The sequence below is a fragment of the Mauremys mutica genome, chromosome 15 (genome assembly GCF_020497125.1).
Source record: "Mauremys mutica isolate MM-2020 ecotype Southern chromosome 15, ASM2049712v1, whole genome shotgun sequence".
Lineage (NCBI taxonomy): Eukaryota > Metazoa > Chordata > Testudines > Geoemydidae > Mauremys > Mauremys mutica.
In genome coordinates, this window is record NC_059086.1 from 27,857,574 (window position 1) to 27,929,175 (window position 71,602).

At 49.1% G+C, this 71,602-nt stretch overlaps 1 protein-coding gene across 1 annotated transcript; it reads left to right on the top strand.

The window, feature by feature from the left end:
- Positions 1-4,554: 4,554 nt before the first annotated feature.
- On the top strand, positions 4,555-39,155 carry LOC123350470 (butyrophilin subfamily 3 member A1-like). Its single transcript, XM_044989087.1, has 11 exons — positions 4,555-4,624; positions 7,418-7,765; positions 8,794-9,078; positions 22,442-22,543; positions 22,769-22,825; positions 24,167-24,193; positions 27,286-27,312; positions 28,458-28,484; positions 36,386-36,406; positions 36,560-36,586; positions 37,747-39,155. Exons 1-11 carry the CDS (start codon positions 4,555-4,557, stop codon positions 38,637-38,639), a joined length of 1,884 nt encoding a protein of 627 aa, XP_044845022.1. The 3' UTR covers positions 38,640-39,155.
- Positions 39,156-71,602: the final 32,447 nt, after the last annotated feature.

Sequence of the window (71,602 nt, forward strand, 5' to 3'; positions counted from 1 at the left end):
ACCTTTAGATTTTAGATTTTAAAGGATTGGCAACAGCGTGATTTGTGGGTAAGATCTCCTTTGTATATTGACCTGGGTCTGGGGCTTGATTCTTTGGGATCTTTTACTGGGGTGTTGGTTTTCATAAATATTCATCCCCAGGACGAATGGCACTGGTTGTGATACTGGGAAACTGGAGTGTCTAAGGGAATTGCTTGTGTGACGTGTGGTTAGCCAGTGGGGTGAGACCAAAGCCCCCTTTGTCTGGCTGGTTTTGTTTGCCTTAGAGGTGGAAAAACCCCAGCCTTGGGCTGTAACTGCCCTGTTTTAAGCGATTTGTCCTGAATTGGCACTCTCAGATGATGCCAGAACCGCATCATCACAGCCTCCCAGCCAGAGCCTGCACCTCACACCCCCTTAAAAATGGCTGCCCACAAGGGGGTAGCCAAAGAGTAACATGCAGCTCTGGAGCCACAGGTTGCTGACCCCTGAGCTATGCATATGCTTAGATGCAAGAGACCTCAACAAGGCTATAAAAAGAACATTTCAGACTGCCAACCAGAGAAGAGATTATGGCTCAATTTGTGAATGCACCATATTTCAGTATATTGGATGCATCCCCAGGATTTTGTCAGTTACAATTATTGAAGAAACCTCAAAACTCATTTAATACCCCATTTGGAAAATACAGATTTGTACATTTACCCTTTGGCATAGCTTCAGAACCAGAAGTGTACCACAGAGCCATACGTATGATCTATGAGCATATTAATGGTGTCAACACATCAGTGGATGACATCACCATCTGGGGTAAACTTTGGGAAGCCTTGGATGCAACTACAGCTACAAACTTGACACTAAATAGGGAGAAATGTGTTTTAGGGGTTGCAGAATTGACTTTTCTTGGAGATATTCTTTTGAAGGAAGGTGTAAGACCTGATGAGAGGAAGGTTTCGGCCATTGAAATGATGCCACGTCACCAGTCAAAGAAAGATGTCCAAGGGTTCCTGGAAATGGTTAATTATCTTGGAAAATTCACACCTGATCTACCTACAAAAGCAGCGGCTTTCAGGCAACTGCTAGAGAATAAAAGTGAATGGGGCTGGGGTGCAGAATAGGAGGTATCATGGGATAGTTTGAAACAACGACAACTGATACAAGAGCCAGTATGCACCAGGCAGGCCTATTCAAACTTCAGTAGATTTTTTCACAGTCTGGGTTGGGTGCAGTGATTCTATAGAAACATGAGGATTTTTGGCAACCCATGGCTTCCAAATAACTGGCTGAGGCAGAAACCAGATACACGCAGAGAGAGCTTTTAGGAATATTATTTGCCTGTGAGAGATTCAGTCAATATATTTATGGCCAGACTGCGGAACATGAAACAGACCACATGTCCCTGATAGTGTTATTTAGCAAACCGCTAAATGACTGTACCTTAATGATGATAAAGCAGCAGCAGTATGGTTTGGTTGTGACCTACATGCCCAGTAAATTCATGTTCACTGCAGATGCACTTTCCAGAATGGTGACTCCCACTATGAAATCAGAGAAGACCTTAGAGATAGAGATACAAACCTATGTAGATTTGACCGTAAAGTCAAATCCCATAGTAATTAACAGGAAACTGCAACAAATAAGAGAGGAATGGAGAAAGATGAATTGTTGTGGATCCTTAAAGTAGTAATCAAAGTGTAGCCTGAAGAAATAAGCAGTTGCTGTTCAAAGTATGAGAGACTATTGGAACTTCAGACATGAACTGACTGTGATAGGGTAATTTTCAAGGGCGGTGTGACAGGGTTGGATCTCACCACGCAGCATCTCCCACTGGTTGCCTCCAGGAATTAGCTCAGTCCAGTGGAACACCCTCTCCCGGTGGTGTCCTGCCCGCTGTCTTGCCCTTGGTTGGCATCTGAGCCCATGTTGCTCTCCAGCTCGCAGGGTCCTCTTCAGGACCACTGCCCTCCAGCAGTGCCCCTTAGTCCATCCACACCGGGAGGGAGGTTGATCAGCAGTCTTTCTATGCCCCAGCCACCATGTACAACCTGACCCCCAAAGTCTAATCTCTCCTGTCAGGGATCTGGCATAGTCTGTGATGGCCGCTCCCCACAGCCGATGGCTGAATGTACTGCAAGGGGAGGGGAAGGAGGGGACCCAGGCCTGCCCTCTACTCTGGGTCCCTGCCCAGGGACCCTCTGATAGCAGCCTTGCTGTCCTCCTCCTCTCCCCTCAGCTGTCTACTTCCCTGGGCTGCTTTCCCTATGGCCCCTTGCATCCACTAAGCCCTTCCCTTCAGGGCCTACACCCTGGCAGGCTATGGGCTAGAGCTCCCTTCTGCTCCCTGAGCCTGGCCAGCACTGTGCTGTCCACGGTGCTGGTCTCCCAGCTCTGGAGACTGATCTTTCCATGTCAAAAGCCTGGGACAGACAGCCTGCTCCTTTCCTGGGCAGCCTTTATATAGGGCCAAGCTGATCCCTGAATGGCTGTCTCCAATCTTGGCTCTGATTGGCCCCCAGTAAGCCCTTTTCTTATTGGCTGCTGGTCTGCGCAGGCACACTGGCCTGCTGCAGCCCCCTCTAGCATGGGGGTGGGGCAGACACCCCATCACAGGCAGCAAGGTTTTAATGCCAACATGCCTCTGGAAAGAAATGCTATAGAAGATCCAGGTGGGTCACTGAAGAATTGAGAAGTGCAAACAGCAAGAACAAGAGGTGGAAATTTGGCCGTGGATCAATAACATAAGAACAGCCATACTGGGTCAGACCAAAGGTCCATCTAGCCCTGTATCCTGTCTTCCAACAGTGGCCAATGCCAGGTGTAAACACAACATTACTAATGCAGTAGGAAACTGCTTTTCATTATTAAAATACAATCCAAAAATTTGCACACTGCATAGTATTAATAGTCGGCATGAAGGTAATCTTTTCCAGATATGGAATTCCAGATGAAGTAATGATCAGCTGCAATTTTCCAGTGCATATTTTAGTCAATTTTCTTTAGACTGGGATTTTAATCACAAAACATCAAATCCAAATTACCCCCAATTGAATCAACTTGTGGATTGAAACGGTCCTATAAAGACAGTAAAGAATCTTATGAAAAAGATATTTGATTGTGGGAGTGATTTTCATAAAGCTTTATTGATTTACAAAGTACAGCTCTGGAGAAAGGCTCTTCTCCAACTCAGCTATTCATGGGAAGAAGGACCAGATCTAATTTGCCAGTCACTGAAAACTTGCTGAAATCTCATGGCAATGAAATCATATGGAAGATTAAAGAAAATGAGAAGTGGAAGCAGAAATATTATTTTAAGAAAGGTCCAGTGATCTCCTATCTCTTCAGCCAGGTGATAGAGTGTGCCTGAAGAATCACATCTCTTATACTTGGGGACAAAGGGGTACCATTAAAAAGCAACTTCATCTAGGGTCTAATGTAGATCAGACAGACCAAGTGGACACATTTCCGTGTAATCGAAGGATCTAAGAGTAATCCCAGAAAGTTCCAAAACACTGACAGTAGATGTGGACTCTTGACATTTCGCAAATTATTGTTTATCATTAATGGACAAAGGAATAATGGACAATCAACAAGGGAACAACTCAGACTGTAATGAAAGGCTGATAGTGAGAAGATCAGAGAAGGAGATTAAAGGTCCTGAAAGACTTGCTAACCTGCCTGGAGAAGAAGTAATTGAGGAAAGTGAATGGTAAAGACTCAGTCCAGCGTGATGTGCTGGTAACTTAACTCTAGGTAGCTGACACCTTAGGGTTTATGGAAATGAACTAGATGGGTGGAGAATGTAATGTATGTGTTATTAGATAGTTGTTAGCTATATATACGTGTGTACAACAGCTAATAGGGAATTTTTTAGGAGGGAAGACATAGAGATCTCTTTGTGCAAGATTACAATTTAGAGCAACTCCCTCAAAAGAGTCAGTATTATAAACATAGTAATTTTGAGCTGTGTCTGGAAGCAGGATGCAGAACAGTGCACAACAGGTCACCACAGACATCCTCTAGTTTGTTTATAATCAAATTTGATTTCTTTCTCATTCACTGGTTTGTTGTTTAATGAACCCAAAATCATTACTGTGGTGCTTGGCAGAGGGGTTGGGTCCCCAGGGCTCTTCCCTCCTGTCACACACACACAGTCCCTGCTGGGTGGGGTTGGCAGGGCCCGCAGAGCAGCAAGGCTGGCAGTAAACCTTCCACTGAGCTGCCTGGGTTACCTGAGAAGTGGCCCTGCTCTGCTGCAGGCTCACCCTGCACTGGAATTGAGGGGACACCTGCACCAATGGAGAGTCAGAGAACAGACAAGGGGAGGAAATAGGGGTGGATACACGGCATGTCCCAGGGGTGGAAATTCCTAGTGCCAGGCCTGGGAGAGGCGGCAGGGCAGCCTGGGTGGGGTGAAATCCTCTCCTGTCCCTGGAGAGCTGCTCTGTCTGGGAGCAGAGTAGGTCAGATCCGATGATGGATGGTGCATGTTCCCTGCACTGCTGCCCCCTCACACAGTCTGGGGAGGTGTTAACAATCCCTGCTCTCTCCTTACAGGTCCCTTCCCGAGGTGTCCCCATGGCGATGCAGTGGTGGCTCTGTGTGTGCAGCCTGGGGATCCTCCTCCTGGCACCGTGTTTTCTCTCTGGTAACAATGTTTGAATCCCAAGTATTGCCCTCCCTGGCCCCCATGTATGCTGGCCCCTGCAGGGCTGGGTCGGGGCATCTGAGGCCCAGACCTGCCCCTCTGATCTCCTCAGTTCTGTAGAGTTAAAGAGCAGGGCCCAGGAGGCTATGGAGAGGGGATGATGTTGAGGTGACCAGGGTGTGTCCTAGCTCTGGGTGGCAGGATTGTGAGATCTTGCAGTTGCCTAGCTCCTGCTGCCCCCGAGAGAGGTTCTCAGAGCCCCCGACACTGATCCTTCCTGTACCGCCATGGGACCCGAAGGCACCATGCTGCTAGGCCTGTCCCACTGGGAACTGGATTCTCATGGCCTGCAAGGCTGAGATCTTCCCAGCTGCCTGAAAGATGGGGGTGTCAAGTTCTCATTGGGATGAATCGGAGCTGCAGCATCGGTAGCCCGGAACCTTCCAACACCATGAGTCAGGCCTCAGAAATGAGGAGATTGGCTAAAATATCATCAGATTAAAAACAAAACAAAACAAAACCCCTTTCGGGGTCTTGTTTTTCTCGTGTTGTGAGTTTTCGGTCACACTCGGGTCAGATTTTCAAAATTTTCTCTGCAACCACTAGAGCTAGAAACTGACTTTTTTTTTCAAATGAAAGCTGAGATTCTCTCAGAATCACGTCCCTCCAGGAGCTGGGGCTTTATGAAAATCACATGGTAGCCCAAGGATTGGCAACATTTGTTATCAAAATCTCCTTGCTGGCTTTCAAAATCTCATTCTTATCACTCTCCCTGTAGCCACACAGTGAGTGTCAGGTACTGCAGCTTGTCCACAGCTGCTCTACGTGACCCATGGTGGGACAGACGAGCCTGGAGACCCTTCAGACCAGTGGTTCCCAAACATGGGGCATGGTCCCGTAGAGGGGCGTAGGGGAATTTTTTTTGGGGGTGGGCAGCAGGGCTCAGGCCAGCCCCCATTGGAGATGGGGAGGGAGCTCCACCCAGTGGTGAGCTGGAGCCGGTTCGTACCGGTTCACAGGAACTGGCTGTTTAATTTAGAAGCTGGTGTAGAACCAGTTATTAAAGGGGTGGGCGGCTGGGCAAACTCTGGTCCGCGTTGTCCTGTCCGGCCCGCCTGAGCTTCCAGCTGAGAGGGTTTCCCTCCCCTCCCCTGCTTCCCCCCCTTGCAGAGCCCCAGTGCGCCGCGCCGCCGGCGCCAGCCCTCTGGGCAGCTCTGCAGCTCCTGCCACTTTGAGCAGCATGGTAAGAGGGTGGGGCTGCGAGCTCCAGCAGCTGCGCGGCATCCATACATGCTGCCCTGAGCAGCATGGTAAGGGGGCCAGGCTGGGGCAGGGAGGAGGGGTCGGATAAGTTGTAGGGAGTGGTCGGGGGGGCTGTCAGGGGACAGGGAACGGGGAGGGGGTGTTGGGTAGGCGTGGGAGTTCTGGGGGTCTGTCGGGGTGGTGGTGGATGGGGTTGGGGCAGTGAGGGGACAGGGAGCGGGGTGAGTTGGGTAGGGGGTGGGGTCCTGGGGGTGGTCAGGGGACAAGGAGCAGGGAGTTTGATGGGTTGCAGGTTCTGAGGGGGGCAGTCAGTGGCAGGACATGGGTTGGAGTTGGATGGGTGTGGGGGGTAGACAGGCACGTGGGGCTTGTTCTCACTGCGCAGTTCCCTACCAGGTCTTCGGTGGCACTTCGGTGGCGAGTGAAGGACCTGACGCCGTAATGCCGCCGAATACCTGGGACAAGTGAAGACACCCCCCCCCACCACCGAAGTGCCGCTGAGGACCCACTAGCTCCACCCAGTCCTGCTCTACTCTCAGCCCAGCTCCGATACCAGCCACAGCTCTGGGCCCTAGCCCTAGCCCAAGCCCAGCTCTGACTCCAGCCACAGCTCCAGGCCCCAGCCTTATCCCAGCTCTGGCCTCAGCTGCAGATCCACTTTGCCCCCTGCTCTGCCCCCAACCCAACTCTGCCATCATTCCCTCTCCACCCTCAGGCCAGCTTCACCTCTAGCCCCAGCTCCATTCCCACCCCCAGTTCTGTCCCAGCTGCCCCGTCAGCCCAAGCTGAGAAGGTCTTGGCCGTGCAGTAATGGAGCTGTGTGAAGAGTTTCCATTACTGGTAGGTGGGGCATGACAGGAAAAGTTTGGGCAACACTACTTCAGACACAGAAATTGTGCAGACATAAATCATGGTCAGAAGCTTAATTCCCCCCAGACACCGATCTTCAGAACGGTAACTCCCCATCTGAGCCAGTTTCTGTTTGGGTTATTGAATCCATGGAAAGGATGTGCATCGATCCAAAGGCCCATCAAAGACCCAATACCCTCAGGCCAGGCAGAAGATCTCTGAGGTGGCCTCTCAGCAGCCATTGTGGGGCTATGTGGATCTGAAACTGGTCCATCAAAGAAGTTGCTTTCACTGGGTGCCATGGGCATGTGTAGGGCATTATGAACTGGCAGGTGGCTTCCAGCTGGGGCCATCTCTTAGCAATAGAATGGGTAGGTTGCAAGACAGGCGCCTTTGGAGGAGTTTCTGAGGATTGTGGGACAACATTGGAGGACTAGTTTGTGCCAGCTGTGGTCTGGCTGCACTGCCCTGTGTCCACACTGAGAGTAACTCAGTTAAGCTACACACGACTCAATCTTGGGAACCTTCTGCTACGAGCAATACACGACTGAGGGAATTCTGTGTAGCTCAGTGACGCCATCTCCTCTCACTCACCGCGTGTCTGTACGGCTGGGCCCTGGCTCAGCGACGCCCTCTCCTCTTTCCTCTCACTCACTCTGCTCCTGGGGTTTTCTGTTCCAGCAACATTCTCCCTGCTTGGCTCCCTGCACCCCGTGGTGGGGGTAGTTGGCCGGGATGTGGTGTTACCCTGCCAGCTATCACCCCCGACCCGGCTGCCCAGCATGGACGTGCGGTGGAGGAAAATTGGATCAGGATTTATCCAAGTTCACGAGTACTCAGATGAGGGTTCCCAGGACCTGCCAGGGGAGAGTTACCAGAACCGGACGGAGCTGTTCCTGCAGGAGTTCAGCAGCGGGAACATCTCACTGAAGCTGAAACGGCTCCAAGTGGTGGATGATGGGAAATACCAGTGCTTTGTGAAGAACCCAGAATGGAGTCGCGAAGCCACCACTGAGCTACGGGTTGCAGGTGAGATGCAGCACTGGGGGATGCTCTGCCTGGGCAGCCAGAGCATCCTGTACCTTGGGGCACCCCAACACTGAGCCCAGCATGGCATTAGGGTTGTGTGCTGCAGGGAGTGGTGTGCAAGACTCAGTAAGGGGCATTTTCCCCTTGCACTCAACGCTGATCTGACTGTGGTACTACCAGGGTCAGTGCTGCATTAAACAACCTCTTTTCAATGAGATGTAAAGCTACGGCCCTCAGCTCTCATGCTCATTGTGGTGCTGTTCGAGAGAGTGGGACCTTTACCCCCATGTTCTGCCCAAATCCCAGCTCAGGTGACCGTTATATTTGGCCTCCCTGAAACTCCCCCTGAAGTTTCCAAGGGCTGAGATATTGATTTTTATTCCCTGAGTACTGACCCTGCATTCAGTGCTGATGCACAAGGGCAGTGGAAGGGAGGGTCTCTGCCCATTGAGCTCACTAAGTAATGTAGTGCCAGACAATACAGTTCAGAAACATCAAGCCCCAGGCGAGGGACCCTCCTGTGATAATGCAGAGCATAGAGGTTGTTTTAAATCATCTCCCATCTTTGGTGGCTCCTAGTCCAAAGACTCCGCAGGACACGTCTGCTTTTAGGGAGAGATTTAAATGAGGGGAGGGTGGTTGTGTGCAGCACATGGAGAGAGAAATCCAAGCACAAGGGGTGTCTTGACCTGGGGCATTGTTACCAGTGCGGGAGAAGGACACCAGAGGGGACAATATTAGGAGGGTGGCACAGGAGAAGTCGTAGGAGTGATGTAGGGAGTGTCACCATCCTCCACTTCCTGCTCTGTACTGAAGTGCAGTGATCCTGACAGCTGCTGGACTCCATCCCAATGATCTCTGTGTAGCTCTTTCACCCTGCACATTCGTCAGTGAGATTTCAGGGCACAGTGCTCTATGGAAATGCAAGACGGTATTATTTAATTTCCACAGTCATCAGGATGAGGGATCTCAAGGTGCCACCAAAGACACGATTTCCTGATACACACACTCTCTGTCTCTCTCTGCAGCTGTGGCTCCAGTGTTCATTGATGTGCTGGGTCCCCGGGGTCAGGGAATTGGGATGGCCTGTAGATCTGCAGGCTGGTTCCCCAAACCCGAACTCCAGTGGGTTGGAAAGAACTGGCAGAACCTGACAATGGAGATTGTGACCAGCGTGACTCAGGACAGGGAGAACCTGTATAGTGTTGTGAGTCACGTCACTGTCACAGAAGGGGAAGACAATGGAGACATCAGCTGCATAGTGCGGAATGGCCTGCTGGAGACTGAGCAGAGATCTGCCATTCACCTCTCAGGTGAGTTCCTTCACGGCCCTCCATGCAGAATGGGTTGTTGTTGTTAGTACTGCCTAGGGTGACCAGACAGCAAGTGTGAAAAATCAGGACAGGGGGTGGCAGATAATAGAAGCCTATATAAGAAAACAACCCAAAAGTCAGGACTGTCCCTATAAAATTGGAACATCTGGTCACCTTAGTACTGCCTAACATTGTTAAGGTTGCTAATTGTTTTGTCTGTCAGTGTTCCTGTTCTTGGAGCTCCACGGATGCTCTTGGAGCAGCATGTTATTTCAGCAGATTTCAATGTTATTCATCCGATAGAGCACAGGCTCTGTCTGGTGTTGAAGGTGCTCAGCCAGGTTTATGGTCAACAAAACATGGTACTAGTGGTTCATCGGAGTTACAGTTACACTAACATGTGTGTGCTTGGACATGGTACCTGCTCAGTCAGTGTACCAGGATGCTGCCACCTGGACTAGTACAAAGATGCCCCTTCTATGACTTCTTCTTTTATACATTGATACAAACAAGTTACTTATTTCACTCCAGACGTGGTTGATGACAACCCTTATCCATTATCCTGTCATCCCATCATTATCCTACAAGGGGTCAGTGTTTTCCTGTGCCATCTCTTAGGAAAGCGTTTACATAGTTACTTGAGAGACCTGTTGTGTTTTTGAACCATACTCTCCAGTGAGGAATGTGCTTACCTGGTGTTAGCCAATACCTAATGTGTTGTTCTTTTTCCAAGGCCCAGTCTACTCTGGTTCACAGCCTTTGGTTCACACTTTTAGTTATAGCTAGGGCTCCCGCAAGGCTTACAGGGGTCACCACGGGAGTGTGGGGCCTGAGTCACTTGAGAATTGCACTCAGCTAGGGTCTATTTCTAATACTGAGGCAGGAAATGTCCTTCTAACCTGATTTGTGGGGCCATTAGTGATGAAGATTTCTGTGATCTGGACAAACTGCCTGTCAAGAGCTGGGCTGAGTCCTATGAAATGAACTTGATATCGTTCTTGGAAGAGATAGTGTGTTTGGTTGATAAAGGTAACTGTGCTGGTATAGACTCAGGGTGTGTCTACACTAGAAACACTACAGAAGCAATGCGTTAGTGTAAACACTTACTACAGTGATAGAAGGTGTCCTTCTGTGGCTGTAATAAATCCACCTCTCTGATAGGCGGTAGCTTGGCTAATAGAAGAATTCTTCCATCTTCCTAGTTGTGTCTACACAAATTAATTTGGCTTAAATACATTGTACAGGGAGAGAAATTTTTCACAGCCCTTAACAATGTAATTAATCCAATCTAACTTTGTAGTGTAAGGTGCATGGCTTAGTTCTACATGAAACTCTAACAAAAATTAACACTGTACAAAATCAAGGTAACCCATATTAAATGGATTAAAAAGTGACTAACTGATAGATCTCAAAGTTATTTGTATGGCGAATCATCCTCCGATGGGGATGTTTCTAGTGAGGTTCCACAGGGATCTGTTCTGGGCCAATGCTATTCAATAGCTTCATCAATGAGCTGGAAGGAAATATAAAATCACTGCTGGTAAACTTTGCAGATGAAATTTTAGTTCACAAAATTGGTGGAGTGGTACATAATGATGGGGACAGGTCAGTACTACAGACTGACCTGGATTGCTTGTTAAGGTGGGTTCACACTAACAACATGCTGTTGCGGATCCACAGGACCAGTGCAATGGCCTGAGCAAAAATTCCCATTTTGTCAAACATGGCCAAATGCAAGGTCACATATCTACGAACAAAGAATATAGGTCACACTTACGGGATGGGAGACTGTATCCTGGAAAGCAGTGACTCTGAAAATGACTGCTTGCACTAAACATTAAAAAAGGTTGTAGAGCAGTTTTTAAATTAGGAGATGGGGGAAAGCCGACTGCTGCAGAGGAGCATGTGAATCGGACACAGACTTCTCTTAGGGGAGAGTCTGATGAGGATAATGTAAGGGCCGGATCAGATGATAAACAGTCACATAAAAAAGAATCTGGCACATCAGAAAAGGGCAGACAAATAAACAGGGACAAGTTTTTAAAGTGCTTGTACACAAACGCTAGAAGTATAAATAATAAGATGGGTGAACTTGAGTGCCTTGTGATAAAGGAGGCTATTGATATAATAGGCATCACAGAAACCTGGTGGACTGAGAGTAATCAATGGGACACAATCATTCCAGGGTACAAAATATATTGGAAGGACAGAACAGGTCATGCAGGGGGAGGAGTGGCACTATATGTGAAAGAAAATTTAGATTCAAATGAAGGAAAAATCTTAAGTGAATCCACATGTTCCATAGAATCTCTATGGATAGAAATGTCATGCTCTAATAAAAATATAACATTAGGGATCTATTATCGACCACCTGACCAGGACAGTAATAGTGATGATGAAATGCTAAGGGAAATTAGAGAGGCTATCAAAATTAAGAACCCAATTATAGTGGGGGATTTCAATTATCCCCATATTGACTGGGAACACTTCACTTCAGGACAAAATGCAGAGATAAAATTTCTCAATACTTTAAATGACTGTTTCATGGGGCAGCTGGTACGGGAACCAACAAGGGGAGAGGCAACTCTACATTTAATCCTGAGTGGAGCGCATGAGCTGGTCCAAGTGGTAACTATAGCAGGACCGCTTGGAAATAGTGACCATAATACAATAGCATTCAACATCCCTGTGGTGGGAAGAACACCTCAACAGCCCAACACTGTGGCATTTAATTTCAAAAGGGGGAACTATACTAAAATGAGGGGGTTAGTTAAACAAAAGATAAAAGGTACAGTGACTAAAGTGAAATCCCTGCAAGTTGCATGGGACCTTTTTAAAGACACGATAATAGAGGCTCAACTTCAATGTATACCCCAAATTAATAAACACAGTAAAAGAACTAAAAAAGAGCCACCGTGGCTTAACAACCATGTAAAAGAAGCAGTGAGAGATAAAAAGACTTCCTTTAAAAAGTGGAAGTTAAATCCTAGTGAGGCAAATAGAAAGGAGCATAAACACTGCCAACTTAAGTGCAAGAGTGTAATAAGAAAAGCCAAAGAGGAGTTTGAATAACGGCTAGCCAAAAACTCCAAAGGTAATAAAATGTTTTTTAAGTACATCAGAAGCAGGAAGCCTGCTAAACTACCAGTGGAGCCCCTTGATGATCGAAATACAAAAGGAGCGCTTAAAGACGATAAAGTCATTGCGGAGAAATTAAATGGATTCTTTCCTTCAGTCTTCACGGCTGAGGATGTTAGGGAGATTCCCAAACCAGAGCCGGCTTTTGTAGGTGACTAACCTGAGGAACTGTCACAGATTGAAGTGTCACTAGAGGAGGTTTTGGAATTAATTGATAAACTCAACATTAACAAGTCACTGGGACCAGATGGCATTCAACCAAGACTTCTGAAAGAACTGAAATGTGAAGTTGTGGAACTATTAACTAAGGTCTGTAACCTGTCCTTTAAATCGGCTTCGGTACCCAATGACTGGAAGTTAGCTAATGTAACGCCAATATTTAAAAAGGGCTCTAGAGGTGATCCCGGCAATTACAGATTGGTAAGTCTAACGTCGGTACCGGGCAAATTAGTCGAAACAATAGTTAAAAATAAAATTGTCAGACACGTAGAAAAACATAAACTGTTGAGCAATAGTCAACATGGTTTCTGTAAAGGGAAATCGTGTCTTACTAATCTATTAGAATTCTTTGAAGGGGTCAACAAACATGTGGACAAGGGGGATCCAGTGGACATAGTGTACTTAGATTTCCAGAAAGCCTTTGACAAGGTCCCTCACCAAACGCTCTTACGTAAATTAAGCTGTCATGGGATAAAAGGGAAGGTCTTTTCATGGACAGAGAACTGGTTAAAAGACAGGGAACAAAGGGTAGGAATCAATGGTAAATTCTCAGAATGAAGAGGGGTAACTAGTGGTGTTCCCCAAGGGTCAGTCCTAGGACAAATCCTATTCAATTTATTCATAAATGATCTGGAGAAAGGGGTAAACAGTGAGGTGGCAAAGTTTGCAGATGATACTAAACTACTCAAGATAGTTAAGACCAAAGCAGACTGTGAAGAACTTCAAAAAGATCTCACAAAACTAAGTGATTGGGCAACAAAATGGCAAATGAAATTTAATGTAGATAAATGTAAAGTAACGCACATTGGAAAAAATAACCCAACTATACATACAATATGATGGGGGCTAATTTAGCTACAACGAGTCAGGAAAAAGATCTTGGAGTCATCGTGGCTAGTTCTCTGAATGTCCATGCAGTGTGCAGAGGCGGTCAAAAAAGCAAACAGGATGTTAGGAATCATTAAAAAGGGGATAGAAAATAAGACTGAGAATATATTATTGCCCTTATATAAATCCATGGTACGCCCACATCTCGAATACTGTGTACAGATGTGGTCTCCTCACCTCAAAAAAGATATTCTAGCACTAGAAAAGGTTCAGAAAAGGGCAACTAAAATGATTAGGGGTTTGGAGAGGGTCCCATACGAGGAAAGATTAAAGAGGCTAGGACTTTTCAGCTTGGAAAAGAGGAGACTAAGGGGGGATATGATAGAGGTATATAAAATCATGAGTGATGTTGAGAAAGTGGATAAGGAAAAGTTATTTACTTATTCCCATAATACAATAACTAGGGGTCACCAAATGAAATTAATAGGCAGCAGGTTTAAAACCAATAAAAGGAAGTTCTTCTTCACGCAGCGCACAGTCAACTTGTGGAACTCCTTACCTGAGGAGGTTGTGAAGGCTAGGACTATAACAATGTTTAAAAGGGAACTGGATAAATTCATGGTGGCTAAGTCCATAAATGGCTATTAGCCAGGATGGGTAAAGAATGGTGTCCCTAGCCTCTGTTCGTCAGAGGATGGAGACGGATGGCAGGAGAGAGATCACTTGATCATTGCCTGTTAGGTTCACTCCCTCTGGGGCACCTGGCATTGGCTATTGTCGGTAGACAGATACTGGGCTAGATGGACCTTTGGTCTGACCCTGTACAGCCGTTCTTATGTTCTTATGTTTTTATGACTTGAACATGAGCTCCCAGATCAATGCTGGAGCTAAGATGGTGAACGCAATCCTTATATGTATATATGAAAATATTTAGCAGGGAAAAGTAGGTAAAATTACCTCTGTGCACGGTGTTCGCCAGACCAGTACTGGATACTGTGTCTTGTTCTGGTGTGCACACTTTCATATGGGAAGCTGACAAATTGGAAATTGCTCAGAAAATAACTACAAGAAAAATCAGAGAAGCAGGGCCAGCTCTAGGGTTTTTGCTGCGTCAAGCAAAAAAATTTTTTGGCTGCTCCCCCCACCATCCCTGGGCTCCCGCCCTCCCCGCTCCCCCTCCCGCCGACCCAGCACTGGGGTCTCTTTTCACACACCCCCACCTGCACCCCCTGATACCCCAGCACTGGGGTCCCCCCCAAAGTGACCTCCTTGTTCACCACAGCAATCCCCGTTTACACTTGCAGTGGGGATCAAACCGTTTCTCCTATTTTTATTTCACTTTCATATAAATCTCACCCCCACCATCTTTAGTGCTCCAAATACACATGGGAGGCATAGGGACTAACTCTCAAACCTTGTACCCGGAAAGGGATGGGGATCTAGTAAAGAGGGTTCAGGCAGAGGAGCGGGTGTGGGGGCTCTACACTGGCAGAGAAGCAGGTTGTGATGTACTCATGCAGGAAGGTGGAGGAGGAGAGGGAGTTTCAAGAGGGTTGCGGGAGAAGAAGTGCAGGGGAAGGGGGAGGTGCAAGAGAAGACGGCTGGGGGAGGGTACAAGGGGAGAGATGCAGGTAAAGGGAGGCTACAAGGGGAAGGGATGTCAGTGAAGGACGGGTACTTTATTTCTCAAGCAATTGCATAGAGGGAGAGACACAGGCATAGGACACAGGGTTTCCTCCTCCTAGGCATGTCTCTCTACAGGTAAACAATTACAGCAAGTATTTATACTTTTTGTTACATACAATAATCAGGGGCGGCTCTAGGAATCCGGCCGCCCCAAACAGGGCGGCACGCCGCAGGGGGCACGCTGCCGGTCGCCGGTCCCGTGGCTCCGGGGGACCTCTTGCAGACGTGCCTGCGGAGGGTCCGCTGGAGCCGCCTGCCGCCCTGCTGGCAAAATGTCGCCCCAAGCGCACGCTTGGCGCGCTGGGTTCTGGAGCAGGCCCCGAGTAAAAGGGGAAGGGGTACGGCAAAAGAGCGATGGGGGAAGTACAAGTGAAGAGGCTGCGAGTGGGATGTGGGGGTGCAAGGGCTGAGAGAGACAGGCGCTGACTGTTGTGTATTTGGTTCACGTGGTTTTTGTTCCTGTGGCAACTGAGTTAGATTATTAGGGGATAGCCCAGCTAGCTTTGGCCGGTTGGGTGAGCTCTGTGTCTGTAAATAAAATGGTAGTTTTGTTAGCTGTCTGCTGTCTGGCCTCAAGTGATTTCTTCCTAAACTGGCTGCCCCCAAGGATATAACAAGTGGCAACGATGGATGGGATCCCGGTGCTGCTCCAGTAACAGAAGGAAGTAGAAGTCAAGGTAAAGGACAAACAAACAAAAAAACCCTGCTTGTTTACACTGACTGTGAAATTGAAACTAAAAATCATGGCTACTCTGATCATGCCACTGGAACCTTTTGATGAGAATATAGTGCAGTGGCATGTGCATACTGAGCGTTTTGAGCTTTTTGTTATTGCAAATGACATTACAGAAGCGAAGAATGTGCCAATATTCTTAAGTGTTGTAGGGGCTAAAACCTACTCTCTGCTACGCAGCTTACTACACCCTGTTAAGCCTGAGACTAAATCTTACAGTGACATTTGGAAATCCTGGGGTCCCATTTTTCCCCAAAACCACTGGTAATTGCTGAAAGATATAGGTTCCACAAAAGAGACCAAAAGGAAGATGAAACAGTTGTACAATTTGTAGCAATTTAAAAAAAAAGCTAGCAGAACACTGTGAATTGAAGGAGATGTTAAATGATGCCCTGTGTGACAGGTTAGCGTGTGGCCTCTACAGTGAAGCTATATGGAAACGCCTACTGACAGAGGCTCAGCTTACCTTACAGAAGGCTGTTGATATTGCTGTCTCCATGGAACTGGCTACAAGGGAGGCGCAATACATCGGTGCATCCCCTAGGGTGCAAAAAGTGTCACAAGAACCAACCCACAAAACTGTGCAGAGTCAAGAATGTTACCGCTGTGGTAAGCCAGGTCACCAGGCATCAGAATGCTGGTGTAAGGCGTGGTGTGTCGACACTGTGGCAAAAAGGGACACATTGAGTGTGCCTGTAAACAAAAGAAAAAGAGGCCTGTGGTCTGGCCGACAAAAAGGGGAACCCTGCATACCCTAGAGCAGACCCAGGATGATCAAGGTGACACCTCATCGCAAGAGGAAGTGTCACTGCATGTTTTGTCTTTGGCAGTGGGCTCACATGAATACTGGGTCACCCCGTTGTTGGATGGCAAACCTATACTCATGGAACTGGATACCGGTGCAGCCGTCTCGCTGGTCTCCGAGACTGTGTATAAAGAAAAGCTACAGCATCTCCCGCTTAAGGCAACAAAAACTGTTCTGAAGACATATACGGGAGAAGCTGTGCCCATGTTGGGAACTATTGATGTTAAGGTGGAGCTCAATGGACAGGCTGCTAAATTGCCACTGTTTGTGGTGAGAGGTAACTACCCAGCCTTAATGGGTAGGTCTTGGCTTGGGAAGATTCAACTGAACTGGGCAGAAGTGCACTGGATGACGAAAGAAGAAACCAGTCTAACCCCTATACTAAGGAAACATGCTGCTGTTTTTGGAGATGATTTGGGAAGTATGAAGGGAATCACTGTGACATTGAACATTAAACTTGACAGTCCACCAAAATATCTGAGAGCCCGAACTGTGCCATATGCCATCAGGACAAAAGTTGAAGCAGACCTGAAGCACCTGGTCACCAATGGAGTCCTAATACCAGTTACCGATAGCTCATGGGCCACTCCTATCGTTCCAATAGTGAAGAAAGATGGCTCTCTCCGGATTTGCGGTGATTTTAAACTCACTGCACACAACCCAGTGTTGTGTGCAGAGCAATACCCGCTTCCCTGCATCGATGACCTCTTCGCAGGCCTGGCTGGGGGACAAAAGTTCAGTAAGATTGATCTGAGTCAAGCATATTTACAGATGCACGTCGATGAAAAGTCCCAAGAACTGTTGACTATTGTGACTCATAAGGGGCTTTATCGATACTGTCGCCTACCCTTCGGAATAACGTCTGCTCCCGCCCTGTTCCAGAGGGTTATGGACCAGATCTTGTGTGGCTTGTCAGGAGTTCAGTGCTATCTGGATGATATCCTGGTCACTGGAAGAAATGAAGAGGATCACTTAAAGAATTTAGAGGCTACCCTACAAAGACTGGAAGAGTATCGCCTACGAGTTCGCAAAGACAAGTGTGAATTTTTCAAGTCCTCTGTTGAATATTTGGGACACATCATTGATTCTGCAGGTCTTCATAAGGCCCTTGCAAAAGTTAAAGCTATTGTGGAGGCTCCCCCACCTCGAAATGTAAGCCAGCTGCGCTAGTTTCTAGGACTACTGAACTATTATGGAAAGTTCATCTCACAGTTAGCCACACTGATAAAACCACTTCATGAGCTCCTTGGGCAGAACAAGGCCTGGAAGTGAACTGAAGCCTGTGATGTTGCATTTAACAAAGCTAAGGATGCATTGCTAAATTCTGAAGTTCTAACGCACTTTGATCCATCCTTACCCCTACAATTGGCCTGCGATGCCTCCCCTTATGGAGTGGGAGCAGTCGTGTCACACATTATGCCTTCGGGAGAAGAGAGACCAATTGCTTTTGCTTCACACACTCTAAGCAAAGCAAAAACTAACTACGCCCAAATCGAACGTGAGGCATTAGGAATTTTTTTTGGAATTCGGAAGTTTCATCAGTACCTGTTTGGGCGAAAGTTTACTCTTCTCACAGACCATCGACCTCTGACATCAATTTTTGGACCCTACACAGGCATTCCCCCATTAGCTGCTAGTTGTATGCAACGTTGGGCATTGTTACTTTCAGCACACACCTATGAAATCAAATATCGGAAATCCACTCTGCACGGCAATGCAGATGGCCTCTCAAGGTTGCCATTGCCGGTCAAACATCAAGATAGTGCCCAAAAGGAAATCTTCTGCTTTGAACAGGTAGAGAATACACCCATCACTGCTACTCAGATAAAGAAGGCAACTCACGTTGACCCAGTATTGTCCCAAGTTATGGACCTGGTGATGCATGGAAAATCTCGACAAACCTCTCTGGTCTCACCCGACCTTGTTACCTACATGTCCAGGAGGACAGAGTTATCGGTCCAATCTGGTTGTTTGTTGTGGGGGAGACGTGTCATTATTCCACCACCACTGAGGGCAGGTCTACACTAAGGGCGGGGGTCGAACTAGGGTACGCAAGTTCAGCTACATGAATAGGGTAGCTGAATTCAAAGTACCCTAGTTCGAACTACTCACCAGTCCAGACGCCGCGGAATCGAAGTCCGCGGTCCAAGGTCGACTCCGCCACCGCCGTTTGCAGTGGTGGAGTACCGGAGTCGACCGCGGCGCTTCCGGAGTTCGAACTATCGCGTCCAGATTAGACGCGATAGTTCGAACTCCGAGAAGTCGAACTCACTGCGTCGACCCGGCTGGTAAGTGTAGACTAGCCCTGAGATAACAGATGTTAGAACAGCTCCATTCTGGTCACTGTGGAATAGTGTGCATGAAGGAAATTGAACGAAGCTATTTTTGGTGGCCTGGATTGGACAGTGCTATTGAAGAGAAGGCAAAAGCTTGTATGTGATGTCAGGGTGTGAGGAATGCACCCCAGTGGGCACCCCTACACCCATGGGACTGGCCTGAAAACCCGTGGCAACATATTCACATTGACTTCGCTGGCCCCCTTGAAGGAAGCATGTTCTTGGTGGCAGTAGATGCCCATTCTAAATGGCCAGAAGTCTCTATAATGCAGTCCACTACTGCAGAGAGTACTATCCAAAAACTACGAGGACTCTTTAGTCATTTTGGTCTTCCAGAACAACTTGTGAGCGACAACAGACCGCAGTTCGTCTCTCAGGAGTTTCAAATGTTTATGAAGGCAAATGGGATACACCACATCACGTCAGCACCATATCATCCGTCCACCAACGGATTAGCTGAAAGATTTGTGCAGACAATGAAACATGCTTTGAAATCAGCAAGGGGACAACACTCCATTCAAAAGTGTCTGGATACCTTCTTACTTTCCTACAGAAACACACCTCATGCTACGACCCAGGCATTCCCGGCCTTTCTCATGATGGAATGACAGCTGTGCACTTGCTTTGATCTGCTGAAACCTTCTGAACCCCAACAAGTTGTGCAACGTCAGCAGCAATATCAAGTCATCAGATGGGCACCCAGAGCAAAGGACCGAACCTTTAGCCTGGGACAGCCAGTTTTGGTTCGGAATTATACTTCCAGAACTAAATGGGTTCCTGCCATAATCATCACTCAGATAGGACCTGTTTCCTACACAGACTGCAGAGAATCTTACCTGGCGGCAACATGTAGATCAGCTGTTGCCAGGTCATGCCAGTCTTCAGGACACATCTGCAGTTGAGTGGTCTGACTTCACCTCTTCTGGTGAGACACCGAATCACGAATCACCTATTCCTGACTGTTCTCCTCCATTACTGCCGGTGGCTGAGATACCCCTTTGCACAGCACGAGCTGATACCACCTCCTCACCTGTTCGTGCTGCGGACCCTGAGCCCATGGTACTTTCGGGTGCAACAACACCAGAAGTTCACCGTAATCCACCTAGAGACAGAAGGCCTCCTCATTGGCTGGAGGTTTAGTCGGGAATGGAGGCAGTCTACCCTCCTCTAATCTAGTGTGTGTTTTATTTAGGGGATGTTCTTATTGGGGGGGAGGAATATGTTGTGTATTTGGTTGTCATGGTTTTTGTTCCTATGGCAACTGAGTTAGATTATTAGGGGATAGCCCAGCTAGCTTCGGCCGGTTGGGTGAGCTCTGTGTCTGTAAATAAAATGGTAGTTTTGTTAGCTTTCTGCTCTCTGGCCTCAAGTGATTTCTTCCTAAACCAGCTGCCCCCAAGGATATAACACTTACAGCTTCTTCCCCAGCCCCGTGCAGGCAGAGCTGAGAGGAGGGACACTGACCCCCAGGTGCTCAAGCCACAGGAATCCCCGGGCAGGCAGTGCGGGGCTGAGGAGGGAGGTGTGCAGCGGGCTGTGACCGTGGGCAGGAGGGATCCGTGCCCCCTGCCCAGCCCGGTGGGAAGGAGACCGATTGAGATCTGTGGGTGGAATGGGGGATCCAGGGAGATACTCTGACTCGCCGCTACTCCAGCGGCAGCTCTGGCTCCATCCGATCTGCCGCCATCAAGGCTACTTTGGGAACAGCTCTCTGCTTGTTCTGGCATGCCTGGCTCAGTCCTTCCTGGATTTATTCCCAAGTGCAGAGGAGGGGAGGGGAGGGGAGAGGGAGGAGGTGGTGGGGGTGATGGAGGAGGTTGAGTTGTGGGAAGCAGCAGAGTCTGGGAGATTTCTCCTTTGTGTATCTGCTATGAGCAAGAAGAAAAGGGAGCTGGGGAAAGTCACAGCCTGGGAGAGTGTTAGATGAGCCTCAGGGAGCCCTATGGGGAGCCACTTTCCATGCAAGGAATAGGAGGGACTCCCAAAGTCATCATCTGATGTCCCGAGCTTGGGGGTGGGAGGCAGATGGTGCCTAGCTCCAGCCCGCAGCCAGCCACATGCTCGAAAGACCTGCACAAGGCAGCCTCGTAGGCCAGGCTCCGAACCGGTCCGGGTTTGCTCTGCAACACACTTTGTGTTTTGTTTTATTGACCGGACCTGTGCTGGAGCCGAGGCAGCCTGGGAACTGGAGTGCAGAATCAAGCGAGACTCCAGCTCGCCGCCTGGTTCGAAAGCTTCTCCGGGCTTGTCGCTAGCGGCCCTTTGGGCATGAGCGGCTGGGTCTCTGCACCTCCCGGGTGGCGCCCTGGGCATGTGTGGCTGGGTCTCTGCATCTCTCAGGTGGCCCGCTGGGTCTGATTCTCCCAGGCAGCCCCTGGAGCTGAGCCTGTGCTGCAGTGGCGAGAGGGGCTCCCTGAGTGTGTGAGGAGCTGGGGCGGGTGGGAAGCAGGGCCCAGAATGCAGGGAGGGAGGAGGGGTCCTGCTGCCACTGCTGCTCCGAGTCTGCCCAGGGTGGCGCCGCGTTTCCCCGCTGGAGTGGGCTGTGCAGGGTGCTGCCGGGCTGGGCAGGGAGCACGGATCCTGGCTTGCGCGCTGACAGGGCGAGTGGCTCTGGCCAGCGCTGGCTCTGGCTTTTTGCTGCCACAACCAAAAAAAAAAAAAAAAGCGGGCAGTGGGAGGGGTCACGGAGACCCGCCTCTTTGAAAGTGCCACCCCCAAGCACATGCTTGGTGGGCTGGTGCCTAGAGCCGGCCCTGCAGAGAAGTCTGGAAACCTGCCTTACTTACAGAATCGTAGGAGCTCAAGTTATAGAGCTTATCCAAGGGAAGGTTAAAAGGTGACTTGATCACAGTCTGTAAGTACCTACACAGGGAGGAGATTTCCGACAGTCAATAGATCTTATAGCTGGAAGTTGAAGCTAGACAAATTCAGACTAGAAATAAGTTTCAAATTTTTAACAGTGAGGGGAATTAACCATTGGAAGAACTGCCCTAAGCATGTGGTGGATTCTCCATCGCTTGGAATCTTTAAACCCAAACTAGTCGTCTTTTTCTATGAGATCCACTGTGGCTGGACCAGAAGTTCTGGACTAGATGCAGGGATCACTGGGGGAGGGTCTCTGGCCTGGGTTATACAGAAGTTCAGACTAGATTATCATAATGTCCCCTTCTGGCCTTAACATCTATGAATCCATCAACTCATAACACACTGGGGCCAACTAGGAAAAAAATTGTTCTCTGAACTTATCTGGACTGGACGTGGTGACTGAGAACTGGCAGCTGTATGACACTAACCATCCAACAGCCAGCTGGTGCAGGCAGGGCTGGGCAGGCTGGGCATGGAGCCACTGACTGTTGGCTTGTAGCAGTGGGAGGGATTTGGGCAGAGCAGAGTCCTGGGTCTTGGAACTGATGCTGCGCTGGCTTCGCCGGTTTCAATAGCTCTATATGTGGCTGTGTGGAGGGGATGGATTTCAATAGCTCCATATGTGGCTGTGTGGAGGGGATGGATTTCTGGGCTCCCTGAGCCAGGACTCAGCTGTCAACTCAAGTGGCAAACCCCATTTTCAGCTCTAGGATGGGACCATGTTTCTCACACTCTGCGCTCTCTGTTTGCCAGGTGACGTCTTCCCCCGTGTTTCTCCATGGCTGGTTGCATTCTGGGTATTGTTCACTCTGGTTCTCATTGCTGCTGGAGCTTGTGCATATTTTGGATACACAGGTAATGGGAATGTGTTATTTGCATGTTTAGAGCCTTGCTCAAGAGGGCACTGGGCTGGGGCACGGGAGTGTCTTATTGTTCAGATATTTACCTTGTGTTGGTTTTAGGAAATAAACCAAACTAACAGATACACTGGGGTCCCCACCTCCACCTGTATTAGCGTATTGCTCAGTGTTTCTCCTTCCTTCCCTGTCTCACTGTGATGTCCGATTCTCTGTCTTACAGCGAAGCGAAAGGCTTCTCAGAAGAAACGCTCTAAAGAGGAGGCTCTGTTACTTCTTGGTAGGTCTCCTTCTCTAGCCCTTGCTCTGTCTGTTGAGATGTCTGAGCTCTGTGATGATTGGTGTTATCTGTGGCTCAGTGCAATGAAAAGGATGGAACTGAGAGGTTTCTGCCTAGTGCTTCCTCATCCCACCCCCCACATTCTCATACACCCTGATGATAACAGGTTGGCAAATGTGATTTTTACAGCAGATACCCAAGGGTCTGTGCTTGTGAGATTCCCTGCTTGTGGGTGGGGCAGAGACACAGGCCTGCAGTAACAAATCTGGGTCAGATTCTGTCCTACTAACCCTGGACAATTGCTCGGTGGTTCTATTCTCCTTAAAGGAAATGACACTGCAAGGTCAATGACACTCTGTGAGATGATTCCATCCCTGTGACTGCCGAATGCACAGGACACAGGGAGGGTGTTTATCCACTGGCACAAGCTCCCCAGGGCAGTGGTGAATTCTCCATCTTTTGATGTCATCATATCCAGATTGGGTATCTTTCTGGAAGCTGCTGTAGCCAAACCCAAGTTGCTGGACTCAGTGCAGGGGGAACTGGGCGAGATTCTCTGGGCTGTGCTCTGCAGATGGTTAGAGCAGATGACCTAATGAATCTATAAATCTATGACATTCACTCTGTTGAACTGTGTTAATAGACACAGCAGCACCTTTTTTAAAAAAGTCCACGTCTAATTTATTCATCTGTGATCTTTTCTATATTTAAATAACAATATTGATTTGCACTTTGATGGTGCTGAGTGGTGCTGACCCATTCTTGCTGGGCAGTGCACACACACACAGGGAAATACACATGAAAGATGCAGAGAACATGCCAGCAAGGTGACCAGGATTCCTAGGGCAAATACGGCATGGATCCCCCACCTTTCCTTTCCTTTGCCCTCTGCCAGACCCCCTTGTAGTCACCATTCCTCCAGCTGGGGAGGGCTGGGGCTCCCCTAGCAATCAGTGCTGTTCTGTAACTAGCCAGAGGGGGCGCTGTGGAGTAACTGACCCCATCCCAATGGTTCTGATGGCCCTGCTGCACCAGCCCACAGCCTGCGCTACACACAGCCCTGCTCCGGTTTAATTCAAGGCATGTTTTGAAACCTAGTTAGTTAAATTGATGCAAGTGGGTGTGTAGACAAGGGCTAAGGAGTGAGAGACTCCCCAGGTCACCTGCATGTTGGTGCATATCACTGACCGCCAGCCCTGCTCCCGTTAAACCTGCCAGTTCTGGCTCTGGGGCTGGGAATGTGATGTTGGGATGTCTGTGACTAACCCCAGTCATTAGGGAGTGTACAGCACCACACAGTGTCTGTCTCTGGGTCTAACGCTTTTCTCTTCCTCATTTCAGAGATTGAGAAGAAGATCTGGGAAGCAGGTACTCGGCTAAACCCTAGTAAATGTGTTTCTGTGCTTTCATACTATAATTAAATAGAAATATCACCACATACATAGGTGCCGACTTCCCCTCTAGCCAGGGGGTTCTCAACCCCTCCCTACACCCCAGACCCCACCCTCACTCCGCCCCCAATCCCCCACCCTGCCTCTTCCCACCCTTGCTCTGCCCCTTACCCCACCTCCCCATTCCAACCCTTCCCCCAAGCCCCCGCCCTGCCCCAGAGCACCCACGGAGTTGGTGCCTATGACCATATACAATGTACATAATTCAGTCACCTTTATGCTCATTGGGGAGGGATAGCTCAGTGGTTTCAGCATTGGCCTGCTAAACCGAAGGTTGTAAATTCAATCCTTGAGGGGGACATATCTGGGGCAAAATCTGTCTGGGGATTGGTCCTGCTTTGAGCAGGGGGGGTTGGACTAGATGACCTCCTGAGGTCCCTTCCCACCCTGATATTCTATGACTCTATCTCCCCCTACGCTGGAAGTAAACAAACACTGCAGACTTTGGAGATCACATTCTTAACTATAGAGAGTGAATTTAATGTGTCTGGAATGGCTGGACTCAGGCTATGTCTACATCACTGTGCAAAGGTTCAGATTACAGCCGTGTGAATAGCAACACACACCAAAGAGCTGCACTGTAACAACCCCACGTGGATGCTCTGGGTTGTGAACTAAGATAGCCAAATTTGAATAAGACTATGTTAGTGTGAACTAAGTACCGTTTAGTGTGCACCACCAGCATCTGCATGGGGCTATTACAGCGCAGCACTTTGGTGTGTGCTGCAAATTACAGTCATGTAGGCCAAACTACAGGCTGTGTAGACAAGCCCTTAGTGAGAGTCTGGGCAAACTTCCTCTATGACGGTCTGTGGCTACATCTCAATTCTGACTTGAAAAATCCCTGCATGCACACAGCTCTGCCAGTGCCCATCTGCAGCCCCCTGTTATTCCAGCTCTGAGCTCCTGACCGAACCGCCGTTGTCTCTGAATCCCCACCCACAATCTCTACGCTATCCCAGCCGAGTTCCTCAGTACTGTCCTCTGCCCCCTTCCCTGCTAGTCTAGTCCTGGCCACGAATAAACAGAGACTCCAGTCCTTACTACACCCTGTAACTGCTGTGTGAGGTGCTCTCTGATGGGCCCTACTAACCACATTATTCCATTAGGAACAAAGACAGGACCTGACCCCACGGCTCTAGGGAGGTGGGCAGTAAATCCAGTGCCACACACCCTCATGGAGTCCTTCCCCAGCTAAGCTCCTGCCAACCACTGACCTTAGAATTACACACTTGTGCAGATCAGCTCCACAAAGGGATTGCCTGGTACAGAAATAGGAGGTCCGAGGTGGGTGACAGGCTGCAGCAGTGCAGGCCTCTCTCTACATGATACATGTTCTGGAGTGACGCTTCCTCCACTCATTGCTGGCAGTGCCATCACTGTGGATGCTGCCCCCTAGGGCAATTTGTGGGCTCTGTTTAGGGGCTGATCTTGGACCTTGTCTGTTGTTCATTAACAACAGTTTTGTCTGCCGTGTCCTGTCAGTTCTGAGACCCTTGGCTTATTGGGTACGTCTACACTGCAGCTGGGAGCAAGCTTCCCAGCTTGGGTATCCAAACACATGCTAGTGTAAGCGGGGGAATGGTCCCGCTATTGTGGGGAACTTTCCTGGCTTCTGCGCTACCCCGGTGAAGTGGGCTAGCGAAAGGATCTGAGTCCTCGCTCCCACTTCCTTTACCCAGAGGCCTCCCTGCCCTTGAGGACTCTCCTGTCTGGCAGAGTTTTCGTAACCCCAGCAAGGCTGGTCCCAGGATTCCTGGGGGGCTCAACCCCCAACCCTGCTGTGGCCACCTAGGTCAGGGGCTAAGGTGTCCCCACCCCGGGGTACCCTCTCTGCACTGGGCACCTCCCTGACCCACTGATTATTCCATACAATTTAAAGCAAATACAAGTTGTTTACTTAACAATTAATTTAAAGAAAAGAATAAGAATAAATGGGAACGGTTACAGGGAAACACATCACCCTGCTCTGCGGCAGGGAACATTACAAACAGTGTCTCTGGACATCAAGGCACTTTGCAGTCTGTTCCTTGTAGGCCCCAGGCCTCCTTCTCAGGCCCTGGCTGTGCTGCAGGGATGCTGTGGGTGGGACACTTGAAATGGTGGTGACCACACACCTCCGGGCTTTGGGTCGTGGGATCCTTCTTTCCAGTGCCAGCCCCCCGGAAGGTTAAGGTCCCCCTCCCAGCCTGGCCTGCATGGACCCTTGGCTGGGGGTGTCTTCCTGCGCTGGGCCCTTTGCCCAAGGTCCCCCCTTGGCTGGCCCCAGTTGCTCACTACACCTGGCTCTGGCTTCAGCTCTGCTCCCAGCACAGGGTCTGCTCTCTCTGCGCTGTGCCTCTGGCCCCTCTGGATCTGGCCCGGCTCTGCTCTCCGGCTCTGCTCTCCAGCTCAGCTTGGGCCCCTGCTTTCTCCTTTGCTCTGCCCCACTCTGTCTGACTCCGGCACATTCCTGCTCACACACGGAGGACAGGACCCACACTGGCCTTCTGTCTCCCTGATTAGCCGGCCTGCCCTGTCAATCAGGCTGACCTGGAGCATTGGCCTCTTGCCATTGTTCCTGGGGACTGTCAGTCTCAGGGTCATGATTTGCCATCGATCCCTCCCCTTTTAGTGCTGGGAGCTAGCAGCCAAAACACCCCCACTGAATGTTAGTAAGGGGGCAACAGTCCCCTTACACTAGCTCTGCTTGAGCTAGTGCGCTAACAATAGCAGCGTGGCTGGGGTACTAGGGGAAGCGACTCAGGGTAGCCACTTGATATATACCCGGGGGTCTGAGTGGGTTTTCATTTCAGCTGCTACCCCCAAGTGGCTGCACATGCGCTTCCTGCTACCCAGCTGCTTTTAGCGCACTGGGTCAAGCAGAGCTAGCACTTGTCTGCCTGCCCAGACTGGGAACTCAGTCCCAGCTGCAGTGTAGATGCACCCAAAGACAACCCCAAGTCACTGTTCTTGGAACAACCCTTGCTAAACCCATGATGGTCTCCTTTTCTTTTCTTCTCTTCCCAGAGCGAGATGAGCTGCTTAAGACAATTGGTAAGTTCATCCACCTTCCCATTGGAGCCCCGGCAGAGGCTCCCAGCCACACATGGTGCTGAGTAGATCCAGAGGCATCAACGCCACAGGGCAGGGCTGAGTGAACAGTTTGGGCAAAATCAGAGTCACATTAGAGTCACCCCAGTCCCACTGTAGCAGTGTGAGCTCTCTGCAGCAGACACAGGGTTACCTGCCCTCATGCCTGGAAAGACAGACAGGTGTCACCTTGCCTGTGACAAGCTAATGCCAAGCACGTGTTCTGATACAGTAAGAGGGGCCCAGCCACTTTGCATAGATGACTGCAGTAGTGCAGGTTGTTCTGGGCCATTTCTCAGAACGCGGAGATGAGTAAGAGACCAGACTCAGGCTCATGTTTTTATGTTTTGTCTTTAAGGCCAGATCCCAGCTCTGAGCTCCAATCTTCTCCTGGTCTGGCTGTCCCCTAGTTCAGGGGTTCTCAAACTTCATTGTGCCATGACCTCCTTCTGACAATAAAATTTACTACATGACCCCGGGTGGTGGGGAGAGGGGGGTGGGATGGATTGAAGCCTGAGTCCTCAGGAGCCCCACCACGCTGGCTGGGGAAATCAGAGCCAAAGCCCAGACCCCACTGTTCAGGGCAGAGAAGGGAGGGTCAAAGCCCAAGGCAAGGGACCTGTAACCATCAGCCACACCAAGGACTGAAGTCCTTGTGCTTAGGCTTCAGCCCTGGGCAGTGGGCCTCAGGCTTTGGCTTCAGCCCCAGCCCCAGCAAGTCTAATGCCAGCTCTGGTGACCCCATGAAAACAGGGTCACAATCCAGTTTGGGGTCCTTACCCACAGTTTGAGAACCTCTGCCCTACTCATACCTGGAGTGCGCAGCTTTGGTGCTCCAAAGGGCTGTTAGTAACACAGAAAAGGAATTCCCCTTACACGGAAGGGTTGAGAATGTCAGAGCTGTATCGGGATCCAGACCCATGTCTTCCATCAAGGTTAGATGCTTTGCAAAATCACATAACCGCCAGTCCTGCTCCTATCAAAGCTGCTGGCTCCTGCACTGGGGCTGGAGCTGGGAGTGTGGCTGTGGGGTGTCTGTAACTAACCCCAGTCATTATAGGCAACACAGCACGTCTCTGTTTCTAACCCTTTTCTCTTCCCCATTTCAGATGTTGTGAGGAATGCCTTGGAATCAGGTAACTGAATAATCCCTAGTAAACGTGTGTTTGTGCTTTCACACCATGACAAGATAGAAAAAATCACTACCAGTATCATGGGCAGCAGGTATAATAGGCCTGGAGAGTTTCTGCACATTGTGGGGTTTAGGGTGAAGTTTTTCTTTTATTATGCCCCATGCAGGGGTGGCTCAGGAAGCAATATGTGCTATTCAGCATCCTGGGTTCCTCAGTAATCTTCCTGGGCCTTGCCCAGGGCTCCTCCAGCTGAGGGGGTGGGGGAGCAGGGAGTCTGAGGGCTCTGGCCACCGGGGGGTGGGGAGGGGACAGACTGGGGGGCTGGGGGCTCCAGCCACCCAGGGGGTGCAAGCAGAAGGAGCGGAGCCAGGGGCTAGCCTCCCCAAAGTGGACTCCATCCACTGCCCATGACCTACACACACAATGTATGGATTTCAATCACCTTCATGATCATCTCCCCCTGCCCTAGAAATAAACAAACACTCCAGAGGTTGCAGCTGAAATTTGAGTATTACCCTTAGCAACAGACAGTGAATTTACTGTATATGGAATGGTGGGACTTAGGGTCTGGGCAAACGTCATGCAATTCTATGGATACATCTCAGTTCTGACCTGCAAAATCAGTTCTCCTCCATCACTACCTGCAGTCCACTGCTATACAATCCTGGCTCTCCCACACCTACAGCTCTCAGTCACACCACCAGCAGTCTGCTGCTATCTCAGCCATGGTCTGCCTCCCACATAGCTTTGCCAGTGCCCTCAATCCTGACCTGCAGCTAATGGTGGCATTAGGCACCTGCAAGCTGTACAAGTGCAGGGAACCCCAAGGCTGCAAGGGTCCCTCTGAAAGCCAGATCTGGCCCGCCAGGCGTCAGCTGCTCCATCTTGCTCAGTGCTGCCCAGGGCTCTGAATGGTGTCCTCCGCACAGCGTGACCTCGCACACACCACACATGCCAGGTCACTGGTAGGGACCTGGAACTGAGATGTTCAGGGGGTCCCCACGGCACAAACACCGCCACTGCCTGCAGTCCCCTGCTATCCCAGCCCTGGCTTCCTCCCTCAGCCCCAGCTCTGATGGCTTCCCTCAGTTCCCACCCACAACTTCCTGACTATTCCAGCCCTTGGCTCCTCAGCCCTGTCCTGTTTTCCCCCGTCATAGTCTAGGCCTGGGCCTTGAATGAACAGAAACTCCAAACCCTGCTGTGCTGTATATGGGCTTTGTGAGATGCACACTGATGAGCCCCACCAAACGCATTGTTCCACTAGGAGCCGAGACAGCACCTGACTGAATGTCTCCAGGGGTGGACTCTAAATCCAGTGTCACACAGCCCCATGGACCCTTCTCCAGCTAAGCTCCTGCTGCCAACCACTAACCCTAGAGTTACACACTTGTGCAAATCTTCACCACAAAGGGATTGTACGACCCAAAAATAGGAGGTGTGAGGCTGGGTGACAGGCTGCAGTAGTGCAGGCCTCTGTCTATGTGATACATGTTTGGGTGTGACACTCCTTCCCCTCATTCCTGGCAGTGCCAGCAGCTTTGGGTGCTGCCTCAGGGGCAATTTGTGGGCTCTGTTTAGGGGCTGATCTGGGACCTCATCTGTTGTTCATTAACAACAGATTTGTCTGCCATGTCCTGTCAGTTCTGAGACTCTTGGCTCATTGGGTGCATCTACACTGCAGTCAGTGCCAGTCCGAGACCAAATGGTGCCCCAGGGAAGGAGTGTCTTCGGTGCCCCCCTCCATTTGTTAAACTTTTGAATGCCTTATTTTTATTGCACTTGTAGCTCATTTCACAACTTTGATGGATGATTTTCATGCATGATTTATCCCTGTCATATAAGACGATACATTTGCATGCTAGGAATTATAAATCATGCAATATAGAAACAAACAAAGAAATTGTTTCCTCTAAGCCTATAGAAACTTTTTAGTTTTAACAATAACTGAAATGTACTTATGTCAAGAAATTGAACTGTGCACCAACATATTAAATAGTGTTACTGCAGGAGGCAGTCTTAGAATGTTAACTCTAGTTATTTAGTTCAAAAGGTCACTTTTCCGCTTTTCTCACCTTTATCCTTGCAAAGTGAAGCACAATGTCAGAGAGATCCAAAGACTGGCCAATGGCATTTTCAAGCAATAAAATAGCAAGTGATATCAGGCTGTCGTTGTCCATTGTCAATCAAAGATATGTTTTAATGAGTCTGAGCTTTGAAAAGCTGCGTTCACCACTCATGACTGTGACCGGCAGTGTGAGCAGAATCCCCAAAGCTATCCACAAATTAGGAAAAGTGTCCTTCAGCTCTGCATCATAAATGAATTGGAGAGCTTGGAGTGGTGAGTGCTTTCCATCTGGCAAAATGTAATGGATATTGTCCAATTCAACATAGAGGTCTTTATCATTGACGTCCGAACATTCCCCGTCTGTCAGTGTCCGGTGAAAGTCTGAACAATTGTTCAAGAGTATTTTCCTGTCTGCCAGCAGCTTACTAAGGTCACATACAAAACCTCCCAGGTCTTTTTGTGGTGCTTCATTTGTTTGAATCTTTCTTCAATTGACATACAAGCATTGTCAACAAGCAATCAAAACATCTCCCTCTGGAATTTTTCTTCCAATCTTTCTATAACCTCATCTCTGCCCTCATAACCACACTGTCTCTTTTTCTGATGAATATGAGTTTCCTTGAAGACAGTCTCAACTCCTGAGTTTTCCACCATTTCTTTGGCAGCAGTGATGGCATCTTCAAATCTGTTGTCTCTCTAGGTCACAATGAAATCAAGGCCGCTTCTCATCAAAGTAGTAGCGGTTGCATTGTTCACCAACTGAGTTTGTAATGCCTTGCTTACAATGTTTACTTGGAACAGGATATCGTGTCAAACCACAATTGAGACCAGAAATGTGAAGTCAGTGATATGGTTTGACAGGTTTTGCATCTCGTGTCGAATTCTGACCTGAGTTTTATCCAACTATGCCAGTTCCATGAGGGTGTTGTAAATCTCAGTTCCTTGGTACCTCACTGGCCTTATGCTGTCAATGCAGCTCTCCCAGTGAGTGTCACTTAGCAGCTTCATGGTCAGATTTGTAACATTGTCCGTGAGGATCTTCCATCTGATACTTGTTGTTGAAAAGAGGACATACATCCTTTGCAGTACTCCAAAGAGAGAGAGTGAATCTAAAGAAGATGACACTGCATCTTATACAACCAGGTTGAGGAAATAGCACCCAGAAGGCACGAAGACAGCTTTTGGATTTAGCACAAGAATCCTTGCCTGGACACAGCTGTTTCTTCCCTTCATGTTTGCACCGTTGTTGTAGCCTTGGCTATGGCAGTCCCAAAGCTTTATTTTATTCTCATTCAAAACATTCATAAACAGTTCTGTTTTCCAGTAGTGTCGTCCACAGACAAACAGTGTTCCTTTACTTATATACTGCTATCCTTGTTGTCAACAAATCTTACTGTAAATGACATCTTTTCACTGTGACTGAAGTCGGAAGTGCAGTCTATTATTACAGTGTAGTACTTTGCATGTTATCAAGCACCTTCTTTGCCATAAGATCAATGAATTCATTTTGGATCCTTTTGCTGCAGTAATGGTCCATAGCTTCTTTACAAACTACTCGACATAGGTGCTTATGCATGACATCACCGTATTTCCCAAGGAGCTCTACCAAAACAAGGATATTTCTGTTAAGTTCAGTTTATTTATTCAGCTTGAGCCTGGCCTTGACCTCCATCCATTTGGAGTAGGCTGTAAAATGGTCAGGTGACTTTTCATGTTGCTTCAGAGCATCAACTACGTTATGCCAGTAGTTGTACCCAGAAAGTGCAAGCAACAATTTGGCATTCTTGTCAAATATTTTGCAACAAAAACAACACTTTGTCAGTTGATTTTGAGTAAACTAGCCAGTTTCTCACCATTCTCGGGCACTCTTTTGCAGTGTGACTTCGAGATATGTCACTTTTGCTCATTTACCAGATATGTCATATCCTTGATTTTGACCAGCCTATTCAAATTGTACGATCCATATCGGCAGAGTTTAGGATCGGTGGCCATAAAGTAGAGTCTGATATATCGATTTGTGGTGTGCAGTTTTTCTCACTGCTGTTTCTGTCACTATGCAAGGCTGATTCTTCTTCATGTAAGTAGGGTCTGAATGAGCTCTCCCCTGACAGCAAGCTGGGAGGGGGAGAGACTTCAGGAGCAAACTGTATTTACATGAACACACCTACTCTGCTAAGATATCCACCAGATAGAGTTGTGTTACTCAAAGCGATCAATGTTGACTGGTGATGGGTTACAAATCACTTTAGTACTGAATGCAGACGTAGAGAAATGCTGTTACCAATGTTGTCATTATTGTATGACTAAAGGGGAGCAGAATTGTGCTTAACCTCTCCCAAATGAGGGGCTCACCCTCAGCTGAAAGGATCTTGTTAAGCCAGGGGCTCCAATGCCAGAGCCCTGTGAAAGTGAGAGGAATGGGAAGAGATGTCTCAAGCAGAAGGTGTTGATGCTCCCTATGGGTTTCCAGTCTAATTTAACCTATTTTCCCCCATTATTCAAAGAAAGAATTAAATAGGCTTCATTAGGTGCCTCTTTGTTATTTTAAATGCTTAATCAGAGCTGAAATCAGTTGTGGTGGTTTCTGCTCTGCTTGCTAAGAACTAAAAATCACTAAATAACTGATCTGCAGCAGTCACAGCAGAGAGATGGCAGTAGAAGATGACTGATGGGCAGCCATTGGTATTGGTGAGTAGACAGCTAGAAGGGCAGCTAACCAGAGCAAGTGCTCAGAGGGTGGAGAAAGCAAGGTGCCTTCTTCCCCAGGTGGGAGGTGAACTCACACAGGTGCACCTCTGAACCCTGGGTCCTCACTGACCAAGGACAACCACTGTGAGTGATGTATGGAAAAGGAGCAGAGGGGGGGCACAGAAAAGAAAGTTTTGGTTGTAGAACTCAAGAACATGAGGCAGAAGGCACTGCCCCACATACTCTGGGGTGGGTGTCCTGCTCACAGTTTTATGGTTATGAATCCTGTTTGTGGCATTTTCCCTAATTAATGTCAGTTGACTTCCCTTCTTTCATTAAAAGTTTCTTTTCTAGACTCAGACTCTGCTTCCGAGTGGGGAGGTATTGCCTCTCAGAAGCGCCTGGGGTGATGTGTAATTTTCCCAGGTTACTGGGTGGGGACTCGGCTGGTTCTGTGTTGTATTGTTGAAAAGGAACCCCTAGATACTGAACCTGGCCCTGGTTGCTGCTGGATCCACCTAGCAGAAGGGTTACATTTATCATTTCTCTCCTTTTCATGTAAATCAGATTTTTCTTTGTCATTACTCTCCTTTTCATCTGAGCCACATTCTTCTTTATCATCACTCTCCTTTATGCTGCCAGGAAAACAGGCCAATTCTCCATCACTTTCCTCACATTTCCATTCCTTGTCTTCAGATAAATCTGATAATTCCTTAGAAATAGGATTTCCACCATTTACACTTCACACCTCAATTTCTTTTGCAGTGGGACAATAGTTATTGCCTAAAACCTATGTTGTTCTGTTTCAGATTTTTTCCAATCAAATTTGTCCCTTGCTGCAAACTAGATTGCAACTGAGCTTTTTGCTTCCTATATTAAGCTCCTGAGGTTTCTTCGGGGGCATCTTTTATTTTCTATGGGGGAAGACAGACAGTATTAGGGAGAGTACAAAAGTCGGAAGTCGATTTTAAGAGTCCTTTAAGTTGATGGAACGGGGTTGATTGTGTGGACGTATACATTTTAAAATCAACCTAACACGGCTAAATTTGACCTAACCCCATAGTGTAGACCAGGGCTTAAAAAGTCTTCAAACATTACATGTTAAGCATGGCAAAAGAAGTAACAGTATTTCTTTTATATTGTTGCATACATAGGGGTTCGATAGATATCTCTGGTGTCTCCTTAAATATGTCCTTCATTTGTCAATACTTACACTCTTCAAGTACACTTTCACAATTACACAATAAAACAAGGTTCACAATATCACAACTGGGCTCCCACTTCACTTTAGTTCGTTCTTATATCTCACTGACTGACTGGTGACACCGTCCTTCTATATCTGTGAGGGCATGGCTGACAACATTCTAGAAAGTTCAAGGAAAATGTAGTTCTCAGAAAGTCTGCAAGGTTCCATAAGATTCTACAAGGATCTAGAACATTCTAGTAGGTTAGTGAAAAATGAACCCTCATATGGAATACCTGAAACATGTTACTTTGAACATTCTATTTTCCCTTTTGTTGCTAACAACAAAAACAACACACTGGTCTTGGTGCCCCTCCTCCAATCCCAGAACCTCAAGTGGTTGCCTTGTTTGCTGCCCTCTAAATATGCCCTGAATGAAGCTGGGAGCGACCTTCCCAGCTTAGGTAGCCAGACACACGCTAGTTCTGCTTGAGGTAATGCTAACAGTAGCAGTGTGGTTGCGGCTAGCAGGTGCAGTGGCTCAGTGTAACCATCCAAGTATATACCCAGAGGATCTGGGCAGATTTGTACTAACCCAAGGTACCACCTGAGCTACCCCCAGATACCCAGATGCTTTTAGCTCACTAGCTTGAATTGAACTAGCATGTGTCTGCCTGCCCAAACTGGGAACCTCACTCCCAGCTGCAGTGTAGATGTACCCTATGTTTGGAACAACGACCCATGCTGAATCTGAGTCACATTAGTCACTCCAGTACCATGGCAGCACTGTGAGCTCTGCAGCAGACACAGAGTTACCAGCCCTTGTGCCTGTTTAGACTAGAGTGACCATACTCCCCGTTTTGGCTGGGACAATCCCTTTGTTAAGCCCTGTCCCAGCCAACCCAACTTTTTTGGCAAAATAGGGCATTTGTCCCATTTGCTCTTGAAAACTTGATCAGTTGGGAAGAGCAACGGGGCAAATGCCCCACTTCTGTCAGAAAAGTGGGGTTCAGTGCAGAGGAACGTGTGGGGGGCGAACAGAGATGCCAGCCCCGAGCAGAGGGAGGCTGGGTTGGAGGGGGGGAACGGTTTCAGTGCATGGGGGGTAAGTAAGGTTCAAAGTGACCAGCGCCAGCCTCAAGCAGGGGCCAGACAGGTTTTGAGCGACCAGTGACAGTCTTAGGGGGGATGGACACCTCAGGCAAGCAGCTGAGGCCCGTCCTGTGGGGAGGGGGCCTTGGGCCAGCCCCACACAGTGTCCTGTTTTACCTTTGGGAAATATGGCCACCCGAGGTTAGACAGACAGGTGTCACCTGGCCTTTACCATCCAATGCCAATCACGTTGTTATGATGTAGCAGGAGGGGGCAGCCGCTTTCTGTAGACAACTGTTGCAGTGCAGGCTTTTCTGGGCCACTTCCCACAATGTTGCTCATGTTTCCATGCTTTGTTGCCAAGTCCATATCCCAGCTCTAAGCTCAAATCTTCTGCATGCTCAGAGCCTTAGAGGGCTCCAGACACACACCTTCCATCAAAGTGGGATGCTTTGCAAATCCCACCCAGGAATTTTATCCTGTCAGTCTGTCTTTAAAATCCCCAGTCTGCTGGGGGCCACCACAGTCAAACAACAGCTTCTTACAGGCCTGAGTTCTCCTCTGAGTGACATGGGTGTAAATCCAGATTCATTCCAGTGAAACACACGCAGTTATTTTGGATTTACAGCAGCATCACTGAGAACAACATTTGCTCCAGTCCCTGATACTAAGATACAATATAAAGACATCCCTGAGAGACAGGCATTGCAATTACCAGAAATCTCTGGTACCTGGGGTGAACTGGGACATTTCTGCTTCGGCAGTGAGGCAGCATAAACAATGTATAAAGTGATCACATTGTCACAGAGCAGCACCCAGAACTGAGTCCTCTGCCTAAATGACAGGGAATAACACTGTCTCTTTCCATTTCAGACAAAGCGATCAGAGAGCTAGGTAAGAGAATGTGTTATTGTGTCACATTTCACATTGCATGTTTCCTTGATATCTGCCAATTACCACCCCCCCACCCCCAATGGCATCTCCTATGGGAGTGAGTTCCCTGCATTTGCCATGCCCCTGACCATATTTGTTCCTCTTCCCTTGCAGGTTTCAGGAGGGCTCGGAGCTACATGGGTGAGTGGGGCTGAGCCGATTCTGTGCTGGGGTTAGTAGTATCACCGTGATGTCGCTGAGCTGTCAGAGTTGTGTGGGGGGCAGGCAGGGCAGGGCAGGCGCTGGCTGCAGAGCCATGGGCCTGGATGCCACGTATGGGCCCTGAACACGCCGCTCTGAGCTGTAAGTCTCACCCCCGGGCAGTTCCCTCCCAATCTACCCTTAGTCCTGATCCCCACCCCCACATCTCCATTGGCCTGTCAGTAATGATCTGTCCCGTCAGTGATGATCCCTAACCTTTCAGCTCCCCCTACAGCCCCACTCAGCCCTCCTTCTGTAGCCTGCAGAGTCTTCAGCCCCCTGGACACAATCCATGGGCCCCCAGGAGCAATGTTCCCTCTGATGTTTTACAACCATGTGCAGAATCAATTTTGTTATGTGCACCGATATGGAGGTGATGTCTGGAGGAGGTGGGGCCCAGGGGTTTGGAGTGTAGGATGGGGCTCATTGCTGGGGCAGAGGGTTGGGTTGCGGGAGGAGGGTGAGGGGTGGGAGTGAAGGCTCTGGCTGGGGGTGTGGGCTGTAGGTGGGGCTGGGGATGAGGGGTTTGGGGTGCAGGCTGCCCTGGGGCTGCAGCAGGGAGAGAGGACTCCCCCCAGACCTCTCTTGCCCCAGCAGCTCCCGGCAAGGGGAGAAGCGCCTCTCCCAGGCCATGGAAGCTCCAGGGCTGGGCTGGGTTGGGGCTGGGGGAGAGGTGCTTCTCCTGGCCTGCGGCAGCTCTGGGTCTGGGCTGGGCCAGGGGAGAGGTGCCTTTCCCTACCTGTGCAGCCCTTGATCACCTGTTGCGCAGCCGCACAGCTTAGCAGGAACTTTGCCCAGGAGCCTTAGCCCCTCTCAGGGACAGATCCTGTACAGGGGAAAGTGAGCGTATACAGGAAGTCCAATCCCCGACTCCAGCTCTCCCCACCTCACCACCAGCTCAGGGGTCAGGCCCAGTCACAGCCCTGGATCTCCCTGGAACCCAAGGCTGGATCCAGGCTAGCTGTGCCAGTTCCACTAGCCACTCCAACCCTTAGCCTGTCCTTCACCTCAGCTGTGCTGGCTGAAATCTCTCTCCTGTCGGATCGTGGGGTCCCCGACTGACCCATGGCTAATGGGGATATTCTGGTTTCTCTCCCCAGTTCCTGTCACCCTGGATCCAGATTGCAAACACCCCGAGCTCACCATCTCTAAGGATGGCCGAGGAATCCAACATGACCCTGCCTCCCTAGGGCCAGCTACCCCTTCTGAGGCCCTGGTTGCTGTGGGGAGGGAGGGGTTTGTGCCCAGGAAAGATCATGATAAGGAGAGAGGGACTTGCCGGGGGTACTGGGAGGTGGAGGTGGGAAACAGCCTGGACTGGGAGCTGGGAGTGCTGAGTGAGTCTGTGAGGGGCAGAGTGAGACAGGAGAAGCTGGAGAGACTCCCTGAGGAGGGGTGCTGGGCTCTGGGGAGATCTGAGGGGCTGTATCACCCCGGGGAGGCCAACACTGTGATCCAGAACTTGGGTGTGAGGCTGACAGTGGTTGGGGTGTATCTGGATCTAGAAAGGGAGAGTCTCTCATTTTATAGTGTCAATTCAATGACCCTTATCCTGGAGATTCCTGTGGAAGGTTCTGAGAAATTGTTCCCCTTCCTCAGCCCTGGTCACGCTGCGGGGAAGGACCAGGGGAAACCCCTCAGCATCTGCCCCCCCAGTGACTGGGATTTCCCCCAGAAATTAGGAGTTAGTGGGTCTGATAGTCAGGGAGATTCCAGAGCCCCTGCACAGACCCCTGCCCCGAATGACAGGGAAGGGGCAGAAAACAGCACAGGACCTGCCATAGGAAAAACAGCCCCATCGCCCGGACAGCACCCAGCTCCTGCAGACAAGGAAGTGGAAAAAACCAGGGAAAGGCCATCTGTGGGAGAACATTTCCAAAAGTTCTTCTCCACAAAATGGAGGACAGGGGATAAAACACAGCAGGAGCATCAACAATTGGAAACACCCCCCAGACAGAAGGGGAAAAAGAACAGCCCAAACCCCCATGTCTGAAAACCACCAGCCGAACTCCTCCCATGGGCAAAGGGAATCATGAAAGAAAAACACCAAGAGAGGTCTCTGGAGCTGACTCTTCTCCCAGGCATACCAGGGACAGGAAATACGTTGTGTGAATCAGACCCAAATGCTGACACTTGGGAAAGAACCTCGCTCTAATGGGAAAGTGGGGAAATGGCGACACGTCAGATGTTTCCTCCTGACCCCAAACTCAAAAGAGAACCTCAGCAATTCATGATAATGCTTTAAACCAATCCCCTGTTAAATCAGAATGTGCTAATTGGAGGGAACTGCGTTAACAGGACTGTTAAATGTAGGAAATTCATTACACATCGGTTGGGGGATGCAGAGGGGAAGGGTCTCGCAGTGGCACTGACTCACTTCATTGCACACACACGCATAGGTGTCAACTTCTCCTGGCACCAGTGGATGCTCGTGCCCCCTGGGTCCACCCTGACTCCACCCCTGCCTCGCCCCTGCCCCACATCCCATTCCAACCCCTTCCCCAACTCCGCCCCCTCCCTGTCCCTATTGGACTCCTTCCCACCCCATCCCCACCTCTTCCCTGCCTCTTCCCCTGAGCGCCCCATGTTCCTGCTCCTCCCACCTCCCTCCCACAGCTTAGCCTGAAAAACAGCTGTTTTGCGTTGGCAGGCGCTGGGAGGAGAAGTGAGGAAGGTGTGCTCAGGGGAGGAGGTGGAGGTGAGCTGGGGGGTCAGGGAGCTGACGGTGCTTCCCCATGGGTGCTCCAGCCCGGGAGCAGCCACAGAGTTGGCGCCTATGCACACACACGCTGCTCCTGCCAGCCTCAGCCAGTGCAAGTGGGTGACAGAATCTGTGTATCAGACTGGATTGTGATAGCCTCACACTGAGCAGCACTCCGAGGACTGAATGCCCCCCACAAACCCAGAGCCCTCCCCTGGGCTCTAGCAGGGCTGGCTGGTCTCACTGGGAGCAGGGACGATGGACAATGCTGCAGAAGCCTCTCATGGAATAAGGACATGGGGAAATTAAGACACAGCTGGAAACTGTAGTGAGGAGGGTGGGGTGCAGGAGGGGAACAGGCTGCCAGCTGCAGCATTGTCAAATCCCGTGATAAAGCCCCAGCTCCTGGAGTCCTGGGATTGTAGGAGAATCTCAGCTTTGGTTTAAAACAAATAAAAGTAAGTTTCTAGATTGTGGCTGTGGTGTGGAGCTGTAAAGTGTGACTCCAATGCCTCTGTGTGCCATGTCTGGTTTTACTGCTAGTGTTATATCCTTGGGGCAGCCGGTGTAGGAAGCAATCACTTGAGGCCAGAGAGCAGGCAGCTAACCAAAACCTCCATTTTATTTACATATCTACAGAGAGCTTCTCAGCCGGTTGAAACCGGTTGAGCTAACCCATAATAATCTAACTCAGTTGCCATAGCAACAAAACCATGACAACCAAATACACAACATATTCCTCCCCCCCTAATAAGAACATCCCCTAAATAAAACACACACTAGACTAGAGAAGGAGGGTAGACTGCCTCCATTCCCGGCTAAACCCTGGGGATTATTTTGCCCCATAACCGTGGGTTCGCCCTAACTAAAGATCCAGCCGATGAGGAGGCCTTCTGTCTCTAGGTGGATTACGGCGAACTACTGGTGTTATTGCACCCGAAAGCACTAGGGGCTCAGGGTCCGCAGCATGAACAGGTGAGGAGGTGGTATCAGCTCGTGCTGGGCAAAGGGGTATCTCAGCCGCCGGCAGTAATGGAGGAGAACAGTCAGAAACAGGTGACTCGTGATTCGATCCCTCACCAGAAGAGGTGAAGTCAGACTCCTCAACTGCAGATGGGTCCTGAGGACTGGCATGACCTGGCAACAGCTGATCTACATGTCGCCGCCAGGTAAGATTCTCTGCAGTCCGGACTGTGTAGGAAACAGGTCCTGTTTGAGTGATGACTGTGGCCGGAACCCATTTAGCTCTGGAAGTATAATTCCGAGCCAAAACTGGCTGTCCCGGGCTAAAGGTTCGGTCTTTTGCTCTGGGTGCCCGTCTGATGACTTGATATTGCTGCTGATGTTGCACAATTTGTCGGGGTTCAGAAGGTTTCAGCAGATCAAAGCAAGTGCGCAGCTGTCGTCCCATCATTAGAAAGGCCGGAGATGTGTGGGTCGTAGCATGAGGTGTGTTTCTGTAGGAAAGTAAAAAGGTATCCAGACGCTTTTGAATGGAGTGTTGTCCCCTTGCTGATTTCAAAGCGTTTTTCATTGTCTGCACAAATCTTTCAGCTAATCCGTTGGTGGACGGATGATATGGTGCTGACGTAATGTGGTGTATCCCATTTGCTTTCATAAAATTTTGAAACTCCTGAGAAACGAACTGCGGTCCGTTGTCGCTCACAAGTTGTTCTGGCAGACCAAAACGACTAAAGAGTCCTCGTAGTTTTTTGATAGTACTCTCTGCAGAAGTGGACTGCATTATAGAGACTTCTGGCCATTTAGAATGGGCATCTATTGCCACCAAGAACATGCTTCCTTCAAGGGGGCCAGCAAAGTCAACGTGAATACGTTGCCACGGGTTTTCAGGCCAGTCCCATGGGTGTAGGGGTGCCCACTGGGGTGCATTCCTCACACCCTGACATGACATACAAGCTTTTGCCTTCTCTTCAATAGCGCTGTCCAGTCCAGGCCACCAAAAATAGCTTCGTGCAATTTCCTTCATGCGCACTATTCCACAGTGACCGGAATGTAGCTGTTCTAACATCTGTGATCTCAGTGGTGGTGGAATAATGACACGTCTCCCCCACAACAAACAACCAGATTGGACCGATAACTCCACCCTCCTGGACATGTAGGTAACAAGGTCGGATGAGACCGGAGAGGTTTGTCGAGATGTTCCATGCATCACCAGGTCCATAACGTGGGACAATACTGGGTCAACGCGAGTTGCCTTCTTTATCTGAGTAGCAGTGATGGGTGTATTCTCTACCTGTTCAAAGTAGAAGATTTCCTTGTGGGCACTATCTTGAGAGGCCATCTGCATTGCCGTGTAGAGTGGATTTCCGATATTTGATTTCATATGTGTGTGCTGAAAGTAACAATGCCCAACGTTGCATACGACTAGCAGCTAATGGGGGAATGCCTGTGTAAGGTCCAAAAATTGATGTCAGAGGTCGATGGTCTGTGAGAAGAGTAAATTTTCGCCCAAACAGGTACTGATGAAACTTCCGAATTCCAAAAACAATTCCTAATGCCTCACGTTCGATTTGGGCGTAGTTAGTTTCTGCTTTGCTTAGAGTGCGTGAAGCAAAAGCAATAGGTCTCTCTTCTCCTGAAGGCATAATATGTGACATGACTGCTCCTACTCCATAAGGGGAGGCATCGCAGGCCAATTGCAGTGGTAAGGATGGATCAAAGTGCGTTAGAACTTCAGAATTTAGCAATGCATCCTTAGCTTTGTTAAACGCAACATCACAGGCTTCAGTCCACTTCCAGGCCTTGTTCTGCCCAAGGAGCTCATGAAGTGGTTTTAGCAGGGTGGCTAACTGTGAGATGAACTTTCCATAATAGTTCAGGAGTCCTAGAAACGAGCGCAGCTGACTTACATTTCGAGGTGGGGGAGCCTCCACAATAGCTTTAACTTTTGCAGGGGCCTTATGAAGACCTGCAGAATCAATGATGTGACCCAAATATTCAACAGAGGGCTTGAAGAATTCACACTTGTCTTTGCGAACTCGTAGGCCATACTCTTCCAGTCTTTGTAGGGTAGCCTCTAAATTCTTTAAGTGATCCTCTTCATTCCTTCCAGTGACCAGGATATCATCCAGATAGCACTGAACTCCTGACAAGCCACACAAGATCTGGTCCATAGCCCTCTGGAACAGGGCGGGAGCAGATGTTATTCCGAAGGGTAGACGACAGTATCGATAAAGCCCCTTATGAGTCACAATAGTCAACAGCTCTCGGGACTTTTCATCGACGTGCATCTGTAAATATGCTTGACTCAGATCAATCTTACTGAACTTTTGTCCCCCAGCCAGGCCCGCGAAGAGGTCATCGATGCGGGGAAGCGGGTATTGCTCTGCACACAACACTGGGTTGACAGTGACTTTAAAATCACCGCAAATCCGGAGAGAGCCATCTTTCTTCACGATTGGAACGATAGGAGTGGCCCATGAGCTATGGGTAACTGGTATTAGGACTCCATTGGTGACCAGGCGCTCCAGGTCTGCTTCAACTTTTGGCCTGATGGCATATGGCACAGTTCGGGCTTTCAGATATTTTGGTGGACTGCCAGGTTTAATGTTCAATGTCACAGTGATTCCCTTCATACTTCCCAAATCATCTCCAAAAACAGCAGCATGTTTCCTTAGTATAGGGGTTAGACTGGTTTCTTCCTTAGTCAACCGGTGCACTTCTGCCCAGTTCAGTTGAATCTTCCCAAGCCAAGACCTACCCATTAAGGCTGGGTAGTTACCTCTCACCACAAACAGTGGCAATTTAGCCACCTGTCCATTGAGCTCCACCTTAACATCAATAGTGCCCAGCATAGGCACAGCTTCTCCCGTATACGTCTTCAGAACAGTTTTTGTTGCCTTAAGCGGAAGATGCTGTAGCTTTTCTTTATACACAGTCTCGGAGATCAGTGAGACGGCTGCACTGGTGTCCAGTTCCATGCGTATACGTTTGCCATCCAATAACGGGGTTACCCAGTATTCATGTGAGCCCATTGCCAAAGACAAAACATGCAGTGGCACTTCCTCTTGCGATGAGGTGTCACCTTGATCATCCTGGGTCTGCTCTAGGGTATGCAGGGTTCCTCTTTTTGTCGGCCAGACCACAGGCCTCTTTTTCTTTTGTTTACAGGCACACTCAATGTGTCCCTTTTTGCCACAGTGTCGACACACCAGGTCCTTACACCAGCATTCTGATGCCTGGTGACCCGGCTTACCACAGCGGTAACATTCTTGAATCTGCACAGTTTTGTGGGTCGGTTCTTGTGACACTTTTTGCACCCTAGGGGGTGCACCGATGTATTGTGCCTCCCTTGTAGCCAGTTCCATGGAGACAGCAATATCAACAGCCTTCTGTAAGGTAAGCTGAGCCTCTGTCAGTAGGCGCTTCCGTATAGCTTCACTGTACAGGCCACACACTAACCTGTCACGCAGGGCATCATGTAACATTTCTTTAAATTCACAGTGTTCTGCTAGCTTTTTTAAAATGGCTACAAATTGTACAACTGTTTCATCTTCCTTTTGGTCTCTTTTGTGGAACCTATATCTTTCAGCAATTACCAGTGGTTTTGGGGAGAAATGAGACCCCAGGATTTCCACAATGTCACTGTAAGATTTAATTGCTGGCTTAACAGGGTGTAGTAAGCTGTGTAGCAGGGAGTAGGTTTTAGCCCCTACAACACTTAAGAATATTGGCACCTTCTTCGCTTCTGTAATGTCATTTGCAATAAAAAAAAGCTCAAAACGCTCAGTATACACATGCCACTGCTCTGTATTCTCATCAAAAGGCTCCAGGGGCCTGGTCAGAGTAGCCATGATTTTTAGTTTCACTTTCACAGTCAGTGCAAAGAAGCAGCTTTTTTTCTTTGTTTGGTCTTTACCTTGACTTCTACTTCCTTCTGTTACTGGAGCAGCACCAGGATCCCACCCTCGTCGCCAGTGTTATATCCTTGGGGCAGCCGGTGTAGGAAGCAATCACTTGAGGCCAGAGAGCAGGCAGCTAACCAAAACCTCCATTTTATTTACATATCTACAGAGAGCTTCTCAGCCGGTTGAAACCGGTTGAGCTAACCCATAATAATCTAACTCAGTTGCCATAGCAACAAAACCATGACAACCAAATACACAACAGCTAGGTGTGCTGCATTTAAACCCTATGGCCTGGCTGTCAGTTTACAGCATGTCGTGATGGGACCTAGCAGTTAATGGGGGGCAGGAAGCCCTGGGCAGTCCTGCCCGTAGAAGCTAAATCTACAGTAGGTGAAAGGTGTGAATGTGATGAGCTGTCTGGGCCCAGACAGTGCTCTCGCCGTCAGATCCTAGCGGAGACTGGGCTGCCTCGGTGCCGTGGGCATTTTGCCTCCCTGTAGCTGGTGGAGGTGAACCCCAGGGAGCTGTTACATGTGAAAACATCTTTCTCCTGCTACAGGCAGTGCCCAAACCATCCATTTCCACCCCAGCAGCAGCCAGCAATTGGCTTCCCAGAACAGGCAGGACACTGGCTGCCAGGGGTGGGGGCAGAGGCGGGCAGGTGGATATTCAGGGAAGAAAGGACAATCACGGGGTGTTATGAGTTTGGAGCTGCCCTGTAATAATTTCGGAACTTTGTCTGCTCTGTTTGTCTGACTGTAGTGCAGGGGTCACTGCATGACCACAAGGCGTGGCCGGTGAGTGAAGCTTCCCCTGGGGGATGCTAGCTGCCTGTCCCGCCTCTTCTGCCCATGGTACCAGCCACACTCGCCCCCTGCTCTGCCTCAGGCCCCGCCTCGCCCCTGCAAGGCACCCCCCCGCTCAGCTCTCACTGCATCCCTCCTCCTCTACCCCCCTCCCCTGTGAGGCCCTCACTGCTCCCACTCTCCGTGTCCCTCCTCTTCTCTATCTCCTTCCCCTGTAACGGCGGAGGTGTGAGGAGGGACACAGCCAGCAGGTCAGTCTCAGGAGGTGGAGGAGAGGAGGGCTGCGGTGGGCAGGGGGGATCTCCGGAGGGGTGGAGTGGAGGAGAGGAGGGACTTGGCAGGTGGATGGGCCGAGTGAGGGAAGGGGGCGGAGGAGAGGAGGGCTGCGGCGGGTGGGGGGTTCGAGTGAGGGAAGGGGGCGGAGGAGAGGAGGGAGGTGGCAGGTGGGGGACTGTCTGAAGAAGTAGAGGTAAAGTGGAGGAAGGAGGGACTCAGCCAGGCAGTGACGGGCAGTGGGGGCCTCAGGGAAGGGGCGGAGCAGGGATGGGAAGAGGTAGAGCACAGGAGGGGCACCACAGCTCAGGTGTCCAGCAGTAGGTGCACCGGTGAGGCTTATTACAGCACTGCCCATGCCACAAGGGGTTAATTAAAGTGGGGGATTGGCTGTGCCCCTCCCCCAAACATTGCAAGGGATGAGAGACACTGCAGAGCTATCTGCTATAATGCCCCCTGCTGAGCCACCCAGCCATTAACCAGGCTCAGGGACAAGGAGGGAATAGAGACCTTGGGCTGCAGTGAGAGATGCCCCAAAGGATGTAAAGGCAGAGACTGTGGGGACCAGATGGCCTCAGCTCCAGAGGTGAGGGTCTGGGGTAGGACAGGCTGCCTAGGGATGAGGTAGATGTGCAGGGAGCCCCTTTACTGTGTGAAACCCTGTTCTCTGGCTGTGCCTGGCTCCGGCTGTGGAGCTCAAACAAGACTTTGTGTAAGAAGGTGTTTGGGTCACTGCAGTCATGGCTGTTCACAGCTCCTGGTGGTAGAACCACAGGTATTGCATCCAGTCAGACTTGCTGGGGCTCAGCATGGCCAGTGCATGGGGAACTGTAATCCAGGACTTGTCTGAGAGAGGGTAAGGCCTGAAGGGTCACCCAGAGAGGGTACAGAGGAGCAGCCAGTCCCATAAATGTAACACAAGGTTTGTGCAATAGCCCGGTTAGGGCTCCCAGGAAAGGGGGATTTTCCTGGGAGAATTTTCTCAGGAACAATTATCATGTGAGATGTTCCCATTGGACCCTCCATATTACTCCAGGGGGTGGGGGCATACAGACTTTCCCACACTTTGGTTACTGGTTTCTAACTGTCTCAGGAAGAAGCAGTGGCAGCATTTTGTGTCCCTCTGCCATTCTCACACTCGGGAGTTCGTCTGCAGGATCAATCCCAGCTGCCATTGGCAAATCCTGATTTCAGAGAAACCTGATTTTCCGCTGGGACAATTGTCCACCAGGTTCTAACCCCAGCCACTAACTCTGGTGTCTGAGCATCTTTCCACAGCTAAAGAGAGAATGTCCATGGCCCCTTCCCCAATGGCACTGACCATCACCCCTCCCATTCCTCCCCAACGGCACCCCTCGGGCAGCTGCTCCTGCCCCCAGCTGCTGCTCAGCCCAGCCCCCATTTCTGATAAGCTGAGATTGGTTCCCTGCTGCCTCTTTCACTAGACCCGAGCAGGAGCTGAAACAGGGAGAGGAGTTATGGAGAAATGGCCCCAGCTGCTGCCTGTGTGCGGGGAGCTGGCAGGGTAGGAAATATGTCTCCCTGTCCAGTCATACATGCTCTGCTCAGACTTCTCCCAGCCCTGCAGGCATTTCACCAGGCGCTGGAGAGAGATCATCCAAGCTGGGCTGTTCTGTGCTCCCAGGAACAGCAGCCCAAACCCCAGCGTCTCCCAGTGCAACCAGAGGGATACAGTGAAACCAGTAGGAGTTAGATGTATTTGGCGGGAGGTAGGAAGAGTTCCAGGACCATTTCCATTTTGCCCCCTTCTCCCTCCAGCCCCTTCCAGGCTGGCTCCACCCCCCAAGGAGGGCTCCTTCCAGGCCCCATCAGCATAGGCATAATTTGACTTTTATATTTGGGGAAGCAGCTCCAGCCAGGCCAACAGGGCCACACATGGGGGGCAAATTCCGTACCTGCCCAAGGCTTCCAGGGCTGGGCCTGCCATAGCCAATGTTCCCTCTAATTTTACAATTGTAGGTGTGCCCCACCCTCAGTTGTAGTGTAGCTGAGAGCCGGAGAGGGGTTTAGCATTCCGCTCTCCACCCCGGTCGAGGGAGAAGGGTGCAGGTGGGTCTACCCCCGGTCGTAGGAGTGCCAGGCAATAGAAGGTGGGCTTAACGACCCTCACTCCACGCAACAGGTGTCCTTGGTGCATACGCCCTCAGCATGACTAAGCATAAAAGGAGAACTTAGGGTTTCTCGCTCTGCCCCTGGGAGGGGTTTTGTATTTGGTGTATGAACCCTCGGTGGTAGAAGGCCGAGAAATATGGAGGGAGGCTTAGCGTCTCTTCCTCTGGCCCAGTGGGGTAACATTGTAAGCCTTGGTGCCAACGTAAGATATGCAAAATCTCAAGTAATTAAAAGACCTTTAGAGTTGTACTAAAGGATTGTGCCAGCGTGTTCAGGAAACAGAAGGGTACAGCTGCGGACTCAGGAGTCCTGCAGTCTTGGGCGATGGCATCAGCAATGGGTTCAAGGCTGGACTTATGGGCATTTGGGAACGTGGACACGGTCCGGGTGCCCGGTCAGCTGTCATCATGAGAGGCAGGTGAACCTGATGCCCGAGTCATGGGAGAGGCAGCAAAGAGAGGTGGGACCCTGCTGCCTCTTTCAAAGGAGGGGTGAAGACCTCTCCCGTCTGGAGAAGGCCCTCACCAAGGTGAGATATAATCCCTGGAGTTCCGTAACAGAGCTTCAGAAGCATGTGCATTCTTGGCAAAATTTGTTGGACCAATATACTAAGTATAAAAAGCAAAAGGGTAAAAATCTAGGGGCAGCTGTGGAATTAATTTGGACTGAAGCAGCCATGTGGTATCAAATGTTGTCGGGACAAAAAGAGGAGTTGGGGAGAAGGGAGAAGGTGTTTACCCAACAGCTGGTGGAAATGGAGCAACTGAAAGAACAAATTACTAACCAGGCAGCAACCCAAGCCTATGCCCAGGACAAGTTGCAAATTAAAAACAAGGTAATGTTCCAAAAGCTAAAAAAGGCAGCCCACACTCTGGATGCCAAGTGGGTGGGTCTGTATTCCATTATAAACCATATCTCCCTGGTAGTGTACCAGCTACAGCTACCCAATAAATTAAAATGAATGCATGCCAATCAATTCAAAACATGTGTTTCTCCCTAGGTTTCTGGCCATGGCATCATGGGTCTTGGTTTTGGACCAGCCATCTGCCTGGACCATCCGGGTTTCCAGCTGGCCATAAAATTCTCAAAATAATCATAATTTAAAAATAATACCTCCAAAGGCTCTCCCTGGCTCAAACTACTGATGGGGCCCGAGCAGTTGTGTGGTGTCAGGCTGGAGAGGAGGTGCCTTAAAGACAGTGCATAGTCCGAATAGACACATCAGGGCCACAACAAAAGACCTGGTGGGTGGCCCCAAGCCTCCCCTGAATCCCATTGGAACAAAGCCTGTTCCTCCTGTGGTGGCCTAAAGTAAAATGAAAAGCCCTTTAGCAAACAATAGCAATTACTAATCTCAAAATGCAGCGTTGTGAGTTCAATCCTTAAGAGGGCCATCTAGGGTAAAATCAGGACTTGGTCCTGTTAGTGAAGGCAGGAGGTTGGACTCAATGACCTTTCAGGGTCTCATCCAGTTCTACAAGATAGGTATATCTCATCTATTAATTTAGGAAATTTTTTATTCATGGCTTAGTTTCCCCAATAGGCACATTTATCTTGTTCTTTTTCTCTCCCTCTTGCTTTGTTAATAAAATAAGGCAATAATAGTGAAAGCCCAAGGACACCCTAAACAGGAGTGGTGGGACCGCTCTTGCTGCTTCAGGCCTGCAAAATTTGTTAGTGTAATACAACGTATATATAATGGCACATATCTATGGGAATCCTCGGGTGTCCAACGCTTTTGTCTTCCTTTGCTAATTTTACCACTATTCAAAATTGGCCATAATAAAAAAAAGGTCAATTATCCATTGGCAAAGGCGGCAATTATATCTTAGCAGCCTGAAAATATAGCATCACGTATTTTCTGGGATGGGGTGGTCCATCGCAACGTCTAAAAGGTGGCTCCCACCAATGACATGGCTAAGTGGTATATGCTGACTGCATCTTTTATCAGCACATATAAATTACAAAGGGCAACACTTAGCAGCTGTAGCTGATCAAATAATATATATATAAAAAAGGCAATGCCAGGCCGCTTTTATAAGGTAGGTCAACATATCTGCTGGGAAGGGGAGGCATCGGGCTATGCCACCTCTAAGGTCCATCTGTTTACCAATACCTCTGCGTGTGTTTGGAGGACCACCTACCCCAGGGTGTCCCTTGATTTGCTGTTACAGTCTCAGTCACAACATTTTTCGGTGCATTGGCCCGCGGATATGCAAAGTATAGTTAATATCTCTATGTTATGTTTAATTTTTCATAAATTACGACCAATGTGGTCAACAGGAAACCCATGTACAGAATAAATTTTGTTGTGTGCACCAAGGTAATATGCAGATGTGCATTATCAGTAGAAACAAAAAAACCTAGATAACATATACCCCAGCCAGGACAAGTTAGCCATTTTAGAACGCACTCCTTAAAGAATTAAATTTAAGTGTCAGAGAGAAATAAAAATGATGCAATGCACAGACCAGTCAAAAAACTAAAATAACAGCAATTTGAAAGAACAAAATTACAGAGAATATATGTGCCTTGAAAGAAATGCCATGAAGTAACAACAACAACAATTTTGGGAAGTGTGTGACATAGACAATGTGTGTGTGTGTGAAAGAGAGAGAGAGAGAGAGAGAGAGAGCAACAGAAACTCTACGTGTGGGTGTGAGTGTGTGACACAGAGTCTCTGTGTGTGCTGACTGCTGGGGAAGTTTCTGAGAGATGCCCATCCGCTGTCTCTTTAAGGCACTCACTGAAAGCTCTCCTCCTCCTGAGTCCTGTCCCCCGGCCCTCTCCCCTGCACTGCCAAGATGGGGTATATGGGCAGGGGGAGGGGAAGACACAGTGTGTGTGTGTGTGAGAGACAGAGACAGAGTGTGCTGGCTGCTGGGGAAGTCTGAGAGACCGTGCACTGTCTCTTTAAGGCACTCACTCAGCAGAAGGTTTGTTCAGACCTCAGAGATGCTGAGAGTCCTGAGCCCTGTCCCTTCTCACGTGCTCTGTGGAGATGGGGTACAGGGGCTGGGGGAGGGGCAGGGGGGACACCCTGATATCAGCACTCCCCACGTCCCTGCTCTGCACAGCCAGGAGGAGGGTTCCAGGAGCGGCTGCAGAGCACTGGGGAGGAGGGGCACCTGAACACACCCTGCCGGCTGGATGCTGCTAATCACCTGTACAGCGCTTGGATCTCTCCTGGGCGGCCGCCCAAGTGCACAGCTTACAGGGAACAGCGGCACTGGGATCTCTTTACAAATTGATCTGGGGTCTGACCAGCACACAGCCCGGAGAGTGAGCATCCCACCAGGCCCTTGTACACCTGCCTCCATCCGTGTCTGCCCCCAGAATAGCGGTTCAAGGCTCCTCCCAAGTGTCACTGGGGATCCAGCATCCTCCTGGCCAGAGGGGAAAAGCTCTCGCAGCTTGTCTGGGCAATGCCCATTAACCCCTAGGAGGTCACAGGGGCTTCAGGTAGGACAAAAGGCAATTCCCCCAGGGTGCCAGTGCAGGGATAATCACAGTGAGCTGATTGTTATTAGGGACTAGTGCCTCACAGCCCAAGGAGACATGGTGCTTTACAGATCCCAGCCCTGTACAGTTGATTGTTCTTGGGCATCAACATCCCAGGGAATTTGCCAAGACCCATGAGTCAAGTCCACAGGGCTTAGGATTTTTGCACCCCCCAATAATGCAGTAGATCCCATAGGTGCCAGCTTACACTGGGCTTGGGGGTGCTCAACCCCCACGTTCCGTCCTAGACCCTTTGCCATCAATCATAAGTCAAACACCCACCCAGAGTATGTTGGGCAGTGACCTTTTGCCTCTGGTTCTTGAGTCCAACAATCAAAACTTCCTTTAACATGTCCCTCCCTTCTCCCTCCACTGCACCTCACACTCTTCTTGCCCTTGGTCAGTGGAGACCCTGAGTTCAGGGGTGCATCTGCAGGAGTTTACCTCCCACCTTGATGGGGTGAGGGGAAGGCACCTTGCTCACTCTGGTATCTAGGCACTTGCTTTGGGGGCACTCTGCTCCTCTAGCTTCTTCATGAAATATCAGCAATGCACATCACCCCCTTCTGCTGCTGTCTGCTTCCCACCTATGTGCTCTGTGGGCTGGTTTCTTGACTTTCCACCCAACTCTCAATGATTCTGAGCTCTTGGAGGGGAAACCTTACTGCTGAAGCAGACTGGGCAGAAACACGGACCCATACCTCATGATTTCAGCTCTAGTAATCACTTAGCAAAACAAACAGACTCTTAATGGAGCCTTGATTAGCTCTATCTTTGAACAGTGGAGAAGCATATGTCAAACCATGCCTAGGACCCCAGTAAGCAGAAGCCACCAGGCAAAAACATCTGTTTTCATCCCCCTCTTCCTCTTCACGGGAGCGGGGGGGAGGGGGAGGTATGACATCCAAACCCCCTGCTTAGCAAGTTCAGTTCAGTTGAGGGTGACACCATCAGTCAGGACAGGCTAAGCACAGTTCTGCTTCCCTTTATTCATACAATAAAGATAGGTTTCAGTGTAGCAGCCATCTTAGTCTGTATCCACAAAAAGAACAGGAGTACTTGTGGCACCTTACAGACTAACAAATTTATTTGAGCATAAGCTTTCGTGGGCTACAGCCCACTTCTTCGGAATCCATGCATCCGAAGAAGTGAGCTGTAGCCCACAAAAGCTTATGCTCAAATACATTTGTTAGTCTGTAAGGTGCCACAAGTACTCCTTGTTCTTTTTACAATAAAGATAAGAACAGTTCATCACTCCTGCATTCAGTACTAAAGTGACTTGTAACCCAACACCAGCCAAAGTTGGTCACTTTCACAACAGAACTCTGTCTGCTCATATCTTGGTAGAGCGGGTCTGTTCATGTAAATACAGGGTGATCCTGAAGCCTTTTCCCCTCCCCAGCTCAACACTAGCTGTGAGGGGAAAGTGTATTCAGACCTGCTTACATTGGCAATGAACAACAACCTGGGCTTTTTATTCCATCTCCTCTTATACTGCATGGAAGGAACTTGGGTCACTGAAGTTCTGTCATTTTATTATTATTTTTTAATATGTAACATTTTATTGATCATTTTAAGCAGTGTCACAAAGGGAGGAGCTGTGTGCTGCTATCATGGAGGGATCACTGGTCTTCTTGGAGTTAAGGTTGAAGTTAGCATCCTCTTATACAGTCTGATTTTCATATCCCCCCGTCTCCTTCTTCAAAACCAGAGCTGCGGATATAAAAGTTTCATTGTCCCATCTCATCACTGGGGAAATTTTATACTTAAAGCTTTGAGTAAACAAGTTAAAGGATCTCAGAGAGATGGAGTCTCATTCACTTTCCAGAGATTTTCCTAGTATTTTGCTGGCTGCTCGTATACTACCAAACACTGGTTTATTCTCTAGAGCTTTCAGTAAATGACTCTAGGACAGGATGATATTTACAGAGATATTTATGACTCATTCCATGTGAATTCAGAAGTTGGTTGAACCCTATCAAAATTGTATGTATTGCTCCCCCTTTTGACCTATGCAGCTGGCCAATATTTGGAGTCTTGTGGGTTGTTCTGTTGAGAGGAGAAAGTGATGACAGAGTTGATTCAACCCCAGGTATTTACAAAGACTCAACAAAGTCCTGTTTCTCTGGACACAACAGTTGGGGTTGGTCCTGTTTTGAGCAGGGGTTTGGACTAGGTGAACTCCTGAGGTCTCTTCCAACCCTAATCTTGTATGATTCTATGATTCTATCCAGAATCAAACAACAGGAGGCACTTTCTGTGCTCCCAGCTCCAAGCCTTTTTCTAGACAACACCCTTCCCAAAAACTCTCTTTCCTGATCAGCTTTTTCTCAGTGTCCTGCTCCAAGCACTTCTCTGGCTGTGTTTGTCTTTCTTGTTGCTTTCTCTGGTTACTTCTAAGGTGTTTCTGCTGCTTCTGTCATAAAGCCAGCCCCTTGGACCACATGGCCCTCCCACGCCCAAGCTTGCCTGCAGTCCTGACCTTGGGTAGCCGTTTCCCATTGCTTCTGATGAAACTAAACAAAAGGTCATTTAATGGTTCCCTTATTTACCCTGAATGGCAGGTGGCTTTCACAGCCATCAGCTGCAACAAGGTGCTGCGATTGCAAAGATGCACTTGGTGGGAGCCACCCAATCAGCATAACAATAGTATAATAAAAAGTGCATATAACCATTATTCCCATTATACATATTGCCCCCCCTTTTGACCCAAGGAGTTAGCCAGTATTTGAGGCCTTGGTTGAGAGGAGAAAGTGGTGACAGAGTCAGGTATGTTCATTGATGCAACCCCATTTATTTACATAGAAACCACAAAGTCCTGTGTGTCCCTGAGCATAACAGGAACCAGACAACAGGAGGCACTTTATTTGCCGCTGACTCCAAGTCTCTTTCCAGCCAACACTCTGCCCAAAAGGTCTCAGCTTTTTCTCAGCATTCTGAACCAAGTCCTTCTCTGGCTGTGTCTGTCTTTCTTGTTACTTTTTCTGTTTTCTTCTAAAGTGTTTCTGCTGCTTGTGTCACATAGCCTGACTCTGCTTTTCTTAGCAGATCCAAAGGAATCCTCCTGGACCATATGGCCCTGCCATGTCCATGCTTTTTTGCAGTGTAGTCCTTGGGCTGTGGTTTTCCATTGTGTCAGCTGAAACTGAATAAAGGAGCATTCAATGGTTCCCTTACTTAGCCTGAATGGAAGGTGCTTATCACAGCCACCAACTTCAGCAAGGTGCTGCGATTGCCCATAGATCAGAGATGCGCTTGTTGGGAGCCACCCAATCTCCAGGATAAGAATAATATACTAAAAATTGCCTAAAACCCTTATAAATATCACCATTAATAACATCAGTGATTAAAATATGAAACTGGACAGGAAAAACACTACACTGCCTGTAGCACAGAAGACTATTTCAGATAATAACACCCCATCACAGGGAGAACCCGGCACTACCTCTAGGGCGTCGGCTGGCATGGAGAGAGGGAGAAGGGCTCCTCTGCCCAGCTGGCAGGTGTCAGGACAAAGCCCAGATGTCCTAACTGGGGGCAGAAAAGGGCCAGACCAAGGCTGCTGAGGGGGGTTATGTAAGAAGTGGGGACATTGGTGTTTCCCAGCCTAGATGCCCCATTACAACTGCTCCTGATGTACGCTCAGCAGTGATATCAGAGGGGCATTTTCTGGCTTAATTTCTCTGGCTTTGGGCTGATTTAGCAGAAAAAGTACTGTCTTATATCTTAAAGCATCCACCACCCTAGAGAGAAGAGACACCAACATATGCGATCATCGCTCTGCAGCGGGACAGACGTCATTAATGCGCCACTTGCTGAAATGCAGGACTCATCAGCGCACAGCTGTGTCAAAAAAATCCCCAAATCCAAGGCAACCATAAGGGCCATGCAACAAGGAAGTGGGGGACCTTCTCTGGGGCCACAGCTGGACAACACTGTGACTTAAAGTGCTGTCGGGGACTGGAATATTCTCAGGGCACATGTAGCCTGTTTGCTTTTTGGAAAAAATGTTTCTTCTGAACAAAATTGGGAAAATATCCAAACTCTGTAATCCTAACCCCTGACTCTTTATCTCAACAACTCAGCTCCCAAGTCTTCTCAGCTCTCTTCAGAGATTTCATTGCTTACCCAAAGTGTACAAAAATCATGAGGCAGTCCCCCCAAAATCCCAATATTGCCTTAAGAATTCATGACATTTTTTAAAGAAAATATGATTTTTGGATCCTTTGATTTGCCTTCTGGTGTTTGAGCCTTTAGGGGTCAGGTTTTCCAGCTTTTTCTCATCACCAGGAGGGCTAGAAACTTAATTTGTTAAACAAAAGCCAAAATTCTCACCTAATCTGAACACTCCAGGAGCTGGCGCACTAAGAAATACAGCAAATATCTTGTGACTTGCTGTTAAATCATGAAAACTGACAACAGTGTTAGGGACACCTTTGAATTCTTTGACCCTGGCTGTTAAATGCCATGTTGGTTTGTAGGAACGTTATGAAATTTAAATATCAACAAAAAGGATTTGTCACAAACTTTGTGAAACTGGGTTTGTGAAACTATGCTTGTTATCTTCAGCCACATACTGCAGCCATTTGGTTGCAAGAGAACATCATGAGGGCATTTAGCTCCCCGGAAAGCAGTTACTGCATGAAGCCCGTATCAGAGGGGTAGCCATGTTAGTCTGGATCTGTAAAAGCAGGAAAGAGTCCTGTGGCACCTTATAGACTAACAGATGTATTGGAGCGTGAGCTTTCGTGGGTGATGCACGCACCAACGAAGTGAGTATTCACCCACCCTCTGAGGGCCAACTAGCAGAGGGCCCAGGGATACACAAGAGCTACAATGATCCCTGAAGTCTGGGATTTACTCTTAAGAACATAAGAACGACCATGCTGGATCAGACCAATGGTCCATCTAGCCCAGTATCCAATCTCATGACAGTTGTCAATTCCAGGTGCCCCAGAGAGAATGACCAGAACGGGCAATCATTAAGTTATCTATCCTCTGTCATTCACTCCCAGCTTCTGACAGTCAGAGCATGGAGTTGCATCCCTAGCCATCCTGGCTAATAGCCATTGTTGGACCTATCCTCCAGGAACTTATCTAGTTCTTTTTTAAACCCCATTCTGTTAGCTTTTTTGAATGCTACTGCACATTGAGCAGATATTTTCAGAAAATTATCCACTATAACTCTAAGATCTCTTTCCTGAGTGGTAGCAGTTAATTTAGACCCCTTCATTTTAGATGTGTAGTTGGGATTATTTTTTCAAATGTACATTACTTTGGATTAATCAACAGTGAATTTCATCTGCTGTTTTGTTGTGACCCAGTATAGTGAGGTCCCTCTGTAACTTTTTGCACTCGGCTTTGGACTTAACTATTTTGAGTAATTTTGTATCATCTGCAAATTTTGCCACCTGACTGTTTACCCCTTGTGATAAATGAGAGGTGGGGATAGCTCCCTTTCGTGGACATCCAGCCATCTTGGTGGTTGTTCTCTACTTGCTTTACCTGTAAATGGTTAACAAGCCCACAGGTAAAAGGAAAGGAGTGGGCACCTGACCAAAAGAGCCAATGGGAAGCCTAGAACTTTTTAAAATTGGGAAAAAAAACTTCCCTTTGTCTGTGTGTTGTGATCCTCTGGGAAGAGAGGAACAGAGCAGCAAGTATGCTGTGAGGTTTAAGCCAGGTATGAAAAACCATCAGCTCATACCTAAAGATTGCTTAGCTGAAACCCCAGAGATGTAAGTAAATCAGGGAATGTCTAGGAGGATGTGATTAGGGTTATTTCTTTTATTTCTTGTTGGCTTGTGGACTCCTCTGTGCTAACCCCAAATGTTTTTGTTTTGCTTGTAACCTTTAAGCTGGACCTCAAGAAGGTTATTCTTGCTGTTTATTTTTGTAAGTTTTTTTTTAAAATCTAGCAAAAGCCTAAGTTCAAGGTGTATTTTCTTTCTTTTTGTTTTTAATAAAATTACCTTTTTTAAGAACAGGATTTGATTTTTGGTGTCCTAAGAAGTTTGGGCATGTTGTTTAATTAGCTGGTGGCAACAGCTGATTTCCTTTTTTTTTCTTTCTCGACTCTTCCCCAGGGGGTGGAGGCGAGGGAGGGTGAGAGGACTTGAGGGTACCCCACAGGAAGGAATGCCCAAGTGTGCCTTTCCGGTTTCAAAGGATTTTTTTGCACTTGGGTGGTGGCAGCATCTACCCATCCAAGGTCAGAGAGAAGCAGTAACCTTGGGAATTTAATACAAGCCTGGAGTGGCCAGTATTAATTTTAAAAATCCTTGTGGGCCCCACCTTCTGCACTCAAAGTGCTAGAGTGGGAAATTAGCCTTGACACCCCTTTTTCCATATCATTTATGAATATGTTGAACAGCACTGGTCCCAGTACAGATCTTTGTGGGAGACTCCACTATTTACCTCTCTCCTTTGTGAAAACTGATCATTTATATCTACCCTTTCTCTTCTGTCTTTTAACCAGTTACTAATCCATGAGAGGACCTTCAGTCTTATCCTATGACAGCTTACTTTGCTTAAGAGCCTTTGGTGAGAGACCTTGCCAAATGCCTTCTGAAAGTCCAAGTGCACTACATCCACTCAGTCACCCTCATCCACAACCTCCCTCAAAGAATTCTAATAGACTGGTGAGGCACGATTTCCCTTAGCAAAAGCCATGCAGACTCTTCCCCAACAAATCATGTTCATCTATGTGTCTGATAATTCAGTTCTTTACTATAGTTTCAACCAATTTGCTTAGTACTGAAGTTAAGCTTACTGGCCTGTAACTGCCAGGATCACCTCTAGGTCCTTTTAAAAAAATTGGTGTCACATTAGCTATCCTCCAGTCAGCTAATACAGAAGCTGATTGTAAAATGTTAGGTTACATACCACAGTTAGTAGTTCTGCAATTTCATATTTCAGTTCCTTCTGGTCCTGGTTGACTTTATTTTATCAATTTATTCCAAAACCTCCTCTATTGACACCTCAGTCTGGGACAGTTCATCGGGTTTGCCATCTAAAAAGAATGGCTCAGGGATGGGAATCTCCCACACATCCTCTTCAGTGAAGACTGATGCAAAGAATAGACTTGTCTTTCTTTAGCATCTTGACCATCCAGTGTCCTCATTGATTTTTTTGGCAGGCTTCCTGCTTCTCAAGTAAAGGTTTTTATTTATTTTTTTTGCTGTTAGTTTCTGAGTCCTTGTCTACTTGCTCCTCAAATTCTTTTTTTGCCTGCCTAATTATACTTCTACACTTGACTTGCCAGAGTTTATGTTCCTTTCTATTTTCCTCAGTAGGATTTAACTTCTAAGTTTTAAAAGATGTCTTTTGGCCTCTAATTGCGTCTTTTACTTTGTTGTCTAGCTATGGTGATACTTTTTTGCTCCTCTTACTATTTTTTTTAATTTGGGGCATACATTAAATGTGTGCCTCTATTATGGTGTTTTTAAAAAGTTTCCATGCAGCTTGCAGGCATTTCACTTTTGAGACCATGTCTTTGAATTTCAGTTTAACTAGCATCCTCATTTTTCTGTAGTTCCCTTTTCTAAAGTTAATGCTACTTTGGTGGGCTTCTTTGGTGTTCTCCCCACACAAGGATGTTAAATGTAATTATATTATGGTTGCTATTACCAAGTGGTCCAGCTATATTCACCTCTTGGACCAGATCCTGTGCTCCATTTAGGATTAAATCAAGAATTGCCTCTCCCCTTGTGAGTTCCAGGACTAGCTGCTCCAAGAAGCAGTCACGGATGATGTCAAGAAACTTTATCTCTGCAGCCTGTCCTGAGGTGACATGGACCCAGTCAATATGGGGATACTTGAAATCCCCCATTATTATTGAGTTTCCTGTTTTTATAGCCTCTCTGATCTCCCTGAGCATTTAACAGTAACCATCACCATCATCATCCTGGTCGGCAGTATATCCCTAGTGAAGAATAGAATAATTGGAGATATACCAATCTCCCAGAACTGGAAGGGACCCTGAAAGCTCATTGATTCCAGGCCTCTGCCTTCACTAGCAGGACCAATTTTGTTGTTGTTTGCCCCAGATTCCTAAGTGGCCCCCTCAAGGATTGAACTCACAACCCGGGGTTTAGTAGGTCAATGCTCAAACCACTGAGCTATCCCTCAGGTTATTCAAACATGGAATTTCTATCCATAAAGATCTTATGGTACAGTTTGGTTCATTTAAGATTTTTAGTACATTTGACTCTGGGCTTTCTTTCACATATAGTGTCACCAGCATGACCTATTCTGTCATTCCTACATATATTGTACCCTGGTTTTACCGTATCCTATTGATTTTCATCGTTCCACCAAGTTTCTGTGATGCCCAGTATATCAATATCCTCATTTAATACCAGGAACTCAAATTCACTCATCTTAGTATCTAGACTTCTAGCATTTGTATACAAGCACTTATCAAATTTGTCACCTTTTATCTGTCTGCCATTATGTGATTTAATTGAATGGGACTCACTTTCATTTGACTGTTTCTCTTGAGCTCCTACCTGTACTCTATAAACTAATCCTCTCCCCCTTACTCACATATAGAGAATCCCCATTAATAGCTCCTTCCCCAAGGGATGTCTCTGGCACAACATTGTGCTCCTCTGCATCTGTCAGCTTCCCCACAGCCCTTAGTTTAAAAACTCTTCTATGACATTTTTTATATTTTACATTCCAGCAATCTGGTTCCATTTTGGTTTAGGTGGAGCCTACCCTTCCTGTATAGGCTCCTCCTCTCCCAAAAGGACCAATAAATCCCTCCCTCTTCCTAATAAATCTAAATTCCTGCTCTCTACACCATCGTCTCATACACACATTGAGACCCTGCATTTCTGCCTGTCTAACTGGCCCTGTGCATGGAACTGGAGGTCCTGGACTTCAATCACTTATCTAGCAGCCTAAATTTGGCCTCCAGGACCTCTGTTTTACCTTTCCCTATGTCATTGGTACATCAGGCTCCTCCCCAACACTACACATAAGCGTGTCTAGAAGTCTTGTGAGAGTCACAAATTCACACCCATCAGACAATTCACCTCATCCTCAGAGCAAGAGGACATCCTGATACTATCTGGAGGGAGAGTCCCAACTATGGGATTGTTTCCCTCTGCTCCACTTGGTTGTTCTCCTTCCCTGAGACTTTCATCCTCCTCAACAGCACAGCGGCTGTCAGACTGCAGGTGGGACTGCTCCACTGTGTCCCAGAAAGTCTCCTCTATGTACCGCTCTGTCTCCCTTAGCTCCTCCAGTTCAGCCCCTCTGGACTCCAAAGCCTGTACATGGTCTCTGAGAGCCAGGAGCTCCTTGCACCAGATGCACACACATGCTACCTGCTCACAAGGCAGGTAATCCTACATGCTGCATTCAGTGCAATAAACTGGACAGCCCCCACTCTGCTGCTGGACTTCTGACAGCATTCTTCTTACTTCTGCTGAATTTTGTCCTTTTTTTTGGTGCGGGAGGGTTTATTGCCCTAAGTTTAGAGACGGTTAACCAAAGTGCGACATGTAAGGTTTCCACTGAAAGCCAGGGTCCCACTGGCCCTCATAATTTTTGGTCATAGATTGTGGCATGAATGAATGACTGGAAATAATAAGTAAAATGGAATTTTCCAATGGGATTGGTACAAAGCCCCGTCTAGAGGGTGGGAAGGTGCCTTCACCTGGACAAGGTTGCTGGGGCAGAGATGAAATATTTCCAGGGGCTTCTTGTTATCTCTGCTGCCCTAGTTTAAGAATTGCATGTTACCTGTAAACTCCACAATGGAACCCTGGCTCCAGCATCGACATTCCCGGATGTGAAATGCCACTGAGTGTATATCGCTGAAGGCCCTGTGTAGACCTAGGAGCCCTGTGTGCTTTGAATGTTGGGAAAAACCTGAGCACCACACACAGATTAGCCCCAGTCTCTGCTCTGTGTCCAGAGATGGACACTTTTCCTCATCTGTTGGTCTGTGGAATTACTTAGTTAATACTAATTAAATTGATAATTAGCTAAGTATATAAATGAAAAACCCAGTTACAAACAAAAAAAACCAGAGAATGGCAAAATATAGATGACTTTTTCTTTATTATTACATTTCAAATACTGGGCAAATTCTGTTATAGCAGGGGCCTATTGTGAAGCACTGACCAATGGTGTCTCCCCAACACCTGCTCAGAGCTGGTCACTGGTATTTCCCCTGCTCACAGCTGGTCAATGGGGCTTCCCCATTCCCTCCCCCCTACCCCACAATCATGATGCTCCCCTCACAAGTCTCCTCCAGCCCTGCAGACTCAGACAGGCCCCGTTTCTCCAGTACAAAAGTGATGATGGGCGCAGACACAAGGAGGAGCAGGACCAGGACACAGCGGGCGGCCCAGATGGCAGGGGACATGACCGGCCCTGCAACATGGAAAGGGTCACGGTGACAGCCCTGTGGGACTGCAGTGCCAGCACTAGACACAGAGCAGCAGCTGTGTAATGGGGACCCCATGTGATCTCCCGGAGGCCTAAGGGGGGATCATGCTGCAGGGGGGCACGTTCCCCTGACGGGGGCTGAAGTGATGGAGGCTGTTGGGGAGGCTCCTCCCTTTGCCGAGAACAGCCCCGAGAGATCACAGAAGAAGGGAACAGTCCAGGTTTTCTCAGGCTGCATCGGGATTTTCTGCAAAGTCCTCACAAGAGCCAGCAACAGACACAGCAGCCCAGACCCTCTCGCCCCTCTCCAGTGTGGCTGGCAGTTCACCGTGGGGGTGACCCCGCCCCGGGCAGAGGGCAGCACAAGTACTGGGCACCAGCTGTGTCCTCAGGAGAGGGTGGAAGTGGGATGTAAATGATTCTGGGATCTGTGCTACCCCTCTGCCCTGGGGGAATTGCACCAGCAGAGCTCAGCCCAGCTGGAGGTGACTGTGCTTCAGGCCAAGGAGTTACCCACCCTGGTGTGAGTTTGACCCAGACTTTATGCCCTGAGGCCAGAGCTGGGGGCACAGAGCCAGGGTCTGATAATCAGGGTGTGACAGAGCAATAGCCCATTACCTGTGTGGGTCGGCTCCTCTCCTCCTCCGCGGCTGCTCGCGCTGCCTGTGGGACAAGGGCAAAGAGAATCACACCGTGTGGGAGAGACGCCCGCAGCCTTCACAGGGACGCACCTCCCAGCAACAGACAGAGCGGTTCTACCAGCCACTGGGGCCAGATCTCCTCCGGGTGTAAATCAATCTCGCCCTGCTTGAGTCAATGGGCCAGATCCCCAGCGGGTGTAAATCAGCATCACTCTGCAGGAGTGACTGGGGCCAGATTCCCTCTGGGTGTAAATCAGCATCTCTCCATTGGAGTCCATAGGGCTCTGCCAGTTTATTCCAGCTGAGGAGCTGGTCCCTGGACTCTCTCTCTTGCTCTGAGTTTCACACTGAGTTTCCCCACTGCAGACTCAGTGAGGACGTCACTGTGAATTTAACAAACCCTCATTTCACTGATCCCTGGCACTGAAGTAGAAGCCCCACAGGGGTGAAAATGCCCCAGAAAGCCCTGAGCCAGGATTTCCCTTGTCTGTGGAGCACCCTCGGGAGCCTGAATGTGCAGGAGACCCCTGCACTCTGCAGAGAGCCCGGGGCTCGCCTGGTGGGCAGAGCGGATTGTGTGATAGGCTGTGTGCAAGGGCGACATTCCCCAGCCACCCCTGTGCCTGGGGCAGCACCAGGTCTGGGCCCTGCTCACGCCCAGTGCTGAAGGTTCGGGGGAGTTAAGTGCTGCCTGGCCCTGGGGCTGGCCCCTCTGCACAGGCCGGGTTTCACTGCAGAGACCTGGGTCTCTCCCCGGTGTAAGTGCTGCAGGCAGAGGAGTTACCCCGGGGTGAGTTTGGCCCAACATCTCTATGCAGCGAGGGGAGAGCTGGGGGGACAGAGCCGGGCTCAGATCCCCGGGGTCTGGCCCAAGAGCGTCTCCGTGAGCTGTGGGGTCTGACTCCTCTCCATTGCTGCTCGCCTGGCCTGTGCACTGGGGACAAGGAGAATCTGGGCCTGTCAGAGCCTCCAGGTGACACTCAGTGTGTGAGAAACGCGGCTGCGATGGCTGAGCCCAGCCCCCTGCACCAGTCAAATCAGACATGACTGTTCCCCGAATGGAAACCTCCCCAAGGGAGCTCACCCTGGCTCTATCAGACCTGCCAAGTGTCACGCACATCATGGGCATTTGGCAGCCCTGTCACCCTGTGTAGAAGCTTTGTGTGGGAATGGACTCCCCATAACATTTCCTGGAGCCTGGGGATGGCACTTAGCTACAAGCCAGGAAACCCTGTTCTCTAGGCCCAGCTCTTCCACTGAGTGTTAGTAACTTCTCTGTGCTCTTCACAGCCGCTAGTACTAGCTAAGAGCTCATGCCCCTACAGTATAGGTGACACTGGTCATTCATCCCTTGTATGGACAACGACGGGTTGTACATGGTCATGGGAGCAGAGCTGGGAATAGAGCAGAGGGCTCTAAAATGGGAAACCCCAGTCTCATTCACTTAGTCTCACTGCCTTTTACAGGGAATGTGCCAGATTTATGTGCTTGGCTATGATGCCTCTAGCCACTATCTTCTCCCAGAGCCAGCCAACCTCCCACTGCTGTCTCTGGGTTCAGATAGGGGTGTTGTGTCCCTATAAAGGGGCTGGTACACACAGAGGAAAACAACCTACTTCTGCCCATCACTCCTGTCATGCAGCTATCTGGCTCTAGAGTCTCTCTCTGCCATTGCATGGACAATTGTTCTTTCTCTGCCAATCATCCCCTTACCAGTGACACTGAGGTACTTGGCAGAGCTGAGCTTGGATCTATTCACCCAGTTGTTGCTGTCCTTGATCTCGTACCCACAGGAGTAATTCCCGGAGCTGCCCCTGGATACTGCATGGACGTAGTCATACGTGATCTTCTCCTCCAAGCCCCTCTGGGACGAAATCTCCACCCCCTTCTTGCAGAAGACGACGCGGGTGGCTAGGGACCAGGAGAACACAGAGCACTGGAGCAGCACGGCGTCCCCCTCCTGGGGGAATGTCTTTTTCAGGTAGAAGATTGGGGCAGGGAGAGCTCCTGGAAGGGGAATGGATAAAAGCCGTCAATAGGACTGTCAGTGGTGATGGTTTCAGAAGGAGGCAAGGAAGCAGTTTGCTAAAGGAATTTGGTTGCCGTGGAATCAGATTGCAGCTGGTAAGTGGATCATGCGCCCTAGAGGAGTTGTAGGATAGCCCCTGGGGAGCATGGGATGTTCCACATGGGATTGTGGGAGTCTGGAGAGTTTGGCCTCTCTTCCCACAATTCCCCTGGGTGACTGCGAAGTCACTGCAATTACCCACAGTCCCCTGGAGTAGTGCCAGGCAATCCTGGGAAGGCACGGCTGCTAATGTAACTGAATGCAAGAGGGGAGTAGCAGTGACCATGCTGAGTGGGGTGTGAACGCCCTATGGAATCCATGGATGCATGCAAGCGATGGCCAGGACAGCCCACATCCATAGAGCACAATGCAGGTCATTCCATAACGCTGACGACCCTCCATAGGGCAGGGCAGCAGGAGCTCTGCCTGTTCAGGGGCTGTGGGGTCTGTGCAATGGCTCTGGAGCAGCCTCTTATTTCAGCACAGCTGGGTACCGGGGGGATGATGTCAGATCTGAGACTGTCAGCTCTTCGGGGCCAGGGACCAGAGCTTCACATGTATGCAGCACCTGGAGCGATGGGGCCCTGATCCCTGAGTGGGGTGTCTGGGGGCTAGAAATGTTTTCTGTAAATACAAACCCCTCTGGTGTGACAGAGAGATAGAGGGGTGAGTGTGTCTGGGCACAGACAGACAGACAGACTCACCAGGAGCTGAGCAGGTCTCTTGGCTGCTGGGACTCAGCACTAGGAACAGAAAGGTGCCATGTGGTTAGTGTTGGAGATAAAATCTCCCCCTTTTCTGAGGTCCCTCCTGAGGGACAAAAGCTGGCTTAATAGACAGGGAAATAAATTCGCAAAAAGAACAGGAGTACTTGTGGCACCTTAGAGACTAACAAATTTTGGCTGCTACGCTGAAACCGGAAATAAATTCCTGATTTGTGTGTTGGTGAAGAAGCAAACCCGAGTAGGACATTAGATCTGGGACATGGCAGGTTACTCGCGCACACAGACCTTGGCTGAGCTGGGACCAACTTTCCCTTCAGCTCTCTAGGGGGCCAGATCCTCAGCTGGTGTAAACCGGCATTGACTCCAGAGGAGCTACACTGATTTACACCAGCTGGGGTTATGCCCCCATTGGCTCTAGTGGAATGACACCGATTCACACCAGCTGGGGATGTGGCCCAGTAACTCTCACACTCAGTGTTTACACTGGCTCCCATTTCTCTCCCACTGAAGGGGATTTGCCGACAGTCTGGGCCAGGGGCTGCTCTCGGTTCTGTTTCCTCCCAACCTGCTACAAATTAACACAGGATTGCTGCATACTCACCAGAAAGCAAGAAGCACAGAGACAAGATCATCACTGTGGTGGGGGAACCAATCTGGATGAAAACAGCCCCGCAGCATCTGCTCCTGATGGCTTTGGGAGGGGACAATTTACAGTCATCCTTGCTCCCACCTGCCTGCTCTACCCTGTCTGACTTCAGCAGAAAGAAAGCTCCGGTCTCTCTTTCTGCTCCAATCTGCCGCCATCTGCTCCCCAGGGTTGGATGCTCCAGCCAGACCCTGTCCCTGCTTCCAGGCCGCCTGGGGTTTGCAGGGCTCAGGCAGCAGAGATGCTGTAGCCTCTCTCTGACCTGCTCTGTCCCCTCCTCAGGTCTGATATTCATCACCGCTCCCCATTTCCTTCCCCACGCCGCTCACCTTCCCCGCCCTGACCGCAGCGTCTCTATTTAGGGCTGGAGGATTGAGAACTGCAGGGGCCTGGTTTACTTGCTCGCATCTAAAAATATCACTGAGGAAACATCTCCCCATCCCATCTCACTGCCTGGGGACCAACATAGCCCCCTGGCTAAAGGCACAGCTGGGCGAGGATGAAAGGTCACTGCATGACTGGCAGGCTTGGGATGTTGGATGAGCCTGAATCTTTTGCCTCCACCCTGGTCTCCAGTCCCTGGTGAGAAGGACCCAGCTCCCCCAGGGGGAAATTCACCCTCTGGGCTTAAGGGAACATAAATGGGGTCTGGGCCTTGTGTGGGACCCTCTACAAAAGGGTGAATTTCACCCCCAGAGAAGACCTACCACAGAACTGCACTGGCTTCCCCACCTGCTTAGTGTCCACCTGCGCTCCACACCCAGCTCCAGCCACTTCTGCCCATCCTGCTCTGACTGACCCCACTCCGCATTCTGTGCTCCTGAGAGTCTGCTGTCCCTGCTGAGAGATGGGTACCAGGGCACTGCCAGGCGGGGACAAACACAAGGCAGTTGAGAAAGAGCATCCAGAAGTGACCTCTGTGCAGGTGGGAGCTGGAATCAGTGTAATTAAGCAAGTGAGGGAACAAGGGCAAAAGGCCAAATAAATATTTCGGAATGAAAGAAAGTCCTGTGCATGAATAAACTTTAACACCTCTGCAGGAAGCCAAACAGGCAAGGTCCCCAAGGGAAAACCTGTCCAGAGCACAAGGCAGAGCAGTTCTGGAGATCAACTTTGCAGAGTAATTGATGCAGGAGTGGATTGTCCTGGAATGGTGGCTGGGCATATTTCATCCCTGTGATGGAGTCAGCTCTGCAGAGCAGCTGGACAGGGAGAGTTTGAGGGAGCTCAGATATTTGGGGGTGATTGTGGGAACTAAGATGTATAGTGGATGGTCAGTGGAGCACAGTTGGAGATTACCTGCTAGAAGCAGTGCCCAGAAGACAGCAGTGTGAAAAAGGGTAAATATTTGTTTCACGATTGTTTTTACATCATTTTTTTTCAAATTCTTTTGTGAAAAATACTTGTTTTCATATTTTTTTCATGTCCTCCCCTTTTCTTGGTGGGAAAATAGAAAAAAGGGAGGGAGAGGGAATCCAAAATGTGAAATCTTTTTTAAAAAATCATGTAAAAAAATGAAAATGTTTAATTTTTCCAATTGTTATTTTAAAAAAATATTTTAAACATTTCTTTGAATAAATGGAAACTTTCGAAAAAATGAAAACGTTTGACGAAAACTCTCACTTTTTAAAAATGGTCATATTTAGATCACAAAAGTTTGGCAGCTCTGCTCCCGAGTGATCTCTGGGGACTGTGGTTCATTCTGAGCAGCTGGCACCCTTGGACTGCAGCCCTGCACGGCTCGTAGCTCAGCCAGTGAGCAGGAACAGGGAAAGTCTCCTCTAGTGGGGGAGGGAGAGGTTGATGGTGGGATCATGAATAGCGGGATGTGAAGAAGGGGAACTCACCCTGCCCCCCAGTCAGAGCTGCAAGCAAGAGCATCCGCAGAGTGAGTTCCTCCCGCTGCACAGACCCTGCAGCTGCCTCACTGCACAGACCCTGAAAGGATCAGAGACGGCTCCACTCAGGGAAGAAATGGCCAGGGCTCCTCTCTACCCTAGTGCATTAGCAGACACTTTAAGGAATCAGTTGCACAGAGCCTGTGATAAAGAAAGAGAGAGTGAGAGAGAATGGTATTGTTAAATACCATGCTTTGTTTATCACATCATTAGCACAGAGACCAAGACTTTCAAAACGATTAGTGAATTGTGGTCCCCAAGTTAAGCCACCTTAAAGGGCCTGATTTCCAGCAAGAGGAGCCTCAGTACAGCCTGTCTGTCACCCCTTAAGCTGTTTCATGTTGGACTCCCAAAATCATTGACCATTTTGGAGGATTTGGCCAGAAGTTCTTGTACCAATTATGCATGTGCCGAATCTGTGTGTGAGACCAGCTGTAGGGGATTGAGGGACTATGTCCCCATGGCCCATTCTATCGTTGGCCCGAGGGGGGGGGAACTGAAATTAAGGATGATCAGTGTCAGTTGTGATGGGGATTTTTTTGCACTGTGCAGACACTGAGTGGCCAGTCTAGTTCTCAGCTGCCCCAGTATTCCCTGAACATTGATCATTTCCTGCTGAGCCAACAGAGGCAGCTGTGTGAAAGCTGTAGACATCCTGATCAGGGCCGGCTCCAGACCCCAGCGCGCCAAGCGCGCGCTTGGGGCAGCGTCCCGCGGGAGGGCGGCAGGCGGCTCCGGTGGACCTCCCGCAGACATGCCTGCGGAGGGTCCGCTGGTCCCGTGGCTCCGGTGGAGCATCCGCAGGCATGCCTGCGGGAGGTCCACTGGAGCCGCGGGACCAGCGGACCCTCCTCAGGCACGTCTGCAGGAGGTTCACCGGAGCCACGGGACCGACGACCGCCAGAGCGCCCTCTGTGGCGTGCCGCCCTGCTTGGGGCAGCACAAATCCTAGAGCCGCCCCTGATCCTGATATGTTCCCAAAGCAGATGGACTAGACCCAGCACGTGCCCATGAAACAAGCAAGCAGTGCTGCTATAGAACCATCCCTTCCATGGGCATCAGCTTTGTTCCACTACCAGTTTAGCTAGGAGGGTGGGCTTCTCAACTAGCCCCCACCATTCCTGGTCTCTTCCCTTAAACATTCTTACTCACAAGGCTACCCGAGTCCTCCCCCATGAGGCTTGCCATCTGGGCAAAAACGCATGGCCCATTGGCGTTTAACTATTCAATTTCCTCTTTGTGGCAAACACACAGATGTTACGGCATATGCTGAGCACAAATGGTTAAATTTTGACATGTCCCTGAAGGACCGATACTTGCTGAGCCAGTGCTTCCTTTTCTTCCTAGAAGTACTGTCTCAAGGCCTGCAACTTGCCCTGGGTGTAGGTTTGAGTTGCTGCCTGGTTCATGAGCTATGCTCTTAATTACTCAATTCTAGTTATCAAGTACACATCTCTTCCCTTTTCTCCAACTTCTCTATTGCCCAGTCCTGCTACGACTGTGGGTAGATCCACCTGCCACCCTTCCCGGTCAACCAGGGGGAGAGAGGACGAATGCTAAACCCCTCTCCAGTTCTCAGACTCACTGTGGTTGAGTGGGCACACCTTTAATCATGCAATCCTCAACATATAACACCAACAATACTAAGCAAAGCAAACATAAAATAACAAGGGTAAAACAAATGGTGTAAATTCTGCAGGGCTCCCCTCTTCTCAATTGCCCACCAAACTGTGACAAATTTCTGTTACCAATCTATCCCTTGTGTCAGGTGATCAGGCTGACACTACAGGATCATTGGGGAAGATAAAGAAAACACACCATATAACTGAATTTTAAAGCTTCATTAATAAAATAATAAAACAACATCAGACAGTGTTGGGAACAGTCCCACATCACTCAGGAAAAAACATTAATGCTTCAAGCACTAAGCCACTTTCATACTCACACACGTACATCCAGACTGGCCATGTCTGTGTATAATGTTCAGAGAAGGGGGAGAGGTGGACGGGAGATTATCCTGTATACAGCTTGTCCAGAATTTCCAACATGCTTCTGCTCTTGGGAGGGCTGTTCTTCTTGTCCAGGTCAGTTGCCTGTGGCTTCTTCAGTGTCACCAAGCCACACCGACTCTGGGGTCGCAAAGGCACACTGTTGGATCTCACTGGATAGTTAAGCTTTGCAAATGTAATCTCAGTTCTGTAACTTGTATTGCTTTTGGTTTGTCTCTGTCTATATTTTTTCACAGCCAGCTGGGGCCAAAAGCAGTTTTTCTTTGTACTTAGCATGGTCTGCATTGATTCTTGACCTTTAACACAGAGCAACTTTCTCTTTATCTCTGGGCCAAGCTGAATTTCAAATTAACCCGTTCCTTTCCTCAATAGACAAATTGCTCACACTGTGTCAGAGGCTTTTTTTGGTGATTAAAAGCTCCTCTGAGATGTATGATTTTATTTAGATTGAAGATACCTTCTAGTGGGCATTGTTTAGATAGATTTTCATGTTTGTAAAGATTCCAATTTTCCAAATACCTGCAGGTTTTAGGACCATAATGTATGTACATGTAATATGCTGGGGTACCCTTAGGGGGTGAGGGGGAATGTTTAGACTGTCCCCCACCCATTTTCCAATCACACACACAGGGGGGATGCCCTGTCCACGCTAGTGGCACATAAACTAAGGATCTCTCCCTACAGGGTACTCACACAGGAGAGGCTAACGAGGATGGCCACGACCCTCCTACACCTCCCTTCAGCAAAGAGTGTCAGCTAGTCTCAGGGAGACGGTGCCACTTACTCTTGTTGCATCCAGTGAGATGGTCAGACTTTCAGTAGCCCACACGGAAAGGAAGGGGGAGGGAAGATGGGTTCACACGCTCCTAGACCCAGGTAGCTTCCTGGCCGGACGATGCCAGGCCGAGTCAGCCCCCGTGGGTCGGATCTTCTACAGATCCTCTAGTTTACTGGGCTTGCGTTAGAATATTTCTGGTCATGAGCTTTCGTTTCACAGAATATTCTGGGCGTCTTCCGGTAACAGCCATTCACGCTGGTGTACACACATATACACACCAAGGCCTCTATTTTTAAATACCACGATGCCAGGAGCGGTGCCAGGGTTTCTGGAGCCTTAGGCAGAATTCGGGGGGTGGCATTTTGTGTGCTCCCCACGGGGCATGCAGGAGCTTCCGGTTCCACTCCCATTGCGCTCCATGGGATCAATTGCCTGCCACTGTTTCCCACTGCACGTCGGCAGAAGGTCCTTCTTAGGCGGCGCGACGAGAGCGGAACCGGAAGTTCCCGTGCGCCCTGTGGGGAGCGCACAAAATGCCGCCCCCCAAATCCTGGTGCCTTAGGCGACTGCCTAGGGTCACCTAATGGAAGCGCCGGCTCTGCACGATGCATCTATACCTTACGTCTGGACTCAATACACATGAGGCGGTAACAACTCCTCTTGAGGCGGTAAAAACCCCTCAGCACCGGTGCATACCTAATGCATTTCCCTTATGCATTAACCTTATTGGGGGCAGCCAAACTAACAGTTCCCCAGCACCGCATACAACTACCTTGTTGGGGGTGGCAAAACTAAGTCCCCAGCACCACATAAACTAACCTTATTGGGGGCGGTGAAACAGTTCCTCAGCACTGCTCTGCATCTGATCCTGCTGCACAGTCAATAAGTTCAGATGGCGTGAGCCCAACAGGGACAGACGGCCCCATGGACAGTCCTCCTCCGATACCCCAATAGAGATTTCAAAAGGTCTCATACCTCTCTTGTGGCGCCATGGGGTTAGAAGGGGAATGATCCATAGCAGCTGCCTGTGTCTCAGTAACCGTTGCCATCCCGGACAAGCCCCGAAATTGTCCGAGAAAAACTTAGTTCTCTCTTTTTGGGTGGGTGCAGCCGAGTCAGATATTTTATTTTCTCTTTACAATTGCATAGAGGGAGGGAGTGCCCTAGGACACAGGGTTGCCCCAGTCCCAGGCAGGTCTCTCTACAGGTAAACAATTACAGCAGCATTTATAGTTTTTGTTATGTACAATAATAAGCAACAGCTGCATTTTGTTTATACATAGGCCATCTGGATATCTTATTTTTCTCACTTCTATTTAGACACCAGTCTACATTCCTCATTATCGACACAAGATTGCAACAACTTCTCACACAGTTCTTTCCCACTCACCTCACACAATCCTCGCTTCTACAAATCTCGTGTTAGTAGGGTTACAGCTAGTCTGACTCTTGCTAACAGAGACTATCATGCATTAAGATCCCCTACAAATCCTGTCAATTTTTTC

Bases quoted from the DNA above. Each gene is read 5' to 3' on its own strand.
- LOC123350470 (XM_044989087.1), top strand. From the start codon at position 4,555: ATGGCGATGCAGTGGTGGCTCTGTGTGTGCAGCCTGGGGATCCTCCTC. The intron at 9,079-22,441 runs GTGAGTTCCTTC...TCTGTTTGCCAG, and splicing joins ATCTGCCATTCACCTCTCAG to GTGACGTCTTCCCCCGTGTT. The intron at 22,544-22,768 runs GTAATGGGAATG...TCTGTCTTACAG, and splicing joins TGCATATTTTGGATACACAG to CGAAGCGAAAGGCTTCTCAG.